Below are 70,300 nucleotides of genomic sequence, written 5' to 3'. Positions count from 1 at the left end.
AACACCAATTCACAGTCATTTCTGAGTAGACTTCAGTGATTGAATAGAAATTCACAATTAAAAAGGTTAATGTGATCTCAAAATAGGTAGAAGATGAAAATAGACGGACTTTCACTTGATCTTCAATTCATTGGTTTAACCTTTCCCCCCGGCAGGTACCCCAAGGCCTCGCGATGTCGCAGAAAGAGACACTTCCTACGAAAAAGGGTCTGTTTTTGACGCTGATGAAAACAGGGAATTGGAGTTCAAGTCACTCGTGAACGCCCCGCAGTGTTCTCTTCCATGGAAAATAATGGAAAAAGCAAAAAAGTTCATATGTGCTTGTTTGAATGCTGACAGTCGAGGAATCATTTACTTTGGTGTTGGAGACAGTCTGGAGAAAGGTTCTAAGTATCAGCATGGCGAAATTTTAGGACTTCATGTAGAGCACATCAAGGATGACATAAATAAAGCCTTCCAGTTTGTCCTTGATGACCACATTAAAAGCGATGCTGGGCCACTCCAAAAAGGTGGGGAACAGAATTGTGTTAGTATTCATTATGTCCCTGTGAAGATCCAGGGAAATCGTTCCAACCTATATGTCATCGAAATAGAAGTGTCTCGAGACTGGCGATTCTGCAAAGACAATGTTTATTACTCTAAAAGGTGGAAAGAGAAAGGAGGAGGAGACAAGGACTCTATTGGAAAGAAAGCATTGAGTGACTTTTTCAAGGTCAAAGATGAGTTTGATGACGTAGCAATTCGCACCAATGGGGCATCTAGCTGTGTCAAACAACTTGAAGTGGATAGACAAGTGAAGAAACCGCTTGAAGCAAAGTACAAGGAATGGAGACGGAAAACAAAGCACGGTTAGTATTCCATAGTTATTTGCACTTTACTCGTTCAAAATAACTCAGAGATGATTTCATTGGGTACAATTGAGGGTTCGTTTACCTGTTATATATTTTCTCAAATTCTCTGGGAAAGTGTGAAAACGTGAAAGTTTCCGCGTGGAACTTTTCACGTTTGCCAAATAAAAAATTAGGCCTTCTCGGTGTCAATGGATACCAACAAATGTATCAGTGAATAACTAATAGGTTCGCGCGCGACTATATCTGATTTAGCACTGCCTTGTGTTAAAGCAACTTAAGATAGCAAAATCACTGAATTAAAGACAACTACTGACGAAAGTAAAGGACAAAGACGAACCGAACCGCAGACAGGGAGCAGTTTACAAGATCAAATGCTGCGACTGCCAGGCCACTTATATTGGTGAGACCGGCAGAAATTTAAACGTACGATTGACTGAACACAAACGAGCAACTAGAAATGGTGATATCAACAATCACATTGCTGAGCACCATTTACACACGAACCACAGAATCGACTGGGACTCTACCAAGTGCATTACCTACAGTACAAATTACTATCAACGACTTACTCTGGAAAGCTGGTTTACTAACTTAGAACAAACGCCACTCAACCGTTGAGTACAACTACCTGCACCAAACAAACGACTTATTGACAACAACAACGAAACAGACACACAATAGACATTTTACTAACAATAGACCCACGGACTTTTTGACTAACAAAAGACGGATCGAAAGGTACCAATCACTTTTTACAGTCTTCATAGCCAATAACATCACGGCGTACTGACAAACGACCAATAACATCTCGAATTCGTTGACCAATCAGGTTAACAACCAGAGACATATATACCACCTACTGACGTTCCACAATTCACTTGACTCTGAAGATGACTTCCGCTCAGGTTGACGAAACGTCACTCAAAGCCACCACAAACAGTCCTTCTCAGGACTACACTCACCCGGATGATCATAATTTACGTACTTGTGAATTAAATAACGTGTTTTTTTTTCTAGATAATAATGATGAAACTACAGGAAAAAGTACATCTATCGATGTGTTTTCTCGAGAAATCAGCAATCAAGAGGACGGAGCCACCTCAGCTAGCTTCGTGACGGGGGACAACAGTAATCTTCAGGAAAAAACAGCTACAGTTGTAAATGGGCCCAATGAAATATCTCAGAAGGAATGGGAAATGGGCAAAAGACCTGAGGAAGAAGCGGGTGAGACTTCAAGCCAGCAACCCAGCACACAGAGCAAATCGAAAAAAGAAAAGAAAAAGAAGGCATCCGAGGGAACAGGAAGTGCTAAAATAAAAGAAGAAAAAGGAGGAACGAGTTCTTTAGAAGGTACCTCATCCATCTGTTTATGCGTATCTGTTCTCTTTCTCATTGTCCGTCGATTATTTTCCGCAACGAAAGTAACCTGTCAGTTCGCCATTGCGTATTTTTACGCGGGATGCCCTGAAGGGGCATACCGTGTCTAAAAACGGGTCGATTTCTTTTTTTTTTTTTTCTTCCTCGTAGCTACAAATGTGTACATTAATTACGCGGGATGCCCTGAGGGGGCATACCGTGTCTAAAAACGGGTCGATTTCTTTTTTTTTTTCTTCCTCGTAGCTACAAATCGGTACATTAATTTATTCATTAAACTCACCCCTCTCCTACTCGGGGTGTATTGTTCTGATTGTCTTCAACAGAAGCAGGCCAATCAAAATCCATTCTTGCCGCTTACATCGCGAGGGAGGGGACCCACTCACCCCTACCTGTGTGACGTCAACGCATCATTTGATCTATTTATTAAAAACATTAAATTTGGCACCATATTGTTAACATGTTCTGGACTCAAGTGTGCCGTTTTCAAACGGAAATTTCACCATTTTGAAGCGGCAAATCGAAAGAATAACGTCTACGAAGCGCCCGACATTTAAAACGGTGGAAATTGGTAAATTCCTGGCGAAGGAATCGTGCTTTGTTTGACAGTCTTAGACCACGACGCGAGACTGAAAAGAGGTCATTGAGAAGCTTACGTTATCGCAATGGAATTCCCGCAATTTCCCTTGAAACCCTGAGTAGCGTAACACAACGGAAACAACGTAACGCGATCGTCGTGACTCAAACTATTCCATTAGCAAGGATAGTTTTATCAATCGGCGAAGCATACAGTTGGAATAAATGAATCAGCCCCAGCATCACGCGTAATGCCAGTATAACAGGCATCTTGTTACGCGGGATGCCCTGAAGGGGCATACCGTGTCTAAAAACGGGTCGATTTCTTTTTTTTCTTCCTCGTAGCTACAAATCGGTACATTAATTTATTCATTAAACTCACCCCTCTCCTACTCGGGGTGTATTGTTCTGATTGTCTTCAACAGAAGCAGGCCAATCAAAATCCATTCTTGTCGCTTACATCGCAAGGGAGGGGACCCACTCGCCCCTAGCTGTGTGACGTCAACGCATCATTTGATCTATTTATTAAAAACAGATTAAATTTGGCGCCATATTGTTAACATGTTCTGGACTCAAGTGTGCCGTTTTCAAACGGAAATTTCACCATTTTGAAGCAGCAAATCGAAAGAATAATTTCTAAGAAGCACCCGACATTTAAAACGGTGGAAATTGGTAAATTCCTGGCGAAGGAATCGTGCTTTGTTTGACAGTCTTAGACCACGACGCGAGACTGAAAAGAGGTCATTGAGAAGCTTACGTTATCGCAATGGAATTCCCGCAATTTCCCTTGAAACCCTGAGTAGCGTACCCAAGGGAAACAACGTAACGCGATCGTCGTGACTCAAACTATTCCATTAGCAAGGATAGTTTTATAAATCGGCGAAGCATACAGTTGGAATAAATGAATCAGCCCCAGCATCTCGCGTAATGCCAGTATAGCAGGCATCTTGTTTTTTTTTATTTTTTTTCTTCCTCGTATCCGCAAATCGGTACATTAATTTATTCATTAAACTCTCCCCTCTCCTACTCGGGATGTATTGTTCTGATTGTCTTCAACAACAGCAGGCCAATCAAAATCCATTCTTGTCGCTTATATGGCGAGGGAGGGGACCCACTCACCCCTACCTGTGTGACGTCAAAGCACCATTTGATTTATTTATCAAATCCAGATTAAATTTGACGCCATATTGTTAACATGTTCTGGACTCAAGTGTGCCGTTTTCAAACGGAAATTTCACCATTTTGAAGCGGTGAATCGAAAGAATAACTTCTAAGAAGCACCCGACATTTAAAACGGTGGAAATTGGTGAGTTCCTGGCGAAGGAATCGTGCTTTGTTTGACAGTCTTAGACCACGACGCAAGACTGAAAAGAGGTCATTGAGAAGCTTATGTTATCGTAATGGAATTTCAAAAATTTCCAGTGAAAGTCTGGGTCGCGTTATACAAGGGAAACAACGTAACGCGATCGTCGTGACTCAAACTATTCCATTAGCAAGGATAGATTTATCAATCGGCGAAGCATACAGTTGGAATAAATGAATCATCCCCAGCATCACGCGTAATGCCAGTGTAGCAGGCATCTTGTCTTATTCATCAAATGCTAGAATAGAGGATCTTAGAGAAACTAGCCTGCAGAACAGGCGTTTTTTTTTACCCAAATTTCTGCAAGGCTGATCGGACTGCGTAGAAAACTTAAGACGACAGCGACATGATAGAGACCAAACCGAGAATCAACAGAATACGGCAACCGTGGACAGCTGTTTCGAGCTGGTTGGCTCTCGTCAGCACGGTGTAGCTGTAACGGCAATACTGCAACGTCTTTTATTGATGTTCCAACACGTAAAAACTTAAAACAGGTACATAATGACTAACTGTAGTTCGATATATTTAAGTCACAACACATGAAAATAACAGCTCTAGATCATTGCGTAACTGAGACAAATATCTGTGAAACTACACGCTATACACTCTGTTTGTTTTATAAGAACGTCTAATTTTTGAGCTGAGGCTGCACGTTCTTATATTTTTTTTGCGATTTGAGGCTGAAAACGTTCTTAGGATGTTCTTAAATTACATGGTATACACTACATGTATTTCAGTAAATCAATGCGTACGTGCTGAGATATGGTATCAAGGTCTGCTGATTATGACAAACCGAGATATGTGTCACCATTGTTAATCATACAAAACATGCCCTTAAGTATTTTGGCTAATTTCATTTGTTACCTTGATTTTATATACAGATTACAAAAATAAAAACGTTTTTAATCGAGTCTCAGCCTGAGGAACGTTCTCAATACGTTCTTAAAATTTTGGTTGATCTCAGCCTCAACGTTCTTATAAAAAAGGTTCTTATAAAAAAAACAGAGTGTATCGCAGCATGCAAACAATACCAGGAAACGATAAAATCAAGAACGAATTGCACATGATTACAACATACCTCTATCCCGACCTGTGGGCGAACAACAAGCGTGTTTTAACAGCCAAGATCCTGACGAGTGCTATCGAGAACTTGCAAAAACTTAGCTACGAGGTTCGATCATATTACACTTCACTGCGTATGTCACACAGGCATTACGTAAACAAACAGTAACGAAAAGGTCACGGAATAATCACGCCACTGTCACGCTTACAGTAGCATAGCAAATGGTAGAACAACCAAAGCCCGGGGGGGGGGGGGGGTACTCCCTAAAAAATTGGATAGGGGTGTGCGGCCCGCTTCCCAAAACCCTTACCCTATTTATGACTAAAATCTGCGATTTTCGTTACCCTATTTATGACCTGACCAAAAATTTGATACCCTATTTATGCCCTGATAGTGTCTGGTCAACTTCAGTTCAAAAACCCCTGGAGCCCAGCGCGTGACCGGAGCGCGTGACAAGCCGTTGCGGCACGTATGCAGTTGCTGTAAACATCATGATGAAGAAGTAGCTTCTTCGAAAAAAAAAAAAATAACAAACGAATTCAAGACTAGAGTGGAAAAATTGATACCCTATTCATCACCAAAATGGCGGCAAAATGGCTAAAACCGATACCATATTTATGACCAAGGCGGCTGAAAACCATACCCTTTGGCGCTGCACATACCTAGCTACCTATAATGCCCATATAAGGGAGTACCCCCCCGGGAACCAAAGCGAGTCGAGTGGTCTACCAAATGCACGTGGTAGTGATTTCGGATGGGCCCATGTACTTGCTAAGGAAAGTTTTGCTTTTCTCATTTAACTTATTGCGACAGCAACATGATTTCAGTTCTTTTGTTCATTGCTGGTAGTCACGCGCTATGACGTGGACGGATGTCTGAATCTGGGCCCATCCGAAATCACTACCACGTGCATTTAGTACTTGCCCTCCGCGCCCTCCTCCGCTCGACTGTAAAACGCCAAAAAAATAACGCCTGTCTTGCAGGCTAAGAGAAACTTAGTTGCTGCTACCGTGCGGTTGGCGGCAAGTTTCGTACGAGTGCGATCGATCTTATTAAACAAAAGAATACATGAAATATATAGATGTGTAACCCAGGGTCACTAACAAGAAACACTGTTGGTGACACTATATGTAACTTTAAGCGAGGCCTGTTACTTACGTTCTAATATTATTAGGTTATACGTAGAAAGAACACACTCCTAATACAGATTGGAGTCGAGATTGATGGGACAATCGATCAATCAATGGGTCTTGGGACGCGTATCTGGCATCCCCCGCAGATTTTGCAGGGGCGGATAACATCATCACCAACTTGGCAAAGAGCCTGGGATCGAGATCATCGAACGCACTCCCTAATCTTTGATTATTACTAGTTAGGTCAATAAAAGCATGATGTTTTGGGTATGTTGTCCTCCTGTTAAAAAATAAGGTGGGATTTAAAGGAATAACTAGTGCTACATATTCAAAGAGTTCTTGTTATTGTTAGGTCAAGCGCCAATGGCTGTTGATAATTTAGCAACCTCAGCAACAGCAGCAGCGTCAGAAGCAGCGGATTTTACACTTCCGTTAGACAACACTGATGACGCCGTAACGCATCCACAAATCTCTTCAAACGACGGCAAGACGGAGGATAGTATTGATCCTTCAGGTAAGGATGCAGTTAATGTTTTTGCTTTCATTTATCCCAGATCTTCATTTTTCTACTCAAAATTAACTTTTTAGTTCGGATTCATCTTTCTCAAGAAGAGCAATAAATAAGACCTGATTGCGATGCGCTTGTGTTTATATTCTTTCCTCTCATTGAAGTCGTATGATCACTTTCTGGAGCTAATTGTAAGCACTCAAACCACCGTTGTCGAGATACAGGTTACGTAATTAATTCATTAAGCTCAAGACATAGTCTCGTCACTGTCCCCCTTATAGTTTTCTGTGCTACATACTTGTAAAAGGGACTTATTTGTTGATGCATCAAGACATTTTCTTTAAGGTGACCTTTTCCTTCATTCTCGTGACCTGGTGACTCATATCTTTGACCAAGCAGTGATATTCAAAGGGGAAATTAAATGCTGGTCACTTTTGGGTCCATAAGGGTTAATGCTTATATTTCAACTCTTCTGTTTTGAATCAAACGAGGCCGATTTTTTAAGAAATAGCGTACCATATGGCTACCTTAATGCATATCAATTTTTGTTGTTTTCTCTGGAATTCTTTTGACTCAAAATTTGCCTCGAAAAAATACTTCAATCAAAATATTTCCCGTCTGCTTGGTCGACAGCTAACAATAATGAAAACGCGAGGAAAAGCACATTTACTGATGTTCAGGATAGACGAACCAGCACCTACAAAGACAACCCTTACCTCGCGCCCGGAAGCATTATTGACGAGCAGAAAGAAACAAGAACAGTTGTGAATGAAATACAGAAGAAAGAAGAAGGCATGCAAGAAGGAGCAAGCAACTCTTCGAACCAACAGTCGAGCACAAAGAGTAAATCCAAAAAGAAGAAAAAGAAGAAGTCTTCCAAAGGAACACCCGGAAGTGCTGAAACCATCAACAAGGCCGTTGAAGAAACAAAAGTAGGGAAAGAAGGCACGAGCTTCTTAGAAGGTATCATTCTCTTAGCCACATCCTTGACATCATCAGTTTATACCCTTGTTTGAGCGTAACTTTTCCTCCTCTAAGAAAGACCCTTCCTTGCCCAATATTTGTGATAAGGCCTTTCGAAGTTCTCGATGTTTCAATAACGATGTTTGCACCGATAGGGTTGGTGACCCTAAACAAATCTCCTACTGTGGAAGACGCGGGGTGCAATTAGTCTGGCTTCTACCTAAGAGCTTTGCTTGCGCTGGTATAGGGGTCACAGACGTACACAAGCAAACAAAGGGGTGGACATTACTGGTCCTAGGACTTGCTTTTACCAATAAGCTCAAAATTACCCTACAAGCCAGGTACATGTAGTTAATTTAGATCTCTTTCTTCTTCTGGCTAATGAAAATTGACTAGATTTTCATTATTAACAGGTCAAGCATCAGTGGCTGATGATGATCCAGCAACAGCACCAGAAGTAGCAGCAACAGCAGATGAGGTTATATCGACAGTCTCAACAGCTGATTATGTTGAAGAGATTGCCTCTGTTTCGGACGCCAGTGAGAAAGCATCTAGAAAAGAAAACGAAGCGTGTCAAGGAGACAGTAGTCAAAAGGTGGTTCCTTTGCACGTAACTGCTTCATCGAAAACTTCGACACTACAAAATGGAATGCCAGAAGTGGACGGAGAGAGAAACGCAAATCAAGAATGTGAGTCAGAAGTAGAGCGCCTCAGAGATAATAAAGGAGACCAAAACGGAGAATCCAAGGGAGTCCGCAGATGTAAGTAAACTTTGGAAATTGGGCTATTTCAAGCACGGTTTTTTTTTCTTCTGAATACCGATTCACAGTCATTTCTGAGTAGACTTCAGTGATTGGATAGAAATTCACAATTAAAAAGGTTAATGTGATCTCAAAATAGATAGAAAATGAAAATAGATAGACTTTCAATTGATGTTGAATTCATTGGTATATCTTTTTTTCCCGGCAGGTACCCCTAGGCCTCGCGATGTCGCAGGAAGAGACGCTTTCTACGAAAAAGGTTCTGTGTTTGACGCTGAAGAAAACAGGGAATTGGAGTTCAAGTCACTCGTGAACGCCCCGCAGTGTTCTCTTCCATGGAAAATAATGGAAAAAGCAAAAAAGTTCATATGTGCTTGTTTGAATGCTGACAGTCGAGGAATCATTTACTTTGGTGTTGGAGACAGTCTGGAGAAAGGTTCTAAGTATCAGCATGGCGAAATTTTAGGACTTCATGTAGAGCACATCAAGGATGACATAAATAAAGCCTTCCAGTTTGTCCTTGATGACCACATTAAAAGCGATGCTGGGCCACTCCAAAAAGGTGGGGAACAGAATTGTGTTAGTATTCATTATGTCCCTGTGAAGATCCAGGGAAATCGTTCCAACCTATATGTCATCGAAATAGAAGTGTCTCGAGACTGGCGATTCTGCAAAGACAATGTTTATTACGCTAAAAGGTGGAAAGAGAAAGGAGGAGGAGACAAGGACTCTATTGGAAAGAAAGCATTGAGTGACTTTTTCAAGGTCAAAGATGAGTTTGATGACGTAGCAATTCGCACCAATGGGGCATCTAGCTGTGTCAAACAACTTGAAGTGGATAGACAAGTGAAGAAACCACTTGAAGCAAAGTACAAGGAATGGAGACGGAAAACAAAGCACGGTTAGTATTCCATAGTTATTTGCATTTTACTCGTTCAAAGTAACTCAAGAGATGATATCATTGGGTACAATCGTTTACCTGTTGTATTTTTTCTTAAATTCACCTTGAAAGTGTGAAAAACCTGAAAGGTTCCCCGTGGAACTTTTCACGTTTGCCAAATAAAAAATTAGGCCTTCTCGGTGTCAATGGATACAAACCAATGTATCAGTGAATAACTAATAGGGTCTCGCAAGTATATCTGATATAGCACTGCCTCGTGTTAAGGCAACTTAAGATGGCAAAATAACTGAGTTTATAACGTGGTTTTTACAGTTGCTGAAGGTGTGTACTTTCTTTTTCAGGTGCCAACGAAACTCCTGAAGGTAAGTGTTTTAAAATATGTTTGAGAGTCCTTTCGCCTGAGGCAACATCTATCCTACAGGTAGTGGTTGTTTTTGGTAAAATGTAAATGATTTGTTAAATATAGCAAAGAAAAAGCAATCACGGCGATGCCGTTGAAAGAGGAATAATAACTTGCTTCGTACAATGATAGTCATGTTTGTAAACGTGAATATCTTAATACTGTTGTTGTTTTATTAGAACTCAATGTGGAAGAAGCTGACGCCAAAAGATTTTTTGCTGTTTTGAGAGAAAGACTTCATGGACTTAATCACAAGGAGTATGGCTACATACTGGTGGCAAACAAGTTACCTGCTCGTTACAGAGGAACAGCACACCTGTCTTTCTTGCAGAATATCCCTTGGGTAGCTGTGTTCGACTTGTTTGACTCATCCTCTAAACGGGATGGACTACACTATGCTTGTAACGAGACGTCCGACGCACCACGAGCAAATATTAGGACCCTTGATGACTTCAAAGAAGTAACACCTGACAAAGATTCGTTTGTTTCGACTCGAGGAACAACATGGATTTTGAGCAACGAAGAGATGCAAAAAGGGGACTGGATTAAGTGTTCCAAGGACTGTTTGTATCGTGCTCTATCAGCTTACAAGCCGTGTTTTCCTCCCGGACGACTTGCGTGTGTCTTCCTATGTTTCAGTGAAAGCGCAGTTGACGAAATGGCGGACATCATGGAAAACAGCTTTAGCATTCTCGGGAATTCTGCAAGTAGTTGTGTTACCATTATTAGTGAAAGCAAGCATGTGGCAGAAGCATTTATCAAGGCCTCAAAGCCTTCACTACAGAAGGAACTTGCAGAATGTTCCATAACTGGCATTTCCTGGACCCTGTTAAAGGAAATTATCCGTGAAATGTTGGGACCATCCAAGTTTGAGGAGAAAGGAGGCACAACCGAGCTACCATATTTTACTGGACAATTGAAGGAAGTACTCAACAAAACAGTCCACTCTTGGAATGATTTGGAAGTATACTGTCCTAATCCTCGACTGCCCACCCTTGCAGAGGCCATCGAGAAGGAGAGGGATGAATTTTACAAAGGTGCTCAAGCTAGTCAGATGAATTTATTGCACGACCACAGCATTCCTCGAAGTCTTGAAAAAGAGGTAACCGCCAATCTAGAGCGGGCACTAAAGTCCCTGTCCAAAGAAAACGTTGATGCTAACTACCCTATGAAGACTATCACTGTTTCTTATGAACCAGGGTCTGGTGCAACAACCATGTGCCGAAGAATACTTTGGAGTAAAAGGAACGACTACCGTTGTGCAGTAGTGAAAGCCATATCATCGTCAACAGACCATCAAATTGATGAACTACAAAGTATTGGCTACGAAAAAATGAAGAATATAAACATCTCGCTTCCAGTTCTCGTTCTTGTTGACAACTTCCCAGAGAGTGATGTTCGCCAATTAACAGAACAGATAATCAAAAGCCAGACGAAATGTGTTTTACTTACCACTTTGCCCATTTCAAAGTCAGTGACCAATTCGAAGTTCGAGTTCACACTGGGAAAGTTGGACGAGGAGGAGACAAGTCGGGTGAAGAATATTTTGATCAACATCACAAGTGACGCTGAAAGACGACGAGAAGCTGAGCAGGTTCTGGAAAGAGAGAGGAGGTTTATTTGGTTTGGACTAGAACTATTTGGCCGCGAGTACTTGAACATCAAGGAGAGGCTTGAGAATCACATTAACAGTATCGTAATGACCTTTCTGGGAGATTTGCAAGAGGAACATCAACTGCTACTTGACGTTTGTTGCTTCTTAAACAAGTATAGCGATGGTTGCGTTCTCTTGCCTCACTCAGTGATCCTGGACTTCCTCTACGAGACAAGTTCTTCAGCTGAACAGAAATATCCTGACATTAAAGACGTGCATGAAATTTTTGGAGGACTTCTTCTGGAAGAGCAAAACCAAACCAATGGTTATTATGGCTGGCGACCGGCACATTCCCTTGTAAGTGAAGTTGTTACATCAAGAATGAACGTTGAGGAAACTGCTATACACTATTTAGAACGGGTTTGCCAAGCAAAAGCATATGCGATGAAGTTCTTAAGACAGCAAGTGTTCAGGATGTTTTTGCACCGCAAAAGAATATCTGATCCAGTATTCTTGGACGAACAAGCAATTGATGACGGCGCAGTTGGCACAGATGTAGACAACGAGGTCTTTGGATTTTATGGCAAACGTACCAGGTATTCGCCCGTTATATGGGATATCTTGGATAAAAGCAACATTGAAGGAGCCCTGAGGGTTCTCCTCACAATCTGTGAACAGGCGACCCAAACGGAGGACAAAGCATACACATGGCAGCAGTTGGCAAGGTTCATGGGCTATGAGATGCGTGCAAACATCATGGACGAACAAGACGATTTACATCAGCGACTGCACAACGCCATGATGAAGGAGAGACATGTCAAATTGCCCATGCCTATTAATGGGATTGATGCTGCTCACTCTGCAGTCGATATTGCTGTTTCTCTCCAACCCAGTTTTACTAACCACTACAATACCAAAGGAGGTTTCTACGTTTTGCAGCTGAGAGATCTGAAGGCTCCACAGTTTCGATCACTACCTGAAGCTATCGAAATATGTCACAAAGCGTTGGGTGCATACGACAAAGGCCTTGAGGCTTCACACGGACGTAACCATTTTTCAATGAATGGAAAAATCGAAGCCATTATTTCACTTCTGGAAATCGTCAAGGATCTACCCTGTTTTCAGTCCGACAGAAAGTTCATGGCCTACTTAAAAAAAGAAGAAGTTCCTGCAGAAATGGAAGACGTGCTTTCAAAAGATGAGCAAGAATTCGTTCAAAGTCTCAGTTCCCGCACGTTTAATCTACTCAACGACCTGTTTGGAAACGTGAAGTTCGAGCAAACGACCACCTACGATGAGAATGAAATACGAAGTCTTAACAATGCAAAGCTCAGGGCTTCTAATATGCGGCGGAAGTTCTACGAAATCACTGGATTTGACAAAAGGGAGCTAAGCCACGAGGAGTACCCAATGAATCTTTCGCCTTCGACTGGTCAAGAGTTTGCTCTTTATCAACAGAAGGTTCAAGACATCCTTTTTATTCATGATGAAACACCCTTTAGTACATGGTCAAACCTTACCGACAACGAAGTGAAAACAATTTATCAGTTGATGAAATCTCTTTGTCTTCGTGGCCGTGGAAGCCATAATGATATGCTTATTTGTTCCAAGGCTTGCCTCCAGCTCAAAGACAGACCTCCTGTTGATGAGCTCAACGAAATCGTCACTAAATGGGTGGAAAAGTGTCCAGATTCGGAATGGGCTCATCTCTTTTATTACATGATCCACTTTCCTACCTCTAATGGTCTCGCTCCTTACAATCCGAGCACTAAAGCGTCGATTAAGAAATGTGGGAGCATTGTTCGAGAAAAGGCAGGTTCGGGTTTTCGAAAATCTGGTGCCGAGTACTTTCTGGGCAAGGGGATTGGCCTTCACGCCATTGTGAGTAGTCAAGAGTTTCGGTGGCTGGAAACAAAGTGGAAAAGCAAAACACATTTCTGGAGAGGGAAGGAACCTTCTGAGAAGTTACAACGTGTGCAAGGTCAAAAAGACTTAAGCAGCAAGGGCATTATTTCTTACAAAGGAATCCAACTGCACTTTGACAATGCACTTTACCCCAGCGAAAGCAAAGACGACTTGTGGTTCTACGTTGGCTTCACTGTTGCTGGCCCTTACGCATATGACCCTGTGGACAACGACACCTATGACAGACTCAGGCGGAGTGTGTCATTGCCTACGATGCCTCATGCATCTCTCGAAAGGTCCACTCCTGGTGATAAATTGGAAAATTCCTCTGGTAATAATGGCACGCGAGGAAAGGCACGTTTGTCAAAGATGTCACTATGGAAACCTCAAGAAGCAGCGTCCGTGCGAGAGCGAGACGGTAATGAAAACATACGTGACGTGGGCTGGGAAGATCCTGACGTTTTCCAAAACAGAAGTTCACATGCGCGAAATCAGACCCCAGCTGCTACTGATGATGTTTCGGACACGGAAACAGGATGGATTACCGTGGGTGGTCGTTTCGGTCCATTACTAGATTGTGCTAGAGATCCCACCCAGAAGGAATCTAAACCAAATGGGCCCACCTTGTCACAGAGACAAACAGATGCGTGGAAACGAGACAAAGCACCGGGAAACCGTGTAGAAGAGGAAAGAGCAATAAACAAGCGGGGCAATTTGAAGACTGCGGTAGGGACCCGAGGTGGAGAAAAGAAGTTTTTCCATCTAAAACACGAGGGCCGAGATGGGAAACTGTACTATGGAGCTTTCGTTCTTGGAGTAAAAAAGTCGAAAGAATGCAGCACTCACAAGTTCGGGAGTGACGTTCGTGCCACTGATCGTTGCAACTTTGCGCATGGCTGGCGGGGCGATACTCTGCAATTTGTGTGCACCAAATGTACGGAAGAAAACTTGCATTATTGCAAAGAAAAAATCGATCACGAACCGTTTATTTGGAATCTGGGTCCGTACCGCAATAGCCGTGGAGAGGTGTGGAAGTACGAAGTTCCTTCCGAAATAGGGGTGGTGGTAGACGAATGACCCATTTATGTATTAATTGTTTTACCATACAGTTGATTGTGTGTGCTAGTCGACATTTGAATTCCTCAACGCTAATAGCAAACAACTTGTGCAAGTGGACACTAAAGTGCAAGCGGCTCCCCTGGGATGTAGTTCAGTCAAGATTTTGAAATTTCAACCGACAATGCTTAACGACTTCATTGCCTTGGACTGCTTGAATGCGATGGGAACGATATGAACCCAACAGAACGTGACAGGACGTAGCCGTCGTTAACTGCACACGGTTGGAGAGTTTATTTGGTTGGACGACGTTTATCTGATTGTATGTGTAAATCAAGTGACCCCAATTTATGGCCACGGACTTCACAGCAACTCGATCGAAGCGGCCTTATAGTGGCACCGTGCCGTTGCCTTTCTTACGAATGACGTTGCTGAGTGACAGGATGTTTTTTTTTTTATCAACAGGACTTGCCACGAATAGACTTCTTATGGCACCGAAAGTGAGCGACAAGCGCCATGAAAACGGACTTTAACAACGTCTAGCGATCGACTTGAGGCTGTTAAAGTGCTATGAACAGAAAACTCAGAAAACTCGCAAAACTAGGCTCCAATGGAAAGGTTTTTAAATCCACGATCACTTTTATTAGATTATGAACCGTGTAAAATGCAGCTGGACGAAAAGTGATATTTATTTTGTAACTTGAACTTCTTGATTGTTTTCCTTTAAGCCTCGGCCAACTTGAAAGTAAAAGAACAGCATTACTATCAGAAATAGGTTAAATTTCAACTACGTAACTGTGAAAGAACACATTTCTACTGGAAACTATATTCTTGGCCTATTTCGCCTACGTTTAGGTTTACTTCGATCTTAAACTAATTGAAGATTACAGTTTGAGTCGAAATTAACGTCATACAAATTCCAAAGTATTTTAGAGGCTGCACTTTTCAAAGAAACTGAATAAGGACCATAACAGAAATAAGAAATACTTAATGTTTAGGTCTGCAACCAAACAACGCCTCGCGCAGTTCCTCAGTATTTTCAACAATTTAAACCAGGAGCACCAAACTGGAAGTAAAACTTCTTGACTAACCGGTTTAATAGGTGTGCGAGTCAAAGCGCGCTTTGTGTTCACGTAATTCTGTTGTTTAGTACAAAATGGGGCTGTTTCTCAAACACTTACCAAAAAGAAAGGAAACGCGAATCTTAAGTATACAAAGTACATTTGTTTTAAGTACGCTGTTCACATGATGTCGCAATATCAATGTGTAAACTTCTCACAGAATCAAAACAATCCTTGGTTGTTTCTTCTTTCCTTGACAGTCAAAGAGTCAAGAAGTGTCTCGACTGTCGCAAATGTCAAAATCAAAATACTTGAGTTCCTTCGTGTCCTGGAGCCAAGAGAAGATGGCGTTAAGGTCTCGGGCAATTTGAGGTTCAAATCGCACGACAGTAGAACACTCGAAAAGAACTACAATTGAAAAATGTAGCGTGCCTTCTTGGCATCCATGCGCCAGTCAGCTCACCGACCAAAGCTGTTGTCTTTCCAACTTAAAGCGACATCCACAAGTAGTTTTCTGAGACGATGACTTTTTCTATCTCGCTCCTGAAGAAAGAAAAGATTCGGAGCATTGCATGAATAACCAAAATTGACAGAATCAAAAAGTCAAATTAAGTGGCTGGGTCAGACTAGCTTGAAAGTGACGGTCTGATATCTGACAACAGAAGGAAATCATGTAAACGGCATTTAGTGTATAGTAGGCTGTTGTTTATTTTGGTCAAAACGGTTGCAAATTTTGTAACATGAAATTGCTCTTACAACAGCTCCAAGGAAGAAGAAACCATAAACAATTTATAACGACTTTTCTCAAATACACAGGAACAACTTGAAAAAATTAGCTATCTTTTTCAAGTTGCAATCCACTTCCATAAACCATTACTCGATTCCATTAAAACAAATACGTTTTTAGGCTATTCACAGTGTCACTAAAAATAGGTGACAGTGTCCCTTAATCTGTGATAGCAACGGCGAAATTTGTGCTATTATTTGTGCTATTATTTGAACAACAGTGTACCGCGAGAATTGAGCACTGTCCGGAAGATAACCAAACCTCAGTGTTCAAGAAGGTAGCCAGTAAATTCTAAATATTATACCTTTGATCGTCAAAGTCTGGGCTTGGTGTTGTAGATTCTGTCCTTCTGCAAAAATGGATTAAAATTCGTTGTTAGACGCAACTAAAAGAACGATTAAAAGAAGGAATAGCAGTGGTACTTCACAAAGCAACGCCATGCATGTCCAACTCACAATCACGATTCCTATCATGATTATTTATCCATTTTTGGTGAAACATTTTCTCTTTTCAATTATATCTAAATACTTTCTATAGAGGGACGTCACCATTTCGAATGAGTTTTCATGTGAGAAAGATTTGCAATGAGTTTTCGCTGATTTTCGGTATGGTTTTTCTCAGGCTAGTTGGAATCCATGCACTTCCTTGCTGGCCATCAGTACCCAAAAAAGTGAAAAGACAGTTTCAGCACACTACTGTGAGCCAATTGTAACAAAATTAAACTAGATGATTATCGGAAAATGTTTTCTCATTCCTAATTAAAGTAATATGAACAATATTTGAGCTCCAGACTAATTTCACCATCACGAAGTCCTTGAAAATACGAATATTTTTAATTCGCCTTTCAATAACATGCAGTCAACTAACTGTTAGATTTTCTATTGCCGTCTAATCAGTGCAGTGCACGTCTAAAACAAAGATTTGTCCAACGGCTTCTGCGGTCCGTTGGTTGTCGCTGTAATTTAAGGAGCTTTAGCAACGGCAAAAGCAGCGAAAACGTCACTATCGTAATGAATTCGCGTTTTTCCAAACGTCGCGCTTCGCGATCAGATTCCAACTCGCTTCAGAAATGTCAAATGCAGGTGAAATTTTCTGAAGTTAAATTCTTGGAGACCGCACCCAAGTTAAGAGTGAGAAAAAAAAATTCGTCATCGTGTGTTTAGGTCGTTCATAAAATTTTTGCATTAGGAAACTCCACGTCCTAGTCGTGCAGTGACGGCAAATAAATGCACCAAAAAGTGTAAGCACGTGCAGAGTTGTTGTTTTGGTTATTAAGCCTATTGCTTTTTTGAAGTTCTCGCTGCCGTCGCCGCTGTCGTTGCTAAAACTTCCTAATATGACTGATATCTCGAGACAGCAGTTAAAAACGGCAGTTGGTTTTGAAGTTCAGAATTCGCATGTTATTGAAAGGCTCAGTGAAAGCACACAACGGTAACCGACACCCTCGAGACCGTCATTTGGTGTCTGTGGTTTACACGTACGACGCAAGCATAACCATAAAGATGCTTACACGTGCGATAGGCATAAGCATAAGGTGACATACGAAAGTACAGAAGCAAAAAAAATTTGCACAATCGCGCGGCCGGACTGCCTTTTGGCGAGAGATTTGATTCCAACATGGCGGGCTAGAATGTACACTGACAACTTGTCAGTGTTTTTCAGTTTCCTTTCCTTGCGCTTGTGCTTATGCTTGCGTCGTCCAGGTTTACACGTACGACGCAAGCACAAGCACAAGAGAATGGAAATCGTTTCATTCTCTAGTGCTTGTGCTTATGCTTGCGTCGTACGTGAAAACCTTTGCGACGCAAGCATAAGCACTTAATATGCTTGCGTCGCACCGGTTTACACGTAGTTTTCTTGTGGTTATGCTTGCGGTACAATGAACTTGACACGATTCCAAGTTGTAAAATGTCACTGTAATAGACTTGTAATGTTATGAGTCAAGGATGAAGCAGTCTACTCGAAGACGCACGTCTCGGCAAGAACATTGAACTGACAAAATCAACTACGAGCGAACACTTGGACACATTAAATGACATAGTTATCTTGTTCTGTCTCTCGTCATTCCTGTCTGTCGACCAAAGTGACAAACAGAAGAATACGTCTACGATGTCTAGTCTGTTGTAACACGAGTAAAACAAAAAAAATGTTGATTGGGACCACACGAAGTGTCCGCAATTCCGTTTTAGCGGGTGTCCGTAATAGCGGGAGTTAGTCGCACACTTTTCTTTGTAATTTCGGCTCGGGGATTTAGCTCCTGTCCTTAATATTAGGGTGTCCGCAAAAGCAGGGTGTCCGCAAGCTGAGAATTGACAGTATAGTAAAGATGGACTCACCTCTCTAAGCTCGCCAATGTAGTATTTTGCGAGGGTTCTTATTGCGTCTCGCGAGTGGCCGACATCTTGGAAGACAGTGGTCGCATCCAGACCTTAAAAAAAAAAAAAACGCATAAGTCATTCACAAGTGTAAAAGTTGGACAGGAAAAATTTGGTATTTACTTTATTTCATCAAATATAACGTAAAAGCACCATAAATACCCCTCTATAGCTACGGTTTTAATATGATTTATGACCGCTTTCGACAAACCCATCATATAGAGCCGAAACAAACGATCGATATCGCACGGAATATACCGAGCTACTTTTTTAATGGAGAGCTGAACCATTGGGGTTTCTCCGCAAAACGTTCTAACCGCATTATACAGAAAACGGTCAGTACCCAAACAGGACACGCCGTTTTCATTACTGATGTTTTGCTACGATGTTTTGTTTTACAGCCGCTTTCTGGAAAAGAGAAACAGGTCGAGGGAGTGAAAGTTAATTCTATTTACAAGTACCGATTAATCGCCCGATTTATAAAATCTGTGGCAGAGCTACAGATTTTCAGTCAGGTCGATTTTTCACCCTGCCCTACGCCAACAGAAAAAGAATTCAGCCAAAAAATTGTAATGTGTAACTTGGCCCATGTGATTGAACCTGAATCGGACCGAAAACTAGATTTGCCAAACAGAGGAATACTCTTGAGTGTAATTTAGTAAGCTTTCCTCACCTGCGTGTTCTAGCATAATCTCGCTTCCACCCGGATGCTGAAATGAAAAAAGAACAAAAACAAAATAATTGTCTGAAAAATCTTGCAACAGAGGCCTTTGTAAAATGAGAGTAAAGTCACTTTACAGAGCTGTTTTGAGAAAAACGTAAACTACGCGACAAGGCCGCGAGGTGCTATAACTCTTTTATGACTGACTTCTATAGAACATAAATTACTGAGTGAAATGTTTGTGGTATTTTGACCATACTACCGCACTGACGCCTTGAAATGAAAGACGAATTAAAAAGATTTGCAGTTTACTATACCAAGGCCGACGCTTTAAAATCCGGCAAAGTTCAACATGGAAACATGAAAGTCAAAACCAACGCGACAAGAAAGGAAGCAGAAACAGTCCTGATTTGGCCTTATGAAGAATGCTAAGGTATTCGTGATGGAAAGTTTCATCAAATCGGTGTAAACCCTCAAGATTTAGCCAGTAAATTTGTGCACCCTCCAGGTTTTTATATGTTCTTTAATTTTAGTTATATTTTCAAAATTTCGAGCGCCCGATTATCGAAGATGGTATTGGGAGAACAAGGCATTTGTAGTATTTCTGATAGTCATTTGCATCTTTGCGTTTCAAAGGACGCGAGACTATACTGCCATCCGAATGCAACATGCATAGTGCAAGTTATTCCCATTGAGCGGTTTTGTAACAGTAGCGAAAAAGCAAAACAAAAGGTGATTATAATGGTCAATGACAATAGATAAATAAATAAATAAATAAATAAATAAATAAATAAATAAATAAATAAATAAATAAATAAACAAGTGGACCGATCAGAACTCGAGGAAAATACATGAAACCGGCGTAAAGCACGGGAAAAAGCGGTTGAGTAAATCGCGATTGGTTTTGGTTTTCATTGGGCGAGAACGTGGCACGAGTTTTCTAAACCAATCACAGAGCGAAGTAAAGCAAAACTAAAGCAAACGTGAAATTACTTTTCACCGACACTGTGTAGAAAAGCGCTCTATATTCAGTCAAGAGAGGATCAAGAGGTCCTCTCAGCTCTTGATTCAGTCGAATCGAATGCACCGCAGATTTCAGATCAAGAGAAATTCATATTCACACAGCCACATTCATAATTCATAATTGCATTCAATTACATACCTCCGATACAAAATTGGTCACATCATAAACCCCGTCCTCAATCACAATCCAGCAGGAGCCTGGGTCGGCATGGTGTGAAACTTCCTCCAAAGAGAAAACTCTCTGATGTTTCGATGGAATTATTGTCGCTCTCTGTTCATGCAAGGTTTCCATGTCCTGCGGTGAACTTGTGGAGTTTGTTTTAAGCCTAAACAGTAAAATCAGACAGGTCAACAAGTATTCGTAGTCTTAAAATAAACTTTTGTTCATATTATGCTCGCATTCACCTAATTATCATTCAGTTTAATAATAGAGCAATGATTAAGAATGATGCGGCATTCAAGTGCGATGTTTTGTCTGATGCGCAGACCCTTTCAGAGAGAAATGAAAACTCTAAAACTAAACCAATTTTCTTGATTAATCTTAGTCAACAAAGAATACTGCAAGCCAACAGAGGCCAGTCGGCAGCTCTACCAGTTAGGAAGAGTCCGCTAAACACGAGAAAAATCTATATCAACTGACTGAAGACAATTCCGTTGTGAAGGACAATTGCTTTTTACAGTGCGTTGCCAAGAGAACAATTAAGAACTCTTGACGTTGCAATTTTCTGTTGCCATTAGGTACAGGCAGAAGCATATCACCTAATGCTATGCTTCTGGTACAAGGTAATACACTATCACATGATTGGGTTTACTGTAAAAATAGATGCGATGAATAGTTATAACATTCACTAATAATTTCGACTTAGCATTATTCAGCATAAAAACTATTTTTTTATCTTGTGAATATTGAAAAGATCGAGACGAACTTAGTTCACTTACTTAGATAAAATTCTTGTTTTAAAATTGTACCACCCTAAAAATTGAAAAAATTAACCTTAAACTAGAGAAAATCGCTAGTTAAATTATTTGTTACGTGAAATTTTCATTCCATTTCTTCTCCTTAGCTATACTCTAAGAAAATATGTGCTCCACTTATTAAGAAATTCGTTGAATTCACCACATTTACGTAGCCCCGGTCTATTTTAAACAACAATTCAAAACCTTCGATCTACCTTTCTGCGGACTGTCTGCGGTGTAGCAGCGTTCAACCAAGAGTGAATTCTTCTCGTTTAGCGACAATTATAAACCTTACACTCTAAACTACTAGTAAAGACGGATAACTATACGAAACTCAACCTAAACTCAGTAGCTTGAAACTGAAAACGGGGAAAGTCAAGTAATTCCACTGCCGGATCTCAAACAACCGATAAGTAGTCTATAAAATAAACTAAATTTTAATCGAGTTCATTTGTTTTGAAAATGTTGGTAAGCGAAATAACGGCTCGGTATAAGGACAATAAATAATTTAACCCCGAACAACATAACAATTGCGCCCTGATTGGACAAAATCACAAACATTTTGAGCCACTTTTGTGATTAGTTCATTTAAATTTCCCCAGTTGTCTGTCTAATGGCCGGTCAGTGTAGACGTTCGTTTTCCTCAAAGAAAACAGAAAATTAACACAAAGAAAAAAACAAATAAGAGATTTAATGAGTTTTGAGGTAACACAGGCTGACAAAAATTCTACAATCATGGACAAAACTCGTTAAGACAACTGCGAATTTTCGCATATATTTCAATCTACTTTAAAGAAAACACCGCCTGGAAAGTAGCAAACCTTCACTCCAGAGCAACATTGATGGGGGGAGGGGGGCTGTGTTGTTGACGTATCATTGTAGCGCTCGAATTTGGAGATTGACTAAGAGTTTCTTAACAGTTTTGTTCACGATTTTAGCTCCTACGACAGAGGTCTGTTCCAGGATCCCAGACAATGGGACCGGTTCAAATCAGAAAGCGAACGCGTTCGCTCGCCCTCCGCTATCTGAGCTGAGAGCCTGGAGTAGACTAAGCCCGAGAGATGAATAAAACTGTCTCTAGAGTGTTAATTTCAAAAAGCACCGGAACAGATATTGTTTTGAATTTTCGGAAAAGTAGTCGAAATTTTATTTATTTTTTGTTAATATCGAAAGAGATCTCTCCGAAAGCTGTTTCGCCAGCGGGGTACTGTAAGGACGTTTCCTGTCACTTAGCAACGCTACTGTCCAAAAGTTCGCGTGACTAATGCCTTGCACAATACTGTACTGTGGCGTGGTAGGTAGTGTGTCAACGTTTCTCAAAAAAGCACATGAACACGTCGGGATTTGCTGACTCAAACCTACACCGGAGTTATTTCATCGATATTTAGGGTGCTCTTCCGTCGTGTCGCATTTGATCGTCACGTGGATTGTCACTGCACGTGATTGACCAGACAATAACAATGATTGACCAGACCGACTCGACAGTCTTGAAAAGAAAATGAATTCATGAACTTTACGTTTACAACCGAGAGTGATATTCAAGATGATAGTAAAACGTCCATCCAGAAAGGAAAATAGAAGTCTTGAGTTATGTAATACTTTTCTATAAGGATTAAAGTTTTGATCTTTAGTTAAATAAACAATATTTTTAAATAGAACAATATTTTTAAACATTGTTGACCTCGTGGAATCAAGCGTGACATGGATCATCATCCAACCGTTTTGCGCGACGAACAATGTGTCGTATTTATTAACCAGATTAACCAACATTATGAAACAGGACAAAAATGTTTGATCGTCCAAATTACTGTGAGATGATGAAATACAGATTAACTATGACGATGCACTTTCAGGAAATTGCCAAACACACCAAATTAGTATATTATGTCAAAAAAAATTGGTTTGAAAAGTTCTAGTATTTAACTGCGTAATAATATTCGTTATCTTTGTGCAGCCTTAGTTCCCTCTCTTGATTATCGAGAAAGGAATTGCTGTTGGCAGTCTAATACTGGAGCTATCCGCCGGGAACCGAGAGAAAATGCAACTGACTTCGACCAACGTGTGACTGTGTTCAGCGTGTGTTACTACAAGGAGCTGTTCGTTCACAGTTTCAATACACATTTCTAGACGTTTGCTCGGCACTGAGATTTGGCAGAGTCTCGTAGTCCTTCGTTGTCAAAATGAATAGGTGCTGAAATGTTTGTGTGTTACGAAAGCGAATTATTCAAATGCAAAATCTTTGGGCTGTTTCTGAACAATATTAAAGGTGATTCCAGAGGAGCACACCTTGATTATTCATAGACTCCTCTGATATTTTTCACTTAAAATAAACTTCACTCTGGGATACAGTTAGACTATAAATTCACACTTGTTCAGTGATAACTTTGCCAACTGGCTGAAACTAAAAGTAAAGAAAATGTAAACAAAACCATTACGAGTTAAGATAAGGATCACAAATCTTTGGTGAACTTCGATAGTTTGTTAATAGCGTTTGGTACAATTTTGTGTCCCACACTGGCTAATATCAGTTGCGAAAGAGTATTTTCCCTTCACAGCAGTTGCATAACAATCCATGAATTTGCTCAGGGAAACCACTGAGACTATAAACAAATAAGTCATATTTGATGAAGAAGGTACAACTTTATCTTCAAAACGGTACGCCACTCGGGTGAATTGGACATGCATGATTGTTAATTTTACAAACACAACTTTTGAACGGACTTACATTTTTGAAAGGAGGTTGCGTAATTTGCAATTTCGATTGTAAAAAGTTTGCACTTGAATCATACACGGTATTACTAAATGGAAACGGACTATTGAACTAAACAACATCCCTCGCCCAAAATTCCCCTGTTCGTCGATAAAATTCACTCAAAATCAACTTTAAACACCACAACTTACCTCGCTTGTAAGCCTAGTAAACAGGAGTCGTCAAACACAGCTTTGATTTCAGGAAAATCCACGGCTGCGTCATTACTTCTCGAATTCGTCGCTTCTCGAACTGCAAAATTCCTTACCGCTGCCTCATTAACCATCTGAATAACAAAACATCTCATTGTCAGTTTCCGCTTTATGAATATTCAACCGGCAGTCCAGTCGAGTATTGTCCGATTTGACCGCAGAACCTTGGGGGCGTGTTCCGGGCGTGATGGGGGTGTGCGTAACCCAAGCCGTGTGTTGATTGGCCAGTTTGGTAGTCACACAATCGTCTATTGTCACGGTCACGACTATGTAATGACGGAAGACGGAAAGACGGAATTGCACAATATACAGGAATATTTGCTGCTCAATAATTTTTATTTTCGCAGCCCTGCAAGACATATTTTTCATCTCTGAATTCTTTCGCTCCGAACCTTTTGTATTTACCTTTTGCATACTTGTAACACGCCAGATGTTCAAAACTTACCCTTAAGCCGTGTTTACAGGTAATTGGTTTATGAATTAAAGAATAACTGCATAGGACTGCGAACGAAAATGCTGCAAGTATACGCAGGATCTGTAAAAGATCTTATCAGCCAAAAATAAATGCAATACCTTCTATATACCGGCAAAACTAAATTTCATACGTTTGACTTAACGCAACTTAAGTCTTTGAGACGTTTGACTGTAAACAAATTTCCGCTATTACGGACTCTCACTATTAAGGACACTAACCTCGCGGTACCGAAGGTGTCCGCAATAAAGAGAATTGGCTGTTTATGAGAATGCAAATGAATTGTTATTACTTTCAAGCCTTTGGCAACCTCTCATTATTTTTATGCCTAGCAGTCTTTTCATTTTAACTTGCATGCTTTGCAAAAGTTTGTTTGTTTGGCAAAAGTTAGAATTGAAGCTTGCCCAAAATGAATAATAAATTGTTGCTGTGACTAATACTTTACTGAACAGCTGAAGGTACTAAATCCAGGAGAGGCTGATATTGGTCCTTCATAAACGTGCCTGAAGGCCAGTATCAAGACATGGAATCAGACCCGATCTCCGTTTCTCGAAAGTTCCGATAATTTGCTGGGCCCGAAGCTAGTTTTTTTTTTTAATATATTTTTTTATCGTTCGGTAGCAATTTCGAATGCAACTTTCCCGACTGATTTTAAAATCAAGCTTTCAAAACCTTGAATCTTTCATTTTGTTGAGAGGCGTGGTGCAAAAAATTGAGTTTGCGAGGCCAACTTTTTATGCTAGTATGCGACAGCTGACGTTTACCACTGAAATACTGGAACAGTGTTAGCGGAGTTCTGTCGCGCGAGTAGCGCGCGCGTTCCTTTTTTCCCATAAGGCTTTAGGGCCAGTGACAGTGAGCATGTGCTCAAACGAAAACGTGTGTGTTCAGAAGCAATGATTTGTTTTAAAGCGTATCTACTGTTTTGACGTTTTTATCACCGGACAAACACAGAATTTTTGAAATCGTATACTGTATACCGTCCATTCAACGCAACGAAAGTTATACCGACTTGTACGCGTTTCTTATCTGTGTATTAAAGACATCGTAAAATTCATCTGTGCACCTATAAACAGTGTGCCAGTTCCATGGCCATCAAATTCTGACAGGGAGCTTAAAGGGAAGATTTTGATGTACTTTGGTCAAAACTGTTCACTGATTTTGCAAAGAATCTGGTTTGTAACTGAAATTGCTCTTACAACACCAGGAACAAACTATTAAGGTTTTTTTCCTAGGAAGAACAAACCTTAATCAATTTTTAGCGACTTCTCTAAAATACACAGGAAAAACTTGAAAAAATTGGCCAATTTTTTTAAGTTGCAATCCAATTCCATCCTAGCCATCCGCAGCAAAACATAATGAATAGTAGTTGCTGTGCACTAATAGAATTATTGTTCACAAAACTGAACCATTCTTTTAACGATTCCATGCATTGAGACAAATACGCGTTTTGGCAATTCATAGTGACACTAAAAATAGATGACACTGCCCCCTTAAGCAACGACGACGGCAACGGCAACGAAAACATCACCCGAAAATATATCTTTATTTTATTTGTGCTACTTCGCGATTATTTCAACTCGCTCAGCTTTTACAAAAATGGCGAACTATCCAGGAACCAAACTGAAACTGGTAGGAGTGGCGTTCAAGTTAAGAAAGAAAATGAAAAATTCACCGTCGTGCATGCCGAACTCACGTTCTCCAAAAAACCTTAAATGTGGTCATTTTACGTTGTTGTTTTGCAGTCGTTGCCGTATGGAGGCTGAAATTTGCGAAATTTTAAGAATATTTTAAGGATTAACCTGAGACTGAGATTTTGAAAAGAATATAATTTTGTGTGTTGAAAATTTGTAAATACAATACAATTATATGTTTTTAACTAAACCGTATAAAATTCTTCCTTTCTCTAAACGGCAAAATGATAAAAACCTGCACTAGCCAAATGTTCGATGCTAATGACAGTTCGTTTCGGAACGGTACATATAATACGTATGTATGGTATACAGCAAACACTTGTAATTGATACCCCCAATACATTCTAAAACGGAAATGTCATACGCTATAATCTATGAATATTCACAAGAATATTTTCAGCCCAATATCGGCAGAAAATATATATATAAAAAAAGAGTGTATATTACTGAAAAAAAAAATTTCGGACAATTTTAATTTCGGACAAAAATTGTGTCCGAAAATAAAATCGTCCAAAATTTTTAAGCGTCCGAAATTTTTACAGTATAGTATAAAACTTTAAAAGTACTTTCTGGGCGACAGCATCACATATTCAAAGCCAATGTACATGATATGTTTAGAATTCGGATTAGGCGGCTTTGCTCAGTCGTTCTTTTTATCACTGGAAAGGTAAGCATTTGAGACACTGCTTGAGGCATAAGCTTGATTGAGTTTGTGTTATTTTCTCGTTGGTGTATCCGGCTGTAAAACCTTGAAGATACAGTAAAACTATCATTTTCACAGATTATATTTCTGAGTCTAATTCATGTGTTTTAGTCGTAAATTTACTTTGGGCATGTTTCAGCGCAGTGTCCGAAATGTTTGTCCGAAAATTGTCCGAAATGAGGGAAAAAGCGTCCGAAAATTAAACGTCCGAAATTTTAACGTCCGAAATTTTTGCAAGTAATGTATTTTGCTAACTTGTGTGCGTCCCTACCCCCTCCCCTTCTGGAAAGCGAGCCCTGGCAGTCTACTCAGTTAAATATTTCTTTACCCTCCAGACTGACACTGATCCAAAACAAGCGCAACAAAATAGGAAACAACAGCACTGTTATTTTAATTTCAATAAACCTTTGATACACAAGTAATAAAATACTTAAACTCATTTCTACTAATTTTATCAAGCTGACGGTTTCAAATACATCGGGCACATCGATCCTTTACATTTATAGCTAAAAATCTTCACAGAAGATAGAAAAATAATAAATTAGAGGTTCACTATTTAACAATGGACTAATACCTAAAGCTAGTGACGTCTTTAGAAAAGTTTTAATTCCTTCAAAACTCCCGCGTTGTTAATCCTCTTTAGAAAGAGGAATATTTCTTATGTTTCGATGCTCTCTCGTGTTCTCGATCTGGTTTCTATTAAATTTATCGCCTTTCCATTATAAACGCTTTCCTCTATTACAAAGCAATTAATTTATAGACTATCTCCTCAAAACATTATTTCAAACCATTAAATTTCAAGTTAAAAATATTCATCTCGTTATTCCAGTTCCCTTCTTTCTTTTCGCCCTTCTTTCCTTTCGTGGAAGTTTGTATGAAGGCGATCATATGATTTCCTTCCTAAATGTAATATTGCGTTTTTAAAATGTTCAATATAAATCACCTAAATCCTATGGTTCTAACTTGTGAGCCTATGGAAAATTAGTTCCTAAGTTCAAAATCTTCGTAATCAACAATACATTACCATTCTACAGCGATTTGTTTAAAAATACCTTGCTCTGACGAAAGAATCCGAGATATTTAAATAAACGCAGCTTGATTTTTAAACTATCCTAGAATTCCGTTAAAATATTTCCTGACTGGAGACTTAATTTAACAAGGTAGTGTTCAAATAACTTTCTGATGATCCAAACGAATAAATATGTCATTTTTTTACAACTTTTTACAGTTGTTAAACTTAAAGAGACAAGAACCAAACCTTCCCATGTATAAATAAAGTTGAATTTAATTTTTATAGTTAATTCGACTTCACAAAATAATTCCTTACTCTTACTTTCAAGTTAGAATATATTTTACCAATAAAATATCTTTTGATATAGCCCACCCAACATTTTTATGAAATAATAAAAACTAGTTTTCCTTTTTTGATATAGATTCGCCAGTGTAAGTGGCTCTTAATAGAGTTAATGACGTTCTTTAACTTCGAAAACTGTCATTTCGTTTCAAAGTTTCAATTTATAAAAATAAATGAAATATCACTTGAGTTTGCTCATCCCAGAAGGTCAGGTAAGTTGCGATAAAGAACATTTTTTTTATATATGTATAATAAGTACATTAACTCGGTAGATGGTGCTTAGAGCCGCACCATTCCTACAACCTTTCTTTCTTTTTTTTTAACAACACCTTTGGACATTTGTTTTGACAGCTTCAAGATGGCTTCCGTTTCAACTGGCTAATCACAGCGCTAGAAATATAATAGTCAGAAAACTGTGCATCCCGCAGCCCTTCGTTCAGTTTAGCGAGCTTAGCAGAATCCATCGAAAAGTTGTGGAAACGTAACAAGACGTCGCAAAACACTGTAAACCTTTGTTCAGCCAAGAAAGGATCGACAGGGGTATTTTCCAGAATGCCGAACGCCGAACGTCGCATTTTACGCCATCTTCAACAGTTTGGGGTTAAACAACGAACGATATTTTCTAGGTCTAAGCACTTTCGGGGTAAGCACTGATTATACAGACGGTTAGCTCCTTGTTGTTATGGCAGACATTTGACATTATAGGACTTTTATGGATTCGGCATTCGGCTTTCGGCATTCGGTGTTCAGCATTCGGCGTTCTGCAAAATACCCCTGCCGAGAAAGGATGACCTAAGAGAGAGAGGCCTTGTAACCCGGCCCACTAACTCGACCTAGTGCTGATTTTAGATACTTTATTTTCAGTGGTGGTAGCCCAAGCGAGTAACTTTGAAAGGTAGCGAATCGTGTTATAGTAGATGTAGCTATTATTATACTATGACGACTCCTAGAATTGATATTTTGGTTCTGCGCAGTAGTGACAAGTCATCTAACAACTGCACATGGAAACCGCGGGCTCATCTAAGAGTCCAACTTGTTTCCTTATTTCGCTTTTGTTTACGTCAACGGTGTCAGTTTACACGACCGTTTCTCGCTCACAGGACTTAAGATCTGTCATGCTGACGTTCGGCCATGTTTTCAACGAGTCATAGCCACCGTTATACATCTCGGGGAAACTCTGAACATATTCGTTAACCTCTTCTAGTATCCCCTCGAACAACTCACTGTAAATATCTGGCGGTGGCGGAAAAGCAGCGATTAAACTGTCACTTTGTAGGATTGTTTCTTTCACATCAGTAATACCCTTACCAGAGAGAACACTTTCATTTTCTCCACATGCGCAGTGTGACTGACATTCAAGCTGGCGTTCTAGAAGTTCACTGTAGTAATCTAAAGGTCCCGGATCTATGATGAGAGGACTCTCTTTCAATGAGTGCGCATGCTCTCCTCCGTTATCTTCACAGCCGCTGAGCTCAGTCCTATTTTCCTTTGTGTCAAGCGTGGAATGGCAGCTGCAGTAGCTACTCTGTTGTACCGAGTCCGATTTGAGAATAGCTTGAGTTAAATAAGTGTCTGTTGCATCTGTACTCCCATCATATTGAACTATTTCTTCCTTTGCACCTGGAGTTATTTCCTCACCGTATCCACTGTCCTCAGTATCAGCCTCTGAACACTGGGTCTTCCATGAGATATCACTTCCGGTTGAATTCCAAGAGTACCCGCTCAAGCGTTTTTCGTCCAGATCAGAGGTGGACGAAACCAACTCTTTAATGTCATCGTTCTCGCTATAAGCACGAGCATCGTAATCCTCAGATATAAACCCACTCTCTGTAGAGTTAGAAACAACGATACTGGGTACACTTTCTCTGATGATGGCATCTAAATTAACGATCACTTCTTCAGCCCTTTTCTCGGTAGTAGAACAATTAATGTTATCATGTGACAGAGCCGTTCTAAGTTTATTTTCAGTCGAGGGTTCTATTATTACGTCTAGGACCTCAGAGGAAGTGCCTGCATCTGATATCTCTGCTTCTTCGACAGTCTCTAACTTAGCACAACTGTTCATACGACTGTCGACCTTTATTTCCGACAGTCGTGCTAGAGATGTGTAGCTTGCCTCTCTGCTGTTCGAGTAGCGCTCGCTTGATATCGACAGATCTCGGAAGCTACCCGATGGGACGATGGAAAACAGGATAAAGCTACTCGGGCGTGAATTAAGGTTCGTTTTGTCCAATAGCAAATGACTTCGGTTGACTCCTAATTTGTCAGCGAAGCTCTGTAAAGAGACTTGGGAGGTTAATCTGGCTGTCTGATCGTCAAGAAAAGTATCGTCAAAGTCAACTATCTCCTTTGAAGAGACACGGATCTCAGGAACAAGGACTTTTTCCAGGCGATCGTTAGATGGGAGAAGATTCGGGATGAGGAACATGATGCAGCTTCCGGCAATGACGAGTCCGCTAGAGAGGAAGAAGACTATGTTATAACTGCCCGTGCTGTCGTAGAGGAGACCTGAAAAACAAAAGAAATATGAAGCAAAAAATTGCTTGTGTTAAACACGGACGGCATCAGGCCAGTCGCATCACTGGAACTAGATTTCTGGCTGGTTGTGATGGTCTTAGGAAACCCGTCTACAAGGTAGGAGGGCATCTCCTTGTACAAGTCGGATAATCCGTGCTCTTTAATTTGAGCATTACCTGAGAACGAGAATAAATGGAGAAATCCTTGGTTAATTCATCGTTTGAAAAAGAAAAAAAGAGGTGTAATCTATCTATGGTTCACTTGAAAAAGAAAGCGCTTCCATTCAACTAAAGACTAAAAATTAACACCGCGCGAGACATCGTCAGTTTCCTTCGAAGGCTTTTATTGGCTACAAACGTAAAACAGCACCAAAACTTTTAAGTTAATGACGCTTTTATACGAGGTAATTTTTCCAGCAACTTGTGCCCAACGCCACTGAAAGACAAGTTGCAGAAGAACTCGAGACGTGTAACATGCTCAATTCGCACTGAACTGGTCTCGCAACGTGAAATGCAACCCAATGCTCTCGCTGGTATCATTGCGCTTCAAGTCGCAGGTGAAATGGCTTCCCGTAACAGGAACTTGAGTTACGGATAATTCGCAAGGTCCTGTAAATGAGGTAAGCTGCGGTCAGGTAATATTGGTAATATTAGCTCGCGTGTGTCTGAGCCTTCCCAGAGGGCGCTTGAGTAATCACAGCGCGCGTCTGTATGCCGTCGGATAGACTCCCGACGCCGAACCCTATAATTACACTGTACTCAGGCGCCTTCTCTGTGACTCATCTTAATAACAAATTTATAATGCTTCGATGGAAAATAAATTGCACTCAGAGGCATTTACCTGCCATAGGAGGTCCGATCGTCATGGGAATCGCCACAATACCATACATAGTCCCAACAGCTTTGGCCATCATCTGCCGGCCCACGATATCATGGGTGACCAGACCAACCATTACACAAAGGCACCCATCAAAAAGGCCCGACACCAGAGAGTACGTGAGGAGGGCCGAGTGAGACTGGGCCAAGGGACACAGACACGCTGCTACTGCCATCACTAAAAGAGCTATTTGAGTCAGGGTCAGGCGACTAACACGGGATGTGTCCGCCAGCTTGCCAAATAAGATCTTGCCAAATGTTTGGGCCAAGGCAAAGTAGCCAACCAGGAGGGCCCCTTGGGTGGAGGGCACTCCGATGCCCTCTGCTAAGCGGACCTGTAAATTAAAAAGAACAGGATTTCTAGTTATAAGAAGCTAGTCAAAATAGAGAACTAGTAGGGGATTGGTTTCTAAAGAAACTGTGGTGCTGCGTTGGTGGAGGAGTGGAAACGAATATCTGATCTGATCAATTGAGTTGATAAGGTAATTTGCCACCGTAAAGGGATTCGACAGCTGACATTTCGAGCGTTAGCCTTTTGTCAGAGCGAATCATGGTTATTTAGTGCTAACGCTCAAAACGTCAGCTCTTGAACGTCTTTACGGTGGCCAAATTACGTAATCAACTCAGTTGATACAATCAAATATAGAGAACTGTCGGCTATACCTAGAGGGAAGCGCTAACACGTTTGCCGAAACGACAATTCTATGCACAAGTTTGCCTGACCACGCTCCTGACGTGATTCATCGCGACCAATTTTCAGTGAGTGTTCTGGTGAGTAACACAAAGAACTTCATGATTGGATTACATAAAATCGACAGTAATGCAAACGTCGAGAAGGTAGCAAGAGCGTCGGCTGATTTTTAATGATTGTCTATCAATAAATTAATGGCTTAATACTCACCAGGTACATATAAGGAATATAGTTGGCAATAAGCGTCATTGCCATGGCAACTGTCCATGCAATAAACGCCTTATTTCCCCACACGGGAGCTGGCTTCAAAAGTTCTTTGATGCTGGAAATGAACCTGTCTTTAATTTTTGTCTGTTCTCGTTCGTTCATTAATGTCTTTTTCTCGGACATTTCATCGTCTTCTCTGAAGTCTATGGGCATAAACGTCAGGCCAGCCAAGAACAGAAAAACCGACATGGCTGCCATGCTTTGAAGGGTGGTCCTTAACCCGTAGGTGGATATCAACTTATCGACTAGTAAGCTGATAGACATGGTTCCCGCTCCTGCACCGGCCGCAGCAATTCCATTGGCCAGAGCGAGGTGTTTGTTGAAATAAACAATGAGCACGTAGAAGGAAGAGAAGTAGCAACAGCTTGAGGCAAAGCCTACTAAGAGGCCGTAAGTGAAGTACATCAACGACATGTGTGGAACAAATGACGTCATCAGCATCGCCGCCATGTAAATGACGCTACCAAGGCACATGACTACCCTGCATCCCCAGCGGTCGCACAGGCTTGTGGCGATTGGTGCGGCCATGTATGTAATACCCATCGCGAGGGAGCCAATCCATGCTGTTAAAAAATGATAAATGAATTGGTCAAGAACAGCGAAAACTCCCCACACAGCCATTTCACTAGTTTAGTTTCACGTTGCGAGATGAATAAGGTGGGTAAAGGGGCGGGCGATCTAGACCACACCCGAACAGTCTGGACTGGACTCGATGAAACAAAGAAAATCCAACCTCGTTCCTAGGGCTTTTCCCAATTTACATGAACGGCGTGAGCAGCTATAACTCAAGGTGTTTGTCGCAGCCCGCTGTCGCGGCTTGCACGCGTCGTATACCTTCGTGCCGATGATACCGTCAGCTACACAGGCTGCCAGACTCATACCTACTCGCTATTTATCTGTTTGTGGGGAGAGAGACATTACACACGAGAGTGAATTGAGCCGGGTAGGTTATATCGGGGAAATTTTCCTTTGCCTCGTCCCATGACACCCCGCGCGGCTTAATCAACTCTCGAGTCGTATCGAATCTAGACTGCAAGCAGTCCCTTTCTGGATAGTCGAGGTCGCGCGAAATAGCGAGGTGGCGCGAAATAGCCGAGCGCGAAAAAACTGGAGCGAACGAGCGGAGGGGACTTCTCGTTTATTTCTCCTCGCTCTAGTATCGCTGCGCTATGAGCACACGATCTCGACTGACCAGAAAGGGACTGCTTGCAGTCTATATCGAATCTTAGAGTGCGAGCAGTCTCTTTCTCCTAAGTTCTGTACTGTAGCGCACGCGATGGATCAGTAGCGAACGGCGAGCGGCGAGAAACGCGGGCGCGAACGGAAGGTAAAAGTACGTTTACTTCCCTCTCGACAACCCACCTCGTTCACTTTTCTAATTTGCATAATTTTACTGTCACTTTCTGTGCGTGATCTGAGGAAAAAAGTACGACTGCTCGCAGTCTAATCTAATCTTCTCTCGACCCTTAAACAAATAAATAGCGACTGGGAACAAGCTTGACAGGCCCTGTTCAAAGTTTAATCGCTATGGCGTGCATGGGGCGAACATTGGACACGATTTCGCACTTTTCAAATTTCTTTTGCCATCATTGTCTTTTGTTTCAGCCAAGCCGATTTAGATCCTGACCAACAAACAGCAGTTGTGCATGTACGATCGGATCACTATATTCTCGCGGCCATCACGTTTTGTAATGCACATCTGACAGATTTGTCTACAGCAGCCGACCGACAAGACCCGACAGAACATCGATATTGCCCGACTAGCCCCGATGTTGTCGAACACTTGCCGGATCGCTTTTCTGAGGAAAGCGAGTATCAATGTTGTTTGTTTTTTGTTCTTAAAAATGCAATTTTCGTTTCGCTGTTGGTGAGTCTGAGAAGAATAACCATTAAAACGAAATTAAACTAAATTAGTGTTGGAAAAAAAAGTCCCGGTGAATTCAGTGTTAACGAAGTTACCGCCCGTTACGACAAGCCATAAACGAGAAACGGTTTCAAGAAGTTAACGGATGCAAGATCTCACTAATTACTATACGTCATGCACTTTTATATCTTTCAGGCCGTACGTTTCACAGAATGACCAGACAAAGCGAGATTTTCTGTCGATGCATTCTGAGCCAAATAAGTTGAATCACGCCTTATTTTTATTGCGGCTTTGCAGCGGTCCAATGTTTATGGACTTCGCTCTCGGTTAATATTCAGCGTGAACAGCTGTTTGGTCAGGGGTTTTCTCTGAATAAGTTCTGTAAATATTATCGATCGGAACACAACTGAGAATCCTCTCCTGGAGGCAGCCAAAATTCGCAAAGCTCATTCTGTTGATATGCCGGCTCAGTTGCGATTTAAAAAATGTCTTAAATTCAACCCAGCCTTAACAATATGATATGCTATTAGACGAATTAAAAGCTTGATACGCTTGCGGTTTGCGCGTCAATTATGATGCAAATTTGTCATTTCTCGATTACAACAATGTCATAACTTTTCTCCGGGAAAACCCGGTTTGGCGAGTTCCGGAATATTTTGCAACCAGTCAGTCCGATTTCCGCGAAAACAAGAACACACAAGTTGAAATCGAAAATCTACAGCAGGCTTCTCCAAGTTCTCAGAGGAAACGGACAGGAATTTTCCGCATCTTCCTTCTGGTCTTAACCTGATTAAATTCAGGCACGTAATTTTTGATATGGCTGATTCAAAGCCAAGTTAGCGTTATTTGAGAGCCCTCTTCTCGCCGCAAGCAGCCCTTGGCGGCCCTGAAGGTTTTTGTTTGCGTGCAAATATTGAAAAGCTGCGACAAATCCTAAAATCATATTATTCGCACGCAGAACGGATGTTTATAGTACAGCGCCCTGCCGCTTGAATTTGCTTCAAAAACTTACGTAACTAAAAGATAGCAGCGCGCTTTAGAGCAGCTTAAGACTTCTTCGATGCAACGCCTCAATGTCCTTTGGGAAGATGCGAAAATTTGCGAATCAAGTTCAGAATTTGCTATATTGCACTGGTTTGGAAAGATCTCAACCAACTTCAAGCTCGAGGCTTGCATGACAGATCAAACATAACGCGGAAATCTGCCACTTTCTAAAATAAATTCTCTTGCTTGTTGAGCAAGCGGCGGCTACTGATCACGCGGTATAATAACTTCCGTTCCACTGACAGCGAAGGAATATTAAACTTTGCCTTAAACATGGTACCACTTATCAGGGTGCGGTCACATGACTCGACTCGGGTTTAATTTTCCTTTGAGAGTTACCCATCCGTGAATAATTGGAGTTAGATCATCGACTTGTATTGAACCGGTTAACAATACAACCGAATTAAGGAAAAAGTTTTCCATCGTGGAATGGGACTGGCAATCAACAGTAACTGTCGCCGAACTATCGGGGCTTAATTTCAAATTCTCCATCACTGCTTCAATCTGTTTTGCATTTTTCAAGGGTTGTTTATAACGCTCAAGTTTCTTGGCCTCTATCAAGTTTCGCCAGTTTACACAAATCAGCAAGCATAAAAAAATATATTTCGGGCGTTTCGGCCAAAGCGGCTGGGAAAATTTCGTCGCTTTGATTTGCGTCGATTTTCTTCGCCTTGCCCGAAACAGAAATTAAAAGCGAACAGAGTAAATGATAAAAATCGCGCGAGTTTTTCTTGATAACCTGTTACCGCAATAAATTTTTTATTGGCAAGCCAGAGAGTTTGCGGGAAAAATAATGCGATATTTCCTTACCTGTTTCAGCTTCGCTCCGGTGAAATTCTTCGAGTAATGCCACAAAAAATGAACCAAACGAGTTGTGAGTTCCAAGAATTAAGAACTGAACGATGAACGAAGAAAAGCAAACAACCCAAGACCAAGGCGAGTCGACTCGCCGTTCGAGCTGTACCCGGAGCTTTTTCGCCTCCATCCCTCTTGCCTGATCAGTTGGACCTTTCCCGGCGATGCATACAGCGTATGCTAGCTTGAAAATTTACGCGAATTTCGAGCCATTTTTCGCCGATTCAACTCGATTCTCGACCAAACCTCCATCGAAACTCCCTCTATGATCCTAAAACGAACTGACCGGCGTGTGACAGTTGTTTTTTAGTTTTGATCAAAAATTTTTTCCTGCAGCCTTGCAAGTCGTTCGGGTTTACATGACGGGTCATGACCGGTTTTGCAAGTTTGCCAAAAGCGAGAAAATTTTCTATCGAGAACGTACAGGATGTACGACATTCGGCTGTTTATTGCAACTCTCGTTTTGAAATTTAAAAGTATTCCTTCAATTTTAAGATGTAAAAACGATAATGTTTGATCCAGGAAATTTTTTTTTTGGCTTATGCTCGGCGCTTTCCTCTCGCCGACCTGCGTGAAGTCAAGAAAGGTTGTTTTGTTTCTTTATGCTAATCAGCTTGTGGAGCTTATAAATTAAAGTCACACCACTAGAATATTCTTAATGATGATTTATTGGCACTAAAGAAAACGGGCTCTTTTTCAAGCAAGACAAGCCCTGGCTTGCATCGTCCAAATTATATTTCTTTTGAACTGTGAGCGGCTCACATAAGCCCTACTTTTGTTTTGCTTTGTATCGGTGACAATTGCATCACTGCAAAGATGAGATACAAGTCATTTCCCAAGACAAAAGCGCTTGGAATTTGCTGGGATTAGCAAAATTTATCTTGAAAAGCTTAGGCTTATGTGAGAGCGGGCGTCAATGCGAAAGCGCATGTTGCCTTGTGCATCGCCCTGACACTCGGCGGTTCGCAACTTGAACTTGCGTTATAAACCGGAGGAAAATCCAAAATCGAAACATATTGCGAGCGAGAATTATTAGGTCTGTCATGCTTACCGTGACAATCTATGCTTCCGAAACTCGCGTAGTGCTCAACAAGCGCTGGCAGTGGGAAAGGAAAAGGAAAATATTAGAGAAATTAAACAAGGGAACTGAAGAGGCCGTCGGGTGTCCTCCGCCATCTTGCACTAAATTCTGTTTTTTGCCTTACGGCTATCGCGCACGTGGTTAATGGACCTCACTAGCTACAGTGTAAAAGTTTTTCATGCTAGGGATACTTTGTTGTTTATTTTCTTGTACGTGAAATGTTGGTGTGCGAACGATTAATAATTACGTACAGCCGGTACAACTACAATTCAGTTCTGATAAAGATGTACCTTTTTTTTCGGAGGCCGATCCAAAAGGTGCCGAACTGACAAAAGACAACTAAGTTTACCATTTGCAAGCCTTTAGGCTCTTGAAAGAAGGACTCACTCCCGGCTAAAAGCCGCATAAAATTTGCAACAGTTGAACAACGGATATGAATAAATTGCCATGTCATTCGGGACAACCGTGAAGTTTGATCATGCAAGCAGAAGCTAAGCGTTTCACGTTTTTCGCACGTGGACTATCGTAAACAGTAACATGCAACTCGGAAACCGGTTTACTGGTTGATATGCCATTGAATTTGCATATTGTTATTCTGTCAACCTCTCCAATCACGAAGCTCTAAACTTGACCTTTTGGTTGAATTTTCTATCACCAAGATTTTAATCCTAGCGGCAGAAGTACACATTTCAGCCTTGTCGTTGTTACGTAATAGCAGTTCGACCCGTAATCGTACAGTGTACCGTCGTCTCATTCGGGAAAATTAAACGTTCGGACGCGGACCTCTCGATCCAGGATGTTTGTCTACAGCGCTTTGAAAATTTAAACGAACGAAAATACTCGGTTTTTCAAGTGCAGCACAAAAAATCATGTACTTCAGGTTGAAACATTTTTAGACAAATCCCGCGTTAGTTTTCTATAATGAAGACCAGTGTACAGAATAACTGAGAACGGCACCAGGCTGATCATTTCAGATAGAGGCACTGAGAATTGCAATGCTTTATAGTACACTGTCATATACATGTGGCTGAATGATCAAAAAGTCTCGATCCTTGTGTTTAAACTTGATTCAGTCTCAGCTTTTTAATTCAGACTCTAGTTCTTGAATTTATAGAAGAGTTGCTCAAGTAAACTGCAAAATTAAAAAAAAAATTACAAAAAAACCCCATGATGTCAGCAGCAAAAGCGAAGCGCGCGCACAACATGAGGCCGGGCGTCACCCGCAAAACATCATTATCGCGCGGAACAAGATACTAGCAATCTTTTTTGTGGTTTTCGCGAGAAAATACAAGTATTGAAACAGATGTAAGGCCTGTTTCACACTCTGATGTGATAAATACAAACATAAGCACAAGCATTAGAAAAATCCAGTGTGACTAAGAAACTGTTTGATTCAGTTCTTATGCTTGTGCAAAGAAGAGCTCAACAGCACCGGCGCACATGTTTGTTAAAGGTTAGCGAAATTACGTGTTGCCAAAATAGACTTTTAGATATTGTGTAACGAGAGGGGTAGCAACCGAATCCAAGTATTAGAGCACGTCTCTTGGCTCTTGTCGCTCCCGGCAACTGGACCAGGGGCAGTCCCGGGGGCAATGACAGGCAACTGATTTTGCAGACTTTCTATTCGTTGACAAATTGACTCTAACGACTCTCAAAGATTTTGAGTTTATTTTTTAAAACTACACAGATCAAACCATTCCCTAGCCTGACCCATTTTCTTGGCCTCACCCAGAAAGCAAAGGAAATAGGACACGTCTGGATGCGCGGGCAGGCGTCCTCGCGGGTTCGATATCGATGCCCGCGGGATTCCCGAGTACACATTGGAGGCTTGGCACCCAAGCTTTGGTCCCAACGTTATGTCACAGGGTCACTGAAGGAAAATATTGAAGAGCTTTTGGTGCGAGTTACCTGTACAATTGCTGCAATAATCGGCCATGTTGAGACGATTGCTGGTTACACCACGTCTGGGTTTATCCCCACGTCGAATTTTGTTGACAAAAGGTTTAAAAACGACGGCAAGTGACGCTTCCACAACTGCTGATGCAAGTGCAGTGAGTTCAGGTTAGTTTTACTCTCACGATCAATTTCCATTTATGTTTGCCGACAAAGTGGAAAAGGGTTAGCCATGCCAGACAAGGAGCACTTTCCTCTCACTCGTGGATAATTTCTGTCCTCGGTAGACACATTTCCCTAGGCTGAAATTGATTAATAGATCTCCTTGGGCATGAGCTGTTTTATTGATCACGTAAAGGCATCAAATGTCTAGATTCTGTGGGCCGAGTGTTGACCGACAATTAAAAGTTTAAGATGTCTGTACAAACTTGGAGCGATTGCAGAATACCCGACCCACTAAATATCTTACTTGAAAAAGGAGTGCTCCCGCAGTCCCAGAGTCAATGAATATTTAAACGAAGTGAGTAAAACAAGTGCTCCCGCAGTCCCGCAGTCCTGCAGTCCTGCAGTCCTGCAGTCCCAGAGTCGATGGATATTTAAATGAAGTGAGTAAAACGAGTGCTCCCGCAGTCCCGCAGTCCCAGAGTCGATGGATATTTAAATGAAGTGAGTAAAACGAGTGCTCCCGCAGTCCCGCAGTCCCAGAGTCGATGGGTACATAAATCTAAGCTTGTTTCGGCTCATGGGCGGTTCATGGATTAAAGAACGAGGTATATTCATGTGTAGCGTGCTTGCTTCGGTTCGTGGATTAAAGAATGAGGTATATTCGTGTGTAGCGCGACGACTGCGGGACTGCGGGAGCAGCATTAAAGAACACGACTACGGAACTGCGGGAGCAGCTTTTCAAGTAAGATGTTTGGTGGGCCGGGTATTCTGCAATCCAGCCACAAACTTACCGCAAAAGCACTCAGTTAAGTGCAGCCCTTGTTATACTAGATGCATAACATGTGAGACGCTATATATACCTAGATGTATCCTCGAGCTCAGCATTCCCCTTGGTGGCAAGAGGAAGCAATGGGGGGTGGGGAGGGGGGTATCGAAAATCAAACTCTTTATTTTGCCCTACATCCTTTGTAAACATCATGTATTAATAGGTTTTCACAAAACTCATTTATTTTAAGAGGCAATGAGATCTTAAGCAAGCTCTGTTGAGCTTTTGTAAGGATGTAAAGATGTTTTGTATCTCAGACAAGTAGACCTTTTTGTGGATGACTTTAAGGAAGATTTGATTGATAATTTGCCAGCCTAGCGAGGAATGGGGAATGAGCGAGGTCTGTTTTCTTGTGCCTTACCCTGCGAGAAAAGTAGAACCCTTTGTAAAGCAAGAAGCCATGTTGTAATCATTACAAATAAAGGAAAAACAGACCAAAAACACAAACACCACCGCGATAGATGCATGAAGTTTTCTGGACTCATCTTGTGCTGCATGTGCTGAGGAACTCAATGATGATGGGTGACTTCAACATCTGAGATAACTTTCAGGGGCACCCTGCTAAGAACATTGAAGTCAAAATTGTTAGTTAAAATAATGTTTTTGACATTCCCTCACCATTTTATGATCTTTTAAAAGGCAAATTTGTGTAAGCTAACACAGTTTGATCTGTTTGGATTATTACCTGAAAATTTAAATTGCCAAAAACTTCGGGGAATGGAATCTTATTCCCCAAATTTACAAGCTGCAGATAGCTTTTTGGCCAAAAACAAAAAAAAATTCTACAGCTGTAGCTGGCCCTTTTAAATTGCACTTTTAACAATATATTTTCCTTCTGAAAGGAAATAAGGAATTAGGTTTTCAGTGTTGTGAAAGTTTGAGATGTAATATAATATCAAACTCAAGGAAGAGTGTTTCCTCCGATTTCCAAACACCGAGAAGTAGGTTTGAAAAATGAGGCGCAGCCAAGATTTTTTAACCAACTTCGAGGTGTTTGGAAATAGGAGGGAACATTCTTTTGAGCATTTGATATAGCTACTCAAACTATTGATAATTCTTGGTTTGATGAATTATTAATGACTTCAATGAGAAGACTTCATTCGAGACAATTTTACTTTTCTTTACATAATTTGATTTACTGAGACAGGTAATGGCTTTCTGAACAGATATTCCACCAAAATGAACCATTGCATGCCCCTGAACTTTAAGGCGTCTAGTATAAAAGTGGTGGATCATGTAGGTGGTCTAGCTACTGGTGAAGCTTCATTGAGCAAAATAAAAAATAAAGCTTCTTTAAGAGCAGCATGAGTAAATGGGAGATTTTAACAGGCTAGTAATATCCCCAGGATAGTGAAAACTTTCTGAAGGCCACACCAACATAATGTCCATGTAGCAGATGTAATCACTCAATAAAGTGACAATATTAAATTTTAGTTCTTAAAAATTATTATAATAATGATGATAATTATTTATTATTAAATTTTATCTCTTAAATAATGTTATAATACTAATTTTATCAATAACCAATGAATAGAAATTATAACTGGTCCTGATATTTGGTGATAATACGAACCTTGTTTCTAACAGAAGGTGAAGCAACAGAGTTACGACCTCTCTACCTTGATGCACAGGCAACCACTCCCTTGGTAAGATGGTTTCTCATTAACACTGTATTCTGTTTTTATATTTTGTTAATTCTTTTGTTTTGATTAATCAGTAAGAGCATTGTATTGGTGTCACAAGGTGATAGGTTTAAATTGCCTGGAGTTATTTTAAGCTTTCTTTGCTGGTGCTGCAGCCAGTTTCATTGATCAGCAAGGGTTTTTCAAATGTAGAATGTATCCGCCTTGCCACAAACAATATTGAGATCTCATGAGAATGATGTATTATTCAGTAATGACACAGGCAAACTCGGGAAAAGAGATTGCGAGTGCTCCTATCAGGAGTCAAACCTAAGACCTTTTGATTACTAGTTCGAATGCTCTACCACTGAGCTACAGGAGACTCGTGGGAGCTAAGGCCATTAAACTAGGTTCATGGGACAAACATCCGACATACTGCTAGGATTGGAAAGTCAGTGAGTGGCATATGCGCAATGAAAGGAAATGTGATGTAATTTTTTTAAGCCTGATAAACAAATGAGAATGATGTATTATTCAGTAATGACATGGGCAAACTCAGAAAAAAAATTGAGATCTCAGTCTGTAACAGGCATGGAACCCTATAATATTCTACTTTTTGGTTGGTTGGACCCCTCAGTTACTTGGCTTTGGAGGCTTCTGACAGGCTCAGTCATTTACTAGGTTGTACATCCTTCAAATTGCTGGGATAGCTATTGTTGCAAAATAATTTTTAACGTGGTGAATAAACAGAAAGTTTGAAAGTTTAGTTTGCGCAGTCTGCATGTGTTTATTGCATAAACTGTGGACAAATAAATCTATTGAATGCATCATTGTGCATATGCATTGAAGCTAGATCAAGCTTTCCAGTACCAAGGATAAGTTGATTGTTGCAAATATTTATTTCATCATTGACATTAAGGAATCATTTGTTCATTGTGCAGTTCCAGAAAAAATATCCATACTCCTCCCACTAAAGGTTTTTGTTTTGTACTTCCCCCCCCCCCCCCCCAGGAAATTCTAGTTTATTGACATTTTGCTGTCTTTCAACTTACATGTATGTGTCATCATTGTTGTAAATAAATACAATGTAATTATGATTATTGTGTTTTTTGGTGAACTTGTTCAGGATCCTCGTGTGTTGGATGCCATGATGCCATATTCAGTTTCTTATTATGGAAACCCACATTCACGCACTCATACTTATGGCTGGGAAAGTGAGCAGGCTGTGGAACGTGCCAGGGAGGTATACAGTGTACATTACATATTTATGCATAAAATTACGTTGTGATTTAAGGTCATTCCCCTAAAATAGAACCTACACTCAGATTTTTTCGAAACTTTGCCAATGTGAGGTTCACTATATGTAAACTGCAAAAATAAAATAAAAAGACGGGGGTCACCATGCTTGTTCTTCAGCAACAAAGCATTGAAATATGGTAATTTCTGCATGTTTGGACAAAAAGGACTATAATAGAGCGTTTGCCAAAAACAGGAATTATTTTCTGAAGAGAATAGTTAACGGCTCATTTCATAGAATTTTTTCCCTGTTCATAAATCATTTTTAATGTGAAATCTGTTTAAAAACTATCCATAACCAGTACTACTGAGATATTCAACAAATAATCTAATTCGTTACCTCTGAAGGTAGGCCAAGATGTCCATTGGCTAGATATTAGGCGCAAAATTTGATATTTCTAACACTAGGATTTTCCTTAAATTTTCCCGGTAGTTGGCAAACGATATTGTGGTTAGAAATCTGAAAAGAGAAAATAGGTTCACCAGGTTGGTTTTGCAGATATTTCACAAAGCAGTGGTAAATCGAGCTTCAAAACTGGTTTCTCCGTGAAGGGACTGGGGCAATTCTTATGAAAACACCGCGCAAAATGCAAATTGAGAATTTTGTTGTTAGATGCAAGTCAGATTGAGTGATACTCAGTAGTTAGCTAGAAATGAGCGTAAATTTTTTATTTTGCCATGGTGCGCAGAAGTGTTGCGCACTGCAAAACAGGGGGATGACCTTAAACTATTCCTTTGTGCAGTAATTTCATTGCCATAATCTAAGACAAAGGGAAATAATATTCAAACCAAAAACCATTTTGAACCACAACAGACACATGTACTAACATTAGACTTGGTCTGTTTGGGTAAAGGTGAAGAAGAACCAGTAATTTTTTAGTTTTTACCTGAGTGTGAAAAGTTAGTTACAGTTAGCGTTCAGAGATGTTCGCAAAATTTTCTACACTGTAAATCCGAATTTAAATAAAGTCTATGTAGTTATGAACAGAGGAATAGCTGATGACAATGATGACAGCGATGATGCTGATGATGGTGGTATTGGTAGTGATAATGATGATGACAAAACTTACAGTACAATGTACATGTATGATGACGATGAAGTCAGTGATATATTTTTTATATACTGTACATGTATGACTATTATATACTTCAACTACTTTCTCTCTTCTGTTTGTAGCAAGTAGCTGATCTAATTGGTGCTGATCCAAAAGAGATTGTATTCACCAGTGGTGCTACAGAGTCAAACAACATTTCTGTTAAGGTATCAAACTGAATCATAATGATTGGTAATTCACTTTAAAACCCTTGGCTGAGATCTTAACTGTGCATACATGTACATGTATTCACTATATACATGTACAAGAAATTCTATTTCATCAGATCCATGGTATCGACATTGTACACTGTAGCATGTATGAATCAACTTGATCAGTGATCCTTGTTAGGTGAATGTAACCTAAATTTCTCACTAACTTGAACTTAAAGTACAATCAAACCCCGTTATTACGGACACCTTTGGGAACAGAGAAAGTGTCCGTATTATGGAAAATCTATCATGTGGGACCAAGAATACTGTCCGTAATATGAGGTGTCTGTATTAAGCAGGTGTCTGTAAAGTGGGTCATTCCACTGTACTTTACATCTTCACTCTCTGTGGAAAGCTCAGTGTTATTTAATCCAGCCAACATGAACTTTTTGTGGACTCCAACAGTACTGTTAATTTTGTATTTTGCTTGATGTTTTAACCTGTTAGCTCTCTTATGCGGATGTTGTGTGACACTGGCATTGAGTCTCGTCTCTCAATTCAAATCATGGATGGAAGTTTCTTGTTGCAAAATTACAATGCACAAAGAGAAGAATGATTTTCAATTTCACATGAAGATGTTGACTTAGACTTTAGTACTAACAGTGCTGTTACATGTACATTGTAATCAAGTGCTTATTGCTTACTGTATATGACTTTAAACTTAATGATTCTATCACTTCAGGGGGTTGCAAGATTTTACAAAAGAAACAAGAAGCATATCATAACAACTCAAACTGTGAGTATTTTGTACAGCCTACGTCAACACTTTTAGAAGTTATCACAGTCTTTTCTGCATTCAGCTGCTGAACATACATGTACCCTTGTGACTTGATACCTGCATGTACAGTATGAAAGTATGGTACAACATGTACATGTACATGAATGCTCTCTTTGTGCCAATCTCTTAATTTTGTTATTCACAGCGATGGTAATGGTAATGCATTTATATAACGCATTTCCTATTCATAACAAACTGGTCACTTAGAATGAGGGTTGGTCAAATGCTTCAATTTTGTTTCTCACAAAAGGTTTCACAAAGGTCTCACCTTTGGTATAACTCATTGTTATCCTTTAGTCTGTGCTGTATGTTTTACATTTAAAGAAAGCCATGTAGTTAACCTGTTTATACCATAACTATAATTTGGACCAATCCATGTTACTGAATAGTCAGAGGTATTTCTATGTCATCGTAACTTTACCTAAGTTATTTGTGATTGAATTTGCTTGTTGTTTCCTTGTTGTGTCCTCAGGAGCACAAGTGTGTGTTGGATTCTTGTCGGGCACTTGAGAGTGAAGGCTTCAGCGTGACTTATTTACCTGTCATGAAAAATGGCCTCATTGATTTGCAGGTATATGAATGACATATCAAGTTCACTTTGGTGGAGTTAACATCATACATGTAACTCCACCCTTCCTCTTCTTTACATGTATGTACAATGTAATTCAATAATGGACTGACAGCTGGCTGACAGACTACAGGGCTTGACACTAACACTCACCCACTTACCACTGGAGAGTAAATTTTGCCAGTGGCAAGTACAAAGATAAAAATGAACCAAAATACTTGCCTCTTTTGGAAAGTAAATTTCAGGTTTTGAATTTGATGCTGTGTTTAGGGAATGGAGTGATTTGAAGGCATGCATTTCTAATGACTCTCTGCACCTCACTCCCAAAGCTTTGTGAAAGAGAGTTTTTATTAACCACAACAGCAGAATTTCCCAACATCCTGATGTTGTTTGAAATTCTGCTGATTGTACCACTGTTGACAGCTTGCTGCGAACAAGGCTTTTCTGTAATGGGGAATTTTAAGTCAGACTGCAGATCTTGCCTATCAGTGGACATTCTAGACTACCTAATGAGGATTAAATAAATTATTGAAAGAATTTGACTCTCCGAAACTGGATTAATGTGGTGGGCTACTGGAACAAGGATGAGATGCCTCAATTTTAATGACTAAATTCTTTAGTCATTGAAACGGGGGAGGGAGGTGCACTTTAACTGTTGTTAGACACTGATCAGGCCTGCAAAATATGTTGAAGAGTAAAGTTTTGATATGGAAAGTAAAATTAATTTATTTTACTTTCCAGTGTGGAAAGTGATATCAAAATTTAGCGTCAAGCCCTGAACTACCATCAATAATAATATTGATGGTGGTCTGTCAGTCAGTCTGTACATACGTCAGTCAGTCAGTCAGTCAGTCAGTCAGTCAGTCAGTCAGTCAGTCAGTCAGTCAGTCAGTCAGTCAGTCAGTCAGTCAGTCAGTCAGTCAGTCAATCAATCAATCAATCAATCACTCATCCTTGTTTTCCAAGTGGTCAGGCCACTTTGTTTAACATGGGTCACTTATGTCACTCAACCCCTGATCCGGAGGAAAGTGTACACACTCCCTGACATTTACTGAACTGCATCAGGCTTTCTCAGTTGTCAGTCACCAGCTTTGGATCTGGTTCATGTGCAGCTACGTAAGATCCTACTTAACTTGCAAAAAGTCATACATGAGGAATCTTGTCTTACCTCATATGACTGTCCCCTTGTGTCGGCCTGCTGCATTTAGCCATTGGTCTCATCTTCCGTACCTTCTCAAATAAATTTGTAAGGAATATAAAAGAGCTCACAAAACTGTTTTATAAATACATATCTTGTTGCAAACAGTAGGTACTGTAAAGCACAGTTTATCAAGGTGTGTGTGATATAGCAGAAACAAACAGTTCAAGTTTAGGTTCTTATTTAATTATAATATTATGAAATTTACATTCTTGATTCAGCAATTAGAAGATGCGATCAGACCTGACACATCACTGGTGTCTATCATGACAGTCAACAATGAGATCGGTGTCACTCAACCTGTCAAACAAATTGGTAAGACTTTTGTCCATGCATATGTAATAATATTATTACTACATCAATCACGCCACATTTTGCAGCCACAAGTTTGATAATAATGAATACAAGTACGAACATGTACAGCAACTGTGTGAGATGAGAAACTGATTTGTAATGAAAAGGTATACGTACGGAAAACCTGGGAATTGATTTTCTTGGAAAAGCAATGAAATATTTGAATACCCAGTTCTATAAGCTTTAATTTGATAGAGGGTTTTGGTGTGGTGTAACTGAGAGGCGCTATATCCGTTAAACTGAAGCCACCCCTGAAGGGCCACAAGTTTGATAATAATGAATACATGTACATGTACGGCAACTGTGTGAGATGACAAACTGATTTGTAATGAAAAGGTATAGATACATTGGTGTACACACTTAGAATAAAATTATGCATGGAAAGTTTGAATTACATTGTATTACAGGTTCAGAGCCTGTATAAGTTGCTTTTAAAAGAGAAATGTGGCTTGTGCTTAAAGTTAAAGTTCAAAAGCAGTTACTTTGAACATTTATTACTTGAAACCTGCTTGTCTTTGAGATGTAAGTTAGAGTTGAAAAATCAAACTGGACACATCCCTCGTAGAAAACTGTTACTGCTGGGCTTCGCATTTCCCAGCTGGGTTCCCTACGCAGACATTTTAGTTTCGAGCATGTGCATAGGTGGCCTTTAATGTAGACCATGAGGGCCACCGAGTTTTTACCTCAATTTTGAGTTCACTAAGGTTAATCGGTTTTCACGGTTTGTACAGCAGTTAAGTTGACTTTTATGAAGGCTCATTGGTTGCAAGTTTTTTTCATGGTGCCTCGTGTCGAAATAAGCGTTGAAACTTACGGCTAGTCTACACCCGCAGCTACAAAAACAGTGGGTTCAGTCATTGTACATGTACACCAAGCATCAATGATGTTAAGAGACTTGAAGGGAGCAGATGGTGAATATAAATCAATGTAAACACATTATAAGGGATGCGTACATGTATCATAGCACTACATGTCTACCTAAGTGTTTTGTGATCTCTTACATGTATTTTTTTTTTCTGATAGGTGCCCTTTGCCGCAAAAATAAAATCTTCTTCCATACTGATGCTGCACAGGCAGTTGGCAAGATTCCTCTTGATGTAAATGAACTGAATATTGACTTGATGTCAATCAGTGGACACAAGATTTATGGACCCAAAGGTACTCACAACATATCTACATAAGTTTTGTATTTTGTTAATTAACTTTAACTACAATTGCCTTTTTTCTGATATTTTGAATTCACGCATTAAGCTTTCCAAACATTAACCAAACATTAATATTGGAAAGAAAAATAATTATTAATGCAACAGTGTTAATTGCTTCCTATCCTGGCCAAAACGGACTTTCTATTTTAAGAGAGTTTTACAACAAAATTGTAAAACACAGTTAATGGCACGCGACGCCTTTTGCCCTGTGGGGCATTGCTGGTATTTTACTTAAAACTCGGTACTTGGTACTGTAAGGTACCATTGTATTTATTGTCTAGGCATTTATCTATAATTCTATCTTAGTATGTTGCAATTCTGTCTGGATACTAGTTATTTCGGCCTTTCTAACTGGTTAAATCTTCTGTATACCCCATTCATGTCTCTATTATTATGATGTAAGGTCTAGCATGTAAATGGTACAAGCCTGGCAATTGGCTCAGGCATGGAACACTGTCTAGGTATAAAACGCTGTGTAAAAGGTTTTAACTCACATTTCTTAGGCAATTGTTTGCTCGCTGTTAAGCTGTGTAAAATTTTTGTTCACTCGTTTTCTTCTAATGGCTCGTCCTCGTGCTTCGAAACGTTCCGTTGCCGTCAACCAGTTGTCCTCACTGTCCAGCGAGGTGCTTCGCTTGCGTCTCCAAGCGCTTAATCTCTCCGTACGTGGTTCTCGCCAGCAGCTAATAACCCGCCTTAAATCGGCTCTCAAAAGCCAAGCCACTCGTGCCGGCCGTGCCATGCCCGTTCGTCCCGGGAGATCTTCCCGTCGCAAGGACAAACCTAACGCTGCTTCCGCGTCGGTTCAGCCTTCGGATCAAAACAGCGAGCACGCCAGCGATTCAGATGGCAATTCTTCGTCGATGGAAGATGATTCTCCTTCTTTGGACGACCTTTTGAGCCTCCAGGATAGCTCAGCTCTTCCCCCGGCGGTCAGTTCAGCGCCATCTCCAGCTGATGCGCCCTTTAGCGATGGCCAGTTACGCGTGTTGCAACAAACGGTGCAAGCGGCTGTGCAGAACGCTCGCATCCAGCAGGAAAATGCGAACGTGCCCCATTATACGTCACCTCCGATTCGCAACACAGGCATGGCTTCGCCTCTTGGTCTTCAACGGCCTTTGGACCGCTCTTTGGAGGAGAAAATCCTGCGGGGTGAGTACGTTGATTTTGCTTTACTGTTACCAGACTCGTTAACTCACCCCCAGGCCCCAACCCTTCAGTTTCGCTTAGAGGATTCGTCCCCAGGCTCCGCGGGCACCCCTATCACCATGGTTCGTAAAAAGAAGCCCGTGATTGACTCTTTTCACAAGTGGGTTGACGCCTTCACTACGTTTATGTTGGTGGTGGTTAATGCTTACCCTGGGAGAGCTGCTGAACTGATCAAATACCTCCAGATCATCAGCCGCGCAGAGGCCAAATTTAGAGGGCTCACCTGGCGTTACTACGATGAGCAATTTCGTCGCCGCGCCGCCCAGGATCTTTCTCTCAATTGGGGTCTAGTTGATTTGGAGTTGTGGACCGTCACCTTTTCGGGTCAGGCTAAACCTCATTGCTTCCTGTGTTCCAGCCCCTACCATGGCCAAGGTGATTGCCCCATTGCTGACCCTGCCCGTCGCTCACCGAGAGGCACCAGTTCCTCGCACGCGCACTGTTTCAACTTTAACAAGCCCAGTGGATGTTCCCGTGTTGCCTGCCAGTTCCCCCACGTGTGCAGCCGCTGCCGCTCTCCAGCCCACCCTGTCACACGATGCCGCACCGGTCGCTCAGAGGACGCTTCCAGGTCCCAGGTCGCCAGCCACCCTGGCAAGAAATAAAGTACTCCAGCAGTCCCGTTCCCAGCAACCTTTGGTGTCCTCTCCTATTGATGTCGATGTCTTGGAGCATGAACTTCGCAGCCATCCTAATCGTAACTTTGTTAATAGTTTACTTAATTCACTTAGATTTGGCACACATATCGGTTATACTGGCCCACACCTCCCCAGGGTTTCTCGCAATCTTATCTCTGCCTCTCAACACCCCGACGTAGTCTCTCATAATATCGACAAGGAGGTTAAGTTGGGGAGGGTAGCGGGTCCTTTTTCTTCGCCTCCTCTCCCCCTTTTGCAATGTCACCCTATTGGTGTGGTTCCTAAAAAGCACACCTCCGAGTGGCGTACCATTTACCATCTATCATACCCTGAAGGGGCTAGCGTCAATGATTTCATTCCCAAAGACCCATACTCCCTTCAATATGTTCGGGTGGACGATGCTATTCACATCCTTAAGTCTTTGGGCCCGGGGTCCTTCATGGCCAAAACTGACCTGAAATCTGCCTTTCGTCTCATCCCCATTCACCCTGACGACTGGCATCTCTTGGGGATATATTGGAAGGCTCAGTATTTTGTTGACCTGTACCTCCCTTTTGGGCTCCGTTCTGCCCCCTATATATTTAACCAGCTCTCTGATGCATTGGAATGGGTTCTCCACCATAACTACGGTCTCCGCAATATCCTACACATCCTTGATGACTTTTTTATTGCTGAACGTTCCCGTCTAGATTGCTTAATTTCCTTTAGCACTCTCTTAAGAGTTTTCATGTCCCTGCGTGCCCCAGTGGTTGCGGCTAAGACCTTGGGCCCCTCCCAGGTTCTAGAATTTATGGGTATTGTCTTGGACTCCACCCTGATGGAAGCCCGTCTCCCTGAGGACAAACTTACCCGTCTTAGGGCTCTCCTTGCCTCCTTCAAGGGTCGGCGTTCAGTTCGCCTGGTAGACTTGCAGTCTCTCATAGGGACTCTGCAGTTTGCCTGTAAAGTGGTTGTCCCGGGTCGTACCTTTTTACAACGTATTGTTAATCTTTCTAGAGGCGTTCGTAATCGTTTCCATCATATCCGCCTTACCAAGGAATTTTTCAAGGATCTTTCTATGTGGGAAACTTTCCTTACTGGGTGGAATGGTCGCTCCTTTTTTCTAAACTCCTCCATTACCCCTTCCCCCCATATGGAACTGTTCACCGACGCTGCTAGTACCATTGGGTTCGGGGGGTACTTTAATGGGAAATGGTTCCAGGGAAGGTGGCCCCCACACATGGCGCTTTGCAAAGACAAAGGGATTAGCATTGAGTGGCAGGAACTTTTCCCCATTGTTGTAGCTTGTGCTATTTGGTACCCCCATTTTGCCGGGAAACGCCTACAATTCTGGTGCGACAATGAGTCGGTGGTTGCTATCATCAACTCGGGTCATTCAAAAGCCCCTCGCATTATGGACCTTCTCAGATTCCTTACCCTTACTTCCATGAAACACAACTTTTTTGTGAGGGCACGCCACGTTCCTGGGGTATCTAACGACATCGCTGACGCTCTGTCCCGATTTCAGGAGGCGCGTTTCAGGACAGCCGCCCCCACGGCCGATCGGGACCCTTGCACCATCCCGCCTTCCTTAATGACCCTTTAAAGGATGAAGTCTTACGGTACGCCAACTGGGGCCTAGCCTGGAGAACGAATCGCACTTATGGTTCTGGCGAGAGACGTTTTATTCGCTTCTGCCTAATGCATCGTCTCGTTCATGATAGTGGGGACATTCTCCCGGCTTCCGAGGGCACCCTCATTTACTTTGCCTCCTACTTAGCACGGTCAGTCCGCCATAGTACCATTAGACTTTATCTCGCTGCTGTGCGTAACCTCCACATATCATGTGGGCACAGCGATCCCTTGGCGGGTAAACTACTTCTTAAGAAAGTACTTAGGGGTATCCTTCGTTACCAAGGGCAACACCGGGTTTTGTGTCAACCAGTTACCCTCGGGGTTCTCCTTGCTATACGTCCCTTTCTCCGCTCCTGGTTGGGTAGTTATGACTTCTCCATGGTGTGGGCTGCTTTCACACTCACATTTTTTGGCTTTCTCCGCTGTAGCGAATTCACATATCAAGGGGTTCACAAGTATTGCTCCCGCTTTGATTTAGGAACCGAATGTGTGTCATTTGTCCCTAGTCTGGCTAGCCCGCAGCACATGGTCGTTACTCTTCGGTCTTCTAAGACCGACCCCTTTCGCACAGGTCAGTCTCTTATTATTGCTAGGGCGGACTCATTGCTATGTGCCGTCACTGCCATGCAGCATTATTTTCAGTTAGTGGCTCCCCCTCCAGGCCCACTTTTTACTTTTCGGTCCGGCCGCCTCCTTACCAGAGCCACCGTTACTTCCCTTCTGCGTGACGCCGCACGTCATGCTGGGTTACCCTTCCACAGCCTTAAGGGTCATAGTTTTCGCATAGGTGCCGCCTCTTCAGCGGCCGCTGCCGGCTTGCCAGACTGGTTGATAAAAGTTATGGGTAGATGGTCTTCAGACTGTTATCAGTTGTATATAAGAACACCCACACAAGTTCTGCTTTCTGCGGCCCCTCGAATGGCCAGTTCCTCTCCATGAAGTGGGTCATTTATTTAATCTTTTTCTTTTGCTTGGGGGGATACCCGCTCCGCGTGTATCTGTGGCGGTTAAGTCTGCGTAGCGACTTCCCCAAGCTAAGTTCTCTAGTATTTTTTGCCGTGTTTTAATTGTATTGACCTGCCAATATTCCAGTCCGACCCAGCAGCGCTGGTGAGATAGGTGAGGCACGATAGGTCTTTTCAGTTACTCTAGTTTTGGGACCTGCCAATACTCTTCTCGGAGTGGTGCTGCTGGCCTGGCTGTGCTGCTGTAGCAGCGCGTTGTTGTGTTTTGTTGTTGTTGGCCTAGGTGCAGCTGGAAGTGCCAGGGAAGTGAGGCCTTAAAATGGTCACGCAATTTAATAGAAGTCGCCTGTCACGCAATCGCTGAGCGGTGTTCCCCCTTATTTACGCCAATATGTTTGTTGTCTTTACTTTAGTTAATTCTATGTTTGAGTAGAGTTACACGTAGCACGAATCTTAACCGGAACAGTGACATTAATAAAGTTTTTGTTGTTTTTTTTTTTGTTGAACTGGGCTGGACTCTTTCAAATAAAATTTATGGAACTGTTCTCAGTGTTGTTAAGATTAACCACAGCCCTAATTTGGAAACGTCTTGTATGGTATTTATTGTTCATATGTAAATGTGCAAATGTGATGTAAAACCAATAAAGTTGGATTTCATTGCATTGAGACTAAGAAATAAACCCTGAACATGCCTTTTGCTTTCATAATGTTTAGAATTCAACAAAGCTGTGCAAGATTGGCTTGTTAAGTTTACCAGAAAAATATGTGATGTCAGTAATTGAGCAGTCATATATACAAAAATGTGCAGGAAAACGTTATTGGCAATGCATCACACAATAACAAAAAGTAAAAATATTTTTTGGGGTTGAGGCAGGTGCAAGGACAAAAATCTCTCAATCTCATGCCTGTCCACTAAGCATCTGATAAACTAGCATACCAGTTAAAAGTTACAATGTACAAAATCTAGAAATATCTATCATTTTAGTATCTGCAGTGTGATTGGTCAATTTTGCTGGCCACATTTCACTGTACGGCTCGCTAAATTTGAAAGTTTGATGCCCAATTAACCTCTGAGATGTAATAAATATCTTACTAGTAACCTCGTTTTCTTGGTCCGTACTGTAAGTTATGGATCATCATTTTGTCCTGTTGATTAATGTTGATTTAGGTATTTACGCTCACGTTGGAACTTTGGTAGACATGCTAGTTTCATTAATACTGTAGCTTCTTCTACAGTACGTGTAAGTCTTTCATTAATTTTTTTTTTCTTTGAAACTGCGGCTTAAATCTGCCAGCTGATTTTATGGTGCATGACTTGGGTCAGGAGTGTGCGTTTAATTACTGAGGTCAAGTCCAGTATTTTGACCTTGAGGCCATTGTACCCCCACATACCAAAAAAAAAACAACTACTGGTGTTTGAGTTTCATTGTACATGTATTTGCTAGGTGTCGGAGCCTTGTACATCCGCAGAAGGCCTCGTGTCAGGGTGGAGCCAATACAGAGTGGGGGAGGGCAAGAGAGGTATAAAACGTTAAATGTGTAAAAAGATACTTTTATTGCAGATATAAAAATATCCAGTGCTTAGTACATTATAGTATATAATAATTTATTTATTTATATACATGTACATGTAACTTTTTGCTAAAAAGGTAAATAGTACTCAATTAGTAAGTTGCAGTGTGGCTGTAATAGTAATAATCAAAGATTAGGGAGTGTGTTCGATGATCTCTATCCCACGCTGACACTCCTTTTCCAAATTGGTGATGATGTCATCTGCCCGTGCAAAATCTTCAGGGGATGCCAGATATGTGTCCCAAGATCCATTAATTCATTGTCCCATACAATCTTGACTACAATCTGTATTAGGAGTGTGTTCTATTGAACACAATAATTATAAATGTAAGTTTCCGCTAAAAAGTAAATTGCTTACTACAGTATGTGCACATAATTATGTAGCATTTTTCTGTTCTAGGCTTTTTACAGTGTTTTGCATCTTGCAACTATCATAGGAATTGTTTTTTATCACAGGAATTGAGTTTAATGTTTATTTGTTTTTCTTTATATCTAGCTAACAGCTGATTTACTCTGATCTTTTGTTGTGTTCAGGGGCATGCGTAGTGGCACAGTCCCACATGTGTTGGCTGTTGGAATAGGAGCAGCTTGTGAAGTGGCAAAAGAGGAAATGGAGGTAAACTTTTTCATTTATAACTTTTGTGATGCATTAAGTAATATATCAAACACAAGAAGGCATTTCATCAGATATCCAAACACTGAGAAGTAGGATGAAAAAAACGAGGCGCAGCTGAGTTTTTTAAATGACTTTGAGGTGTTTGGATATCTGATGAAACACACTTTCGATTGTTTGATATGGCTTCTCAAATGATCAATAATTCTTGGAGAAATTCAAGGCTAAAGTTGGCAAAATTTTATGGTTATTAGGAACACATGCAAACCACGGTCACAGTAGCGATTTTCTTTGTTTTCTCTTGATGAATTGTTAATGAGTGTGAGAAGATTAATTACTATAATTATAACAGCTCTCGTTACTAGTGTTAACCATACATGTACAATGGTATTTACACCAAAATCTCAAAAGTAATTATTACTTTTGAGATTTTGGGGGACAATACAATATTTCTTGCAACTTTGATGATTTTCCTCAAAATGTAACTTAAGGAAGTATGAATGTGAAGGATGGTTCTGGGGAGTGGTGTGCAAAAATGGGAAACAGCCTGTAATTTTGCTCGTTTTTTACAGCTCTACTCAATTGTTACATTTACTGGGGGGAAAATACAATTGATTAATAATGGATTAATAAAGGACTGAGTGGAGTCTAGTTCGGTTTGTAATCCTACAAGCCATTAACAAAATCGGATGACCGCATTGAAAGGGAGTGTGTCCTTCGGTCGTTGCATGCAGTGCAAACCAGTCAAATGGCTAATGAGCACGCATTGAAATTGAAAGAGATAAGATGAAAGGGAATGCGTCACTCGTTCGTTGTATGCAATGCAAATCAGTGATATGATTAATTAGGTGCTCCATTTTGTCTCTTTTTTATTTTCAATTAGTATGACCATAAAAGGGTAACAGAATTGTCGGCTCGTCTGGTAAATGGCGTTAGCGCTGGACTAACTCACGTCATCAGGAATGGTGACCCGGATCATTCATATCCCGGATGTGTGAACCTATCGTTTGCGTTTGTGGAAGGCGAGAGTCTTCTGATGGCGCTCAAGGATGTGGCGTTGTCATCAGGCAGGTTGGAACAAAATAGTTCACGTTTTTGACATGAAGGCTGAAACACAGTGTTTTTAAAGGGGAGGTGTGTCAGGGATTTGGAGTATCATTTCTATAACCCCAAAACGTTTTTCTTTCAAAAGAAACGTACAAATAATGGAATAATGGTCCAGTTTGTCTTAAGGAAGGTGCCTACTTTTGTTACTGCGGAGAAAGCAGAACTTAGCAAGTGCTCTGGGTATCCAAAAAGAAAATTTGGAGTAACTGGGTTGGAATGGATTGTAACTTGAAAATAACTTTCTAAAAGGCGCTAGAACAGATCATAAGCTGATGCTTTTAAGAATTCAGTTATTTTCCTTCTGATAATGTTCTAGGATTATTTTATTCGGTGTACATGTATTATTGCACCAATTTCATCTCTGTGACACTTGACTTTTCAAAAGAGATAAACATACCATGAATGACATGCTATGAAGTTTTTATGCACTTTAATATGAGTTTCATTTTGACCAAAATTAAACTGCACGCAACACTGATTAACGTAACATCGTGAAGATACAACACTTCGCAACCAGTCCCAACAGGCTGGTCAAACTGAGTCGTAACATGTTTCTTGGTCTGTGTGTAGACGTGCCCTATTTCCTTTGCTTCTTTCTGGTTGAAGCAAAAGGAAATATTATAAGTTTAAGTTTGTTTGCGTTGTTGGGGAGTCATTTTATCCAAGAAAAGTTTACATTGCGCTATTTGTTCGGAACAGGCCGTTATATTTGGAGGGTGCAAGCTTATTTTAGGAGGTTTACCGTATTTATGATGAATCAGAGAATAATTCTCTGTTTCAGAGTTAATGATTAACTCTGCAGTGTATGTTGAAATGGTGAAGTGGACCCATGAAAAGAAAAAAATCGCCGACCTTGGCGGCAATCGAAGCCATGACCGACATCCATTTGTACCCTTACCGTATTTATGCTCTGCCATCACACACATAAAGCTGGTTTCCGCGCTGTGTGTTACTTTTTTGGTAATACAAAGACAAGTATTGACAGGAAAACCCTAAACAGAAGCTACGTCCCTCACTGAAGGGTTACCTAAAGCTGCTAAAGCCCAACTAAAAGTTAAACAGCTATTAAAGTCAAAAATAAGTACATACATACATACATACATACATACATACATACATACATACATACATACATACAAACAAACAAACAAACAAACAAACAAACAAACAAACAAACAAACAAACAAACATACATACATACATACATACATACATACATACATACATACATACATACATACATACATACATACATACATACATACATACATGCATACATATATACATACATACATAATCAAGTGGAAAATATGTGCAGTATTAAACTAGAAATGTAATAAAAGAAGAAGAATAAATCAAGAGAATGTAATAATATCCTTCAGGTGTAAAAAGTATTTAAGGCGATCCTTAAATTCGTTTAAAGATTCAGTTTTTCTTAAATGTAATGGCAGATTATTCCATGATTTAGCTACTCTAAAGAAATATGAAAAATTTGGAAATTGGTTCTTGCATATCTAATTTGAACAGGTAATCAGCATGCCTGAGATTATATTTAGAGCTGTCAGCTGTCACAAGATAATTAGACAGATCCAAGTAGTAAAGGCCCATTATGCACTTAAAATGAAGAACTAAGTCCATAAAAAGTCTCCTCGAGGCGAGTTGTATAAATCTAAATGTTGTTCTTTTCTCTTTTCAAGCGCTTGTACCTCAGCATCGCTGGAGCCTTCATATGTTCTGCGAGCGATAGGAGCCGATGAAGACCTCGCTCACTCCTCAATCAGGTACAGTACACTGGAAAGGAAACTGTGTCCACTTCATGAATGCCGCCGGGGTACAAGGGCGAATAAAATGAACATTGTCGTCCTTGTTCATCGGTTTTGTTTTGTGAGGGGTCTGAGTTCATTTTTTGGCACGTTTTAATGTTTAAGAGTCGACTGTGGTTGTTTTTACTTCTGCTGGTTTTTGCGCTGCTTCGAGCATTTTGTTTCTCTTTCAGCGAGAGACATACAGGGCCGGGTTGTTCGAAAGCCGATTAACGCTAATCCACAATTAAAAGTTAATCGAGGTATCGTTCGTTAAAATGGATTTAAAGGCTAATTTCAAGCTAAAGGTAAAGAATAGTCAAAGTCAAAACTGAGGGCCGAAAATCTTTTGGAAGAATCTTTATCGATTAGCAGTTAAACTCGTGTCAAAGTTTGCGTTAATCCAGGATTAGCTAAATTGGGTTTTGAACAACTGGGCCCAGATGTACATACCTGCTGAAAAAGAGTTGAATGTTTTACTTTAGTCATAGTTGAACATCAGTGATAGCTTTTTTACTGATTTGACCTGCGTGGAAAAATGTAGAAAGGGGGAAGACAAGGGGTTAGTGGAAAGGGAATTGTGCGCGCGTGCGCGCGAAGTGCGTGGGTAGCGTGGAGGGACGAGAAAAGGAAGCTTCCTTTTCCCTCTCTCTCCGTGCTCTTCTCCCTATCACTCGCGCGTCCGATTCTCCTCTTTATCTTCCCTCCCCGTTTCTACGCCTGCCACGCAGGATATAACATTGTCGCATATGTGATCGCTGATTTATTGGTCTCTTGTTTCTTTCTCTAGGTTTGGAATTGGTCGTTTCACTACAGAGGAAGAAATCGATTACACCGTCGAGAGAACGATTAAGCACGTCAAGCGGCTGCGTGAAATGAGGTTAGTAAAAAAAAAAAAGTCTGGTCAGTGGAACGCCTTAGTTTTTCCGCTTTTTCCCGAGCTTTTGCCCTGTTGTTCGTCATGTCTAAGTTCTGTGAGTAGTATTTTCCCCGCCTTTTTGTACCCAGCTGTCTTTTTTCTGCTGTTATTTTCTCTCCCTTTTGCTATGCTACTGGTAAGAAAACCAGAAAATATCAGAAAACGGGAAAGTTTCCCGTTTTCTGATAGCAAGGAGTCAACCCCATACGACATTTTGTTTTGACCACGTCTAATTTATTATTTTATTTGAATGTGTGTCTCTATCATATCGTTGACTGCTGGTTAGAGCTGCGCCTTGCTGTAGCCCTTGTCAAACGTTTTCAACATTTCCCGCATTTTTCTGTGCACTCCGTCATCATTTTCCCGCGGTCACCTTCACGCCCGCTTGGAAACAATTCCTCGCTTACTGGAGCAGTTTTCGCTTGAGTTCCGTAAAAACGAAAGCCAAAATACTTACTCTAACCAATCACAACAGACGTATGCATGCAACAGACGCCAAGCGCGGGAAAATGCGTGGGAGCATGCCGTGCGGATTGGTTTTGTTTATCATTGGTTGAGAAAGTGGCGCGAGTTTTGTCAACCAATCACAGAGCGTAGTAAAGCGAAACCAAAGCAAACGCGAATTACTTTCGAAATTCTCTTGAAAATCGCTCAAATACGTCAACTATTTTTTTATTTCGCAGTCCATTATGGGAGATGGTACAAGAGGGGATCGACCTGAAGACAATCCAGTGGTCACAGCACTGATCATGGGCTCAGTTGACTAAAGTGATCCAAGCCAGTCATACAACTTTTCTAAAGATCTTATAAGCGGTCAGCTCTGAACAGGAATTTGCTATCTTGTGCGAGTCAGAGGCGGGAGCGAACTGCTCGCTATTTTAATTACGGAACTTAAGACTAATATCACGAAAGCTTTACCTAAGATATTCCCGATTATACTCGGTCATAGTCAAATAAGTAGGGATAGCCGCGGTGAAGAGAAGAGTGTTCATATTATAGATCTGTTAATATCGCGAAAGTAGAAAAAGTTTATTAAACGTTTGAAAAAAACAAACAACAGTTTTGATTTTTAAAGACATGTTTCGACAGCTCTTCTGTCACCTTTACTTTTAAATCGTAAAGTACAAAATTGATTTTATATTTTAGAGTTTGTAATTTATAACTTGAAATCGAAAATAACTGTTTTTGAGAGTCAGTAGAAAACGCTTTGACTACATTGTACGTTATGGACACTTTGTATTTATTCACTTTTGAGTGTTGCGGTTATGTGATCTGAAACATGAAATATCTTGACCTGCACTTTCTACAGATACTGTTTGTTTTTTTTTTGGCCAGGTGACGCTGAAGCTACTTAAGCCGCCGTTACACGTTGAAACTTTTAGCTGAAACTTGTGTGCAACGGCGCTGCGAAACAAGTTTCAGCAGGCGTTGCGCCGTGTAACATGGTCGGTTTCGTGAAACTTTTTCGAACTTCCGTTGCGAGACAAGTTTCACGAAAAGTAGAACCGCTTTCTACTTCTGCAACGGCTCGCAACGGTCGCAGTGGTGAAAAAGCAAGAGTTTCACCGTGTAACACCACTTCGTGAAACTTGTCTCGTTTGCCGTTGCACGCAAGTTTCAGCTAAAAGTTTCAACGTGTAACGGCGGCTTTAGCAGTACTTTCCTGTGTTGCTCTTTACAATGTTGTGCCACCTTGCGATGGATACTTGAGTCTCAAATCTCAAATCTCAAATCTTTATTTTAACACGGTTTTGGTACAATATAAAATACAACTACATAATTTTTAATAACAATAACGTATCTAAAAAGTCTTACTCATAATTACGCTAAACTACACCTGTTTTCCATGAATGCCGTGTATCTAACTTAATTAACTAAAATGATGATTTGACAATTGCTTGAAATGATTTAGAGATTTAACTTTGAACACCATTAAAGCTACTTGAATTTGACGCTGGGCAATCAGGTCTTTCCAACCAAGTTGTTGTAACAAGTACCCAGCGTCAGCATCATAGGAGGAGGAAGTCAAAATGCGAGCAGCACGATTCTGCAGTTTTTGCCGCGACTTTGCCGCGATTCCCCCAGACAATACTACAATAATCGAAATGGGGTTGTCTCAAGGCATTGAAGATGTAATGCAGTATTCCTGGCGAAACAAAATATTTCGCTTTATGGCACCAATGCCGGAGGCAATCTTTTTGGATAGTTTGTCGATATGACTATGCCATGCCATGTTATCATCAATAAGAATCCCAAGTGAGTTAGTAGTGGAAACTTGTTTTATAGGAACATTATCTATCGAGAGTTCAAGGGATTCAGGCTGTGAGACATTCAAGGGAAAGCCCGGGATTGGGGGTGGGGAGTGGAGTTAGGCTCTGCCCGGAGGTGCAACCCCTTACCTTTCACATGCCAACTTCTACTGAAATGGTACTTCTTTCACAAACAGAAAACAAAAATTGGGGAAGGAGGAATTGGGGGTGGGGGTAGGAGGAAGGGGTAAGCTCCACCCGGAGGTGCAATCCCTTACCTTTCACATACCAACTTCTACTGAAATGGTACTCCTTTCACAAACAGAAAACAAGAAATTGGGGGAGGGGGGAATTAGGGGTGGGGGTAGGAAGAAGGGGTAAGCTCCACCCGGAGGTGCAATCCCTTACCTTTTACATACCAACTTCTACCGAAATGGGACGCCTTTCACAAACATAAAGCAAGAAAATGGATCGCTTTGTCACACCTCAAATTAGTAAGCGAAGCGTCATTTTTTCTTTCAAATACTTGGATAACTCTCGCCCTTTATATTCGCGGTCTATTTTTGAGACCTTTTGAAATACTATAATTTTAATCTCGCGACCCTTTCGCATACTACGAGCACGAGAAAGGTATCCTTTTCGGGCGAAGCCTCACCGATAGAGTCCATAAAGACCACTTACATATGGTATCGTTTGTTTTCAACATTTAGTAGTAAATTAAAGTTTGGACTCTATTGTCAGCTTTGAATTTAATTTTTCCCGGGAATAAAAATGTTAAAAGAAACAATAATAGTTATTATGAAGGAAATTACTTTAGAAGTTCGCGGTTGTATTGATGAAGCAGTTGAGGATAGCGGCGGCTTTTGAAAAGCCTGTGTGCAGACGACATGTTGGACAATGGCGCCATCTTTGATAAACCGGAACTTCTGTCGTGGACGTCTGTTGGACTTCACCGCTGTTTCACAAAAACTAGGTCCTAGATTCACGCTAAAGTAATTCTCGTGTCGTTTTAGAGATTGTAGCAGATTTGTAGGGAATTTGCTGCGGCTACATGTTTTGTCCTCGTCGCACGGTTTGCCATGACATTCCTTGTGGGCAGAATTTACGCTGACGGCTATTTCGGTGTAGAACACCTCAGTGCCATGGTGGTACGGACCAAGGTGAAATTTGGTTAGAATTAAAGGAGGCAGATGAGGGACCAAATCATCGTAATTAACAACCCTCCAGCTGTTATTGACCAGTTGGTCGTGCTGCCGAGCATATCTGTAGTTACCAACACGAGGCATTCCAAACGTGTACAGGATGATGTTCTTACGGGGAGCGATGTTATAAAAGGCGAGCCACGCACTGGCCAAAGACGCTATCGCACCGCCGAAAGAATGCCCTGTCACCCAGATCTGATACGAGGGGTTCGCCGAAACGAGGGATTTCACTTTCGGCTCCATGACCTGCCACAAAGCCTCGAAGCTTGTTTTCCAGTAGGTCTGAACTTTACCCCCGAGAAAATGTTGCTCAGGGATAAGCAGTGTTTCTAGAACTTCAAGAAGCAGTTGAGCATCGCCTTTAGTTCCGCGGAAAGCGACCACTATAGCTTCTACGGCATGCGAAACAGCGACGAAACCAGAACACTTGTTGCCAAAAAAGTCACATTTCCTTGTAACAACAGCTTGAAGTTGAAACTCGGCCGATGGTAGAGATTTATTGAGACATTGCTGGGGATGGACTAGATCATGTGCTACTGCTGACAGCAGCAACATCTTGTACGATAATTCAGGAAGGTAATGCACGTCATCTCCATAAACTTGGTGAGATTTTCTGACGCCGTGGTACTTCCCTCCACAAGTTAAGGCACTGACAAGGGTGACCTCTGAGAGAATTAACGCAAGCACTAGACGGTTGCTTAAGCCAAGCATGGTTCTGTGAATACTTCAGGGAATTCGACTGACACAGACGAGCGGAAAACGCAATGAAATCCGTTCTTTACCGATCGCGCGAAGAGCACTTGAGGAAGTTTTTGTAGTCACCTGCGGACAAGAAGGTGCTCTTTGAAATCAAATCACAGTGTCAAGCCGCTGTTAAGGTGTTGGTTGTTGTTGGAAAGCTAGCTAGAAAAACTGAACGCCTCTCGCCAACAGAGTATAAATGCGACTATTTGCTATTTGCAGTTTCGTCATTTCTTAACTCAATGCGATACCTGATTCAACACGAAACTGAAAACCACTGAGGCGTGCGATGCACGGTCTATACACAAACCGGAAATGTATACTTTAAAGGGAAAGTATCACGAAAATTTGACGTCAAAACCCAAAAGTGTTTGTCTGACAACAGAAACAATAAAAAAGCAAATAATTGTTTAGTTTGTTATAAATTATCACCCCAGTGCAATAAAACTGTCGATTAGTGCCTCTGGCCAGAGACAGAGTAGGCCGGTATGTTAGGCTAATGTTTTTCAAGTTTTCATATTTTTGTTTCCAAAATGCGCTAGTACGGATCAAGAGTTTTTCCTTTCAAGAATTGAGTTGATTTCTCTCATCTCGTTGTTCTAGAATTTTGTAGCAAAGTGAAGGTCTTATTTCACCATTTTTAACACCTTTCATATAGCTCGCTTCAGTTTAGCCTGCGAAAGCAGACGCTTTTTCCGGTCACATTTGTTTAAAACAGGACAAAGAACTGTAGTTCTTTTGTGTTCCATAGATAGATGAACGGATTCAAGACATTCCTTAAATGTTGACAATGACCCTGACCAAGGAGGGAAATTTTTGTGAATTTGTTTATAAAAACGCTCGTTTTACGTTATCGAAACAGAAAATGGAATTTTCTTATTTACTGATAAAATTGTGAGGGACCCAAGTCTCGATAACTGAAGACCAAAGTCAGTGGAAGTGAAGAATCGAAAATTGTTAAGATCGGCTTTGATCCATTTCAAATCATTTTCAAGTTCAAACGTAACAACGTCACAAGACACCAAGGAGCTTTATCTGCGGGGACAAGTAATCACAGGTTCAGACACTTTCCAGATGTGTGATGGTATTAAATAACGAAAAAACGTAAAGGATCGTAGATACGGAAAGTACTTTCATTTCATTTTCTGACGAACCGTGAAAGAGGATTAATATTATTACAATAGGCCTTATCATGGTTTTCGACGCCATACGCTTGACGAGTAGGCAAACAGGCGTGAAAAAACAGTGTTTGTATGGAAATCCGATGTCAAATAATTTTCATAAAACACCGCTTCTGAAAAATTCATGAATTGGAAACTTTTGGCACTAGGAGAAGGATTTTAAGAAAAAAATTGGAGGGATGTAGCTGGGCCAGAAAGCGTCCAGTCGCGTTTTGAATTTTCCATACATTTCCCTGTATTTTTTCCCGCGAACTATTTTTAGTAGCAGTTCACGGCTGGTTCGCTATACAGAGAAATGTATGAAAAGTTCAAAACACGACTGGAAAGTTTCTGGCCCAGCTACATCCCTCAAATTTTTTTCTTAAAATCGTTTTCCTAGTGCCAAAAGTTTCCAATTCATGAATTTTTCAGAAGCGATATTTTATGAAAATTATTTGACATCGGATTTCCATACAAACACTGTTATTTGAGACGTGTTTGCCTACTCGTCAAAATGGCGTCGAAAACCGTGATAAGGCCTATTGTAAATTTGTGCTTCAGTCACGTGATGTTTTTTCCGGCCAGTTTTATTGGTTTCGTTTCTTGTTAGGTCCTCAACCCAAACATGGAAAAGAATTCAAAAAATCATTTCCAGAGGTTTAGTATATCAATACTTTTGGCTTTATTAGAACGTCAACCACCTTGCACCGCATAGTAAACTTATTGTGTTAAGCATATGCACGTGTAACGTAGAGTTCACTATCTATTTCCTCTAGAAAACTGAAACATGGCGTGATGTCTACAAGCCACTTTCGAACGGCTTTACCAATCATAGCGCGCGTTTCAACTGCAATCAATAAATTATTTCAGTATCATAGCGATTACCGACATCTGTTGATATTTATACAAGACTCATCAAAAGCGACTTCACTTCATTCACTTTCAAGGTGAGGTGTCAGTCACTTCCGTTTCCCAAATGATCAAAATGTTTGGCCATGTTCTTGTTTGCTTGTTCTGTGTCCTACCGCTTTTGTTGCCGGCTACATCCTTCTTGTGCAGGAAAAACAACTGCGGTGACTGCGTAAATTCGCGTTTTGTTAAGTGCAGATGGTGTAAAAGAGATTCCAAATGTCACACGCCAGGCGCTATTGCAACAAACCCCTGCAAGTCAGCCGAAAATATTGTGCAGAAATCTCACTGTGGCAATGAATTTTCACACTACGATCCTGATCTATCGTACAAGATGTTGCTTCTGTCAGCAGTAGCATATGACCCAGTCCATCCCCAACAATGTCTCAACAACTCTCTACCATCGGCCGATTTTCAACTTCAAACTGTTGTCACAAAAGAATGTGACTTCCTTGGTGACAGTTGCGCTGGTTACGTGGCTGTTTCGCATGCCGTAAAAGCTATAGTGGTCGCCTTTCGCGGTTCTATTTCTCTGAGGCAGGTTCTGGCCGAAATTTTAGAGACTTCACTGGCTCCGAAGGAAACTTTTTTCGGAGGTAAAGTTCAAACCTACTGGGCAAAAGGCTTCGCGAAGTTATGGCCGAGCATGGGGCCGAAAGTGAAATCCGTCGTTTCAGCGAACCCTTCGTATCAGCTCTGGGTGACAGGGCATTCTTTGGGCGGTGCGATGGCGTCTTTGGCCAGTACATGGCTCGCTTATTACAACGTCGCTCCCCGTAAGAACATCATCCTGTACACGTTTGGAATGCCTCGTGTTGGTGACTACAGATATGCTCGGCAGCACGACCAACTGGTCAATAACAGCTGGAGGGTTGTTAATTACGATGACGCAGTCCCGCATTTTCCAATTGTGATGGGGATCCCTAATATGCTCTTTGGCCCGTACCACCACGGCGTGGAGGTGTTCTACAGCGAAAAGGCCGTTAGCGTGAATTCTGCTCACAAGGAATGTCATGGCAAACCGTTCAACGAAGATATCACTTGCAGTTTCTCGATAAAGAAGCTGTCCTTCGAACGACACAGCTGGTATTTCAGCATTCCGGTTGGAACGTTTTTTAAGACGAAATGCATAACTTAGTAAGACTCAATCGGAATTAAATAAGCTCAGGAACTGTCACTATTACCGTTAATAAGCTTCAATGTTAACATCGTTTAATTTTTACTTAGAAATAATTTGGTTATTGTTTTATAATACCTATTTAAAGCAGTGGAGCATGAAAGTGAACATCTGATAGCGCAAACTGCTGCGGAAGTCAAATACTCATTGTGTTATTATATAAGATTTATTATAAGGGGCGTTTTAAATTAAGTGTTGTTAAACGCAAACCTAAATCTTTTTTTGTATTTAAGTAATCACTTAAGGTTAATACACAACGAACCAATCAGGACTCGAAGCTTATAGAGGCATAGGATTGTTTTCCGTGCGCAAATATAGGCGTGAGAACAAGAGTCGATAAACTCCTCAGAAAAGCAAATGTAAACAGAAAGATACAACGTTTTGAATTTCTATTCAGATTATAAATCAAGCGCCCGCTTTACCATTTTTCCTTCATTCTTCCTAACCCAATAAGGGAGCCAAAACCCTAACTTCGTACCCAGATCTTCCACGGACACGACATTCCCGAACCGAGTAAGATCTGGGTACGAGATTACCAAAACCCTAAATACCCGTAACCTTAGGTAAACCCAAACCCTTTGGTATCCTTACTCAAAAGTATCTCAGGTACCCTTATCACAAATACAAAATACTGACGGCAGACTGATCCCAACGGCGGAGGTGACGAGCTTTATAGATATAACCAACAAAGGCTAGAATAACTGAAATATATTTGTTTTTGTTTTTTTTTTATTTTGCCCGATATTTCGGTTTGCAATACAAATCTTCCTCGCGGGCTGAACGAAAAAGAAAAGTGAGAAACATAAAAGGATCGTTACAAATGAAAATTTAAAATATAAAATGCGTGACAATGATTGGTTTTTTAGGACATGAGACAATAATAGCCGTGACGAAACACGGGAATGACATGTCCTTTCCTCCAGCTAGTCGACCGGCTGATCTGGTTACTAACCAGATCAACGAGAAGTAGCCGGTCGCAGGTGCAACAGGCCATTTCCGAGTTGCCTTTAATGACGTTCAAAGCATCTCCAAAATGGCCTATTCTTAGTATGTCGATACGTGACTACTTTGACTCCTACGCGTCATAAGCAGACTAACCTGGTTTTTGATTGGTCAAGCAATAGGAAAGCCAACATAATGACTTGTAATAAAAAGGTATCAAAATTCGATTTAAAACAAAAATAGGCAAAATAACTTCATGAGAAGTTGCACGTCAGTGGCAATTTTTTTCTATGGGATGTATAAATTGCTTGCGCCGGCATTTCATAAGAAGGACAAGTTCACGTTCTTGGATGGTGTTCAGCTGCGATTTCCCATTTCTTTACGATAGAGTGTGATTCCTTCTACCGAGCAAATTATTGTTTAGATTGTTAAACGGATTAAGAATGCTGCTATAGATTGAAAGCGTTGCAGCCAATGCATTCCCAAGAAGTCGTAGCATAGAATCATGGTTTTAACGTGGTAGCTAGTCCGGTTTGGTGAAAGTCCATTTGATCGCTGCGCTGCACACATAACGCAAACAGCTAGTTAAATTGCAAGGCTATATATCATAGAAGAAGAAGAAGAACCTTTATTGATTTATAACGCTCAAGGTATCCCCTTCAGATGGAAAAAGCTGTCTGTTATCAATGGGAGCCCTGAGCGCAACAATGTACTAAAACTACAATATACATATACATTAAACTAATACTGATAATAAAATATCATAGTTACTCAGCTAGCTCGATCATGTATCCTGCCGCAAAAAATTCTAGAAGCGTCTCTTCATGGAAACGTATATTGGCACAATGGCGATTGATTAGTCTTTGAAAAAAGTGCGAAACAAACACAATGCAAGCACTCTGATCTGGAATATTCTAACAAATTCTCACAAAATAACTGAATTCTAAAAAATAGGTGGCAGATCGCCCACGCATTTTGCAAGTCAGTTATGCAACAGAACGTAGATCACAACGGTAGTCAACATTACTGAGCTGACAAAACGGATTTTAAATTTCTTGGGTGGTGTTTTCGTGAAAATTACATTGTAAAGAAGCTAGGAAACAAAATTTCCCGAGATTTTATCCTTAGTTATTGGATAAATCTTTGCAAAATCACCTTTTCAGCAAACAATAGATTTAGGAAAGCGTTATTTCCAAGTTTTTTGATCTGGTTTTGTAGTCTCAGTAGTTCGTAGCACTTGTCAAAAAGATCTTCGCAACTGGTGTTTGAAATTTACTTCCAGTTGCTTAGTTCACTAGGAATTAAGCCAACGATTTAAAAATAGTGCAAATATTGCTAACTATTGCTAATATTGCCAGCAGATTTAGCTGTTTTGTTCTTGAAAGTTCTTGCGCGTATTAACATCTTTACGTTTCGCTTCCTTGTGCAAGAGAACCCACAAGTATTGGTTATTTTCACCTTAGCTTACTAGTACTGACGTGCTTAAGCTAGAGCCAAGTTGAAGCAGCGCTTTACCCTCGCCCCATCCCCTACAAAAAATAAAATACCAAAATTTGACATGAAGCAGACAATTCTGAAGGAAAGGATAACTTTACCGGAAATTTCACCGGTAGCCATGGTCTTGATCCGCCTTTGCCGCTCAGAGTTAGTCGTAAAGAAAATCACATTTTTCTTCGGCAAAATGTCAGCTCAAATTTTCGTGACATTGAAAAACCAAATCCTCTTGTTTTCAAAAGGGGCAAATATTTTGTAAAAAATGCGAAGAAAAAGGGTTACTGAGCTGGCGTTTTCGTAAAACCAACAACAGCAAGTAAATTCGGGGAATGAGTTTCCGTTTCGGCTGAGACTTTCTGCAGCTAGCTAAAGCACCCGAAAATATCAATCTCTATTAGCTCACACAAATATGTCTTTAACACAGGAGACAACATTTAAGTATTTTGCTTAAAAATGTTCTCGTTGGGTACAATTAACACTGATTAGTAAACTGATAAAGCCTTGACTGTATTTTTTTTTTTAGTGACAGTACAGATATGCTCGGTTAAGCGGCAGTTACCTCACGGTTAGATTACATACACTTACTATTCCCAACGACAACGGATTTACGTAAATATCTTTTGTTCAAATATGATAAAGTTTAAGAAAACAAGGTATGAAATCCCGTTAATGGTTTAATATGTGCACGTTAAGAATTTATCCAAATTTGCAGTGTTCATGGGAGCGTTTAAGTTCCGAAAGAGCCGTTCTTGTCAGATTCTTGCCTTTCGCTAATGTTAAAAGATCTTTTCTGGAGTTGCGTTTTTATAATAAAAATTAGCGACATTAGTTCACCTGCTACAGCCGAGTTAAAATTGAACACTTAAAAAGACTGTTCATCTCCGTTGCACGTAAATTGTATTGTTTCCCTTCTAGAGTTTTTATTGGACAGCTAAAAGGTCTGTTGTGACGCGAGCAAAAAAAAAAAAAGGGGTAGAATATTCCTAGGAAGAAAATTCGTTTTGTTTCTCTAGAATTTCTTTTTGTTTTATTCAGTACGAACTGTTCTTGCTGTCTGGTACGGTCAGAATCTGTGGAATTGACATG

At 40.8% G+C, this 70,300-nt stretch overlaps 7 protein-coding genes across 8 annotated transcripts in view; 4 read left to right on the top strand and 3 right to left on the bottom strand.

The window, feature by feature from the left end:
* LOC146449153 (uncharacterized) overlaps positions 1–18,345 on the top strand; it is a 36,780-nt gene extending 18,435 nt beyond the window's left edge. The window contains exons 10-17 of the mRNA XM_085101952.1: positions 156–848; positions 1,869–2,201; positions 6,713–6,874; positions 7,502–7,831; positions 8,245–8,592; positions 8,801–9,493; positions 9,835–9,855; positions 10,073–18,345. Of these exons, the coding sequence (XP_084958078.1) occupies positions 156–848; positions 1,869–2,201; positions 6,713–6,874; positions 7,502–7,831; positions 8,245–8,592; positions 8,801–9,493; positions 9,835–9,855; positions 10,073–14,469 (6,977 nt within the window). The 3' untranslated portion in view covers positions 14,470–18,345. The remainder of the gene's footprint in view (positions 1–155; positions 849–1,868; positions 2,202–6,712; positions 6,875–7,501; positions 7,832–8,244; positions 8,593–8,800; positions 9,494–9,834; positions 9,856–10,072) is intronic.
* Positions 15,120–24,387, bottom strand: LOC146449152 (cytochrome b5-like). Of its 2 annotated transcripts, XM_085101955.1 has the most exons (6): positions 24,214–24,386; positions 20,495–20,681; positions 19,345–19,381; positions 18,633–18,724; positions 16,601–16,645; positions 15,120–16,052 (listed from the first exon to the last, which is right to left on the bottom strand). In XM_085101955.1, exons 1-5 carry the CDS (start codon positions 24,366–24,368, stop codon positions 16,610–16,612), a joined length of 507 nt encoding a protein of 168 aa, XP_084958081.1. In that variant the 5' UTR covers positions 24,369–24,386; the 3' UTR covers positions 15,120–16,052; positions 16,601–16,609. The 2 variants fall into 2 exon arrangements, with proteins under 2 accessions (XP_084958081.1, XP_084958080.1); XM_085101954.1 differs by having other exon boundaries at positions 15,120–16,645; positions 24,214–24,387.
* Positions 24,388–27,509: 3,122 nt separating this feature from the next.
* On the bottom strand, positions 27,510–36,938 carry LOC146449151 (uncharacterized). Its single transcript, XM_085101961.1, has 4 exons — positions 36,565–36,938; positions 32,790–33,409; positions 31,854–32,223; positions 27,510–31,004 (listed from the first exon to the last, which is right to left on the bottom strand). Exons 1-4 carry the CDS (start codon positions 36,737–36,739, stop codon positions 29,572–29,574), a joined length of 2,598 nt encoding a protein of 865 aa, XP_084958087.1. The 5' UTR covers positions 36,740–36,938; the 3' UTR covers positions 27,510–29,571.
* A 2,597-nt stretch (positions 36,939–39,535) lies between these two features.
* Positions 39,536–61,292, top strand: LOC146449149 (cysteine desulfurase-like). The gene is made up of 14 exons (XM_085101964.1): positions 39,536–39,751; positions 42,162–42,220; positions 43,323–43,439; positions 44,670–44,753; positions 45,481–45,534; positions 46,049–46,147; positions 47,564–47,657; positions 48,720–48,854; positions 54,773–54,848; positions 55,434–55,515; positions 56,396–56,583; positions 58,317–58,400; positions 59,212–59,301; positions 60,024–61,292. The coding sequence occupies exons 1-14, from the start codon at positions 39,625–39,627 to the stop codon at positions 60,085–60,087; spliced, it is 1,353 nt and encodes a 450-aa protein (XP_084958090.1). The 5' UTR covers positions 39,536–39,624; the 3' UTR covers positions 60,088–61,292.
* Positions 49,050–50,864, top strand: LOC146449150 (uncharacterized). The gene has a single exon (XM_085101965.1). It carries the CDS (start codon positions 49,462–49,464, stop codon positions 50,713–50,715), a length of 1,254 nt encoding a protein of 417 aa, XP_084958091.1. The 5' UTR covers positions 49,050–49,461; the 3' UTR covers positions 50,716–50,864.
* Positions 61,054–64,722, bottom strand: LOC146449148 (lipase ZK262.3-like). The gene is made up of 2 exons (XM_085101966.1): positions 64,417–64,722; positions 61,054–63,613 (listed from the first exon to the last, which is right to left on the bottom strand). The coding sequence occupies exon 2, from the start codon at positions 63,500–63,502 to the stop codon at positions 62,339–62,341; it is 1,164 nt and encodes a 387-aa protein (XP_084958092.1). The 5' UTR covers positions 63,503–63,613; positions 64,417–64,722; the 3' UTR covers positions 61,054–62,338.
* A 630-nt stretch (positions 64,723–65,352) lies between these two features.
* Positions 65,353–67,058, top strand: LOC146449147 (lipase ZK262.3-like). The gene has a single exon (XM_085101968.1). It carries the CDS (start codon positions 65,669–65,671, stop codon positions 66,737–66,739), a length of 1,071 nt encoding a protein of 356 aa, XP_084958094.1. The 5' UTR covers positions 65,353–65,668; the 3' UTR covers positions 66,740–67,058.
* The last annotated feature ends 3,242 nt before the right edge of the window (positions 67,059–70,300 follow it).

The sequence above is a fragment of the Pavona decussata genome, unplaced genomic scaffold, assembly GCF_977016875.1.
Source record: "Pavona decussata unplaced genomic scaffold, jaPavDecu1.1 SCAFFOLD_619, whole genome shotgun sequence".
In the NCBI taxonomy this organism is placed as follows: Eukaryota; Metazoa; Cnidaria; class Anthozoa; order Scleractinia; family Agariciidae; genus Pavona; species Pavona decussata.
The sequence above is the reverse complement of the archived record's forward strand: the minus strand, read 5'-3'. Positions and strand labels throughout refer to the sequence as shown.

Coding starts and splice junctions, on each gene's coding strand:
- LOC146449152 (XM_085101954.1), bottom strand. CDS start 24,368: ATGAGATGTTTTGTTATTCAGATGGTTAATGAGGCAGCGGTAAGGAAT. Junction 19,382..20,494: donor TGACCAATTTTGTATCGGAG/GTATGTAATTGA, acceptor TTTTCATTTCAG/CATCCGGGTGGAAGCGAGAT. Junction 16,646..18,632: donor ACATTGGCGAGCTTAGAGAG/GTGAGTCCATCT, acceptor CCATTTTTGCAG/AAGGACAGAATCTACAACAC.
- LOC146449151 (XM_085101961.1), bottom strand. CDS start 36,739: ATGGAGGCGAAAAAGCTCCGGGTACAGCTCGAACGGCGAGTCGACTCG. Junction 33,410..36,564: donor CCGGAGCGAAGCTGAAACAG/GTAAGGAAATAT, acceptor ATTTTTTAACAG/CATGGATTGGCTCCCTCGCG. Junction 32,224..32,789: donor ATATTCCTTATATGTACCTG/GTGAGTATTAAG, acceptor TTTAATTTACAG/GTCCGCTTAGCAGAGGGCAT.
- LOC146449149 (XM_085101964.1), top strand. CDS start 39,625: ATGTTGAGACGATTGCTGGTTACACCACGTCTGGGTTTATCCCCACGT. Junction 43,440..44,669: donor CTGTGGAACGTGCCAGGGAG/GTATACAGTGTA, acceptor TTCTGTTTGTAG/CAAGTAGCTGATCTAATTGG. Junction 47,658..48,719: donor TCAACCTGTCAAACAAATTG/GTAAGACTTTTG, acceptor TTTTTCTGATAG/GTGCCCTTTGCCGCAAAAAT.
- LOC146449150 (XM_085101965.1), top strand. CDS start 49,462: ATGGCTCGTCCTCGTGCTTCGAAACGTTCCGTTGCCGTCAACCAGTTG.
- LOC146449148 (XM_085101966.1), bottom strand. CDS start 63,502: ATGCTTGGCTTAAGCAACCGTCTAGTGCTTGCGTTAATTCTCTCAGAG.
- LOC146449147 (XM_085101968.1), top strand. CDS start 65,669: ATGATCAAAATGTTTGGCCATGTTCTTGTTTGCTTGTTCTGTGTCCTA.